The following is a 72,089-nucleotide window of genomic DNA, read 5'->3' as shown; positions in this document are numbered from 1 at the left end:
AACAAAGAGACGAGAAACTTATTTCACCGGGAGGATAAACGAAGAACTTGGATAATTTATAAGTACCATAAGTAGCAACAATCCTTAGGGAAGGCTTTAGGTGTGCCATGACACAAGATAACTCCAATGAAGAGATTGATGGATTTAAAATACCCCATTCTTAACAACCTGTGAATCATGAAACATGAATTCAAATTATCAAGAATGACATAATACCACCTCAAATGATACGGTAGAAGGAATTGCACTCCAGATTGCAAGAAGAAGAAAGCTTGAACTCCTCTGAAAATAATCTTGATGAATGTTTCTAGAACGGATTAAGTCCTTGATGAACTATCATGTAGAACTCCACGAAGAACTCCGTTAAACAAAAGAATGATCAAACGGAAGGAAAGAGAAGTTGAAAACACAAAGTGAAACCTTGTAATGATTAGATGGATCTCTGTGATAATTAGAGCTTGGTACTCCGAGAAAGAAAATATGAACAAAAGAAAATCAAGAATTTGATGAGCCTCTGGAATAAAGAATTAAATTCACTCGATGAAACAAGAATAAGAATTGCATTATGCTTATCCTTCACCAATTCAAATTGATGACAACCAATGGAATTGGCATACTACTTATTCGCGTAGAAAGGATTAAGATAGATAATGCGCAAACTTGAAGAGGCCTTCGATGATCCACCGGTAGGATTTGAAAGAACGGAAGTATGATAACGTAAGAAGTGGAATCTTGAACAAACCACCGTAATAATTGAAAACGAACGAAGAAAAGATAAAGAACACCGGAAAGAATTAGCAAATGAACGAAGAAGCTTGAGGGGATTTAGATACATCAGAACAAAGAGATCAAGAACTGATTAGAGGATATTTGATTGATGCACCGATAAGATAGGAGAATGATAACTGACAGCTGAGAATGAATAAACCTGAATTGATGGACTCCGGATAACAAACTGAGAAGACTCTTGAATTACTCCAGATAGGTGAAAAGAATTCTCACGATCAAAACAATTACGAGAGGATGGCAACAAGCTAGAATCACGAATCTTGAAGAGAATGGAGCAAGATTAAAGAGAAACTCTTCTTCGGTCTTCAAAATCCGAGAATGACGACGAGAAACACCACCATGAATTATTTAGACACTCCGAAATGAAGAATGGAAAGGTTGAGCCAACGATGAAAAGAATTTTGAAAGATCTTGGAGAAAGACATTTGACTGATGGTAAATCATTCTTACGTCAAACTTCGAAAAGAATTTGAGAATACCTCCAAGAAAATAAGAAGAGTCAGGTAAGATCCTGGGAAAAGACCTGTGGGTTAGGCCCACTCAAAAGAAACACCGTTCAAATGATTTAAAAGAGAGGTTGCACCGGTTGAATTAAATGGCTTGAATGAGGTGACATCCTCAAAAGATCTTGAACGAAAGCAGAGTGGAAACATGAATCTTCTGAGATATCTTGAGCACTCTGGAACAATTGAATAGCAAGAGGGGAATGATTATGAGGTGCAACGGCATGAGAAAACATTGAAATACGGAAAAGAATATGATCAACACCGAAAACTCGAATTGAATCCACCGGAGAAGAAAATGAGTGACGAGAGACGAACTTGAAGCTTCGTTAGCATCTTCCTGAGAATCAATGGATAAGAACATTGACGAAAAAGAATGGAGAGACTTCTCATCAATAAAAGGATACTTGAATAAGAAATATGAGTCCTTGAAGAAAAGGTGGGTGGGCGGGAAAAACAAAGGCAACTTGGAGACGGATGAAACAAACAACATTGGAAAACCCAAGAGGTGATCTTGCGGATGTTGGAGTGATCGGATCCACTTGAAGAGAAAACGCGCCGGTTGAAAAGAAATTGAAATGACAAACTCGATGATCGAGAAGGATTAGTATTCACATAGGAGTATGAGAACACCGTTTAGGAAAGGTATGGAATCCACATTTGACTTCGAAGCAACTCAAATACCACAACAGAAACAAAACAAAGGATTGGCTTGCAGAATAAGCCGGAACAAATATATGATAGATATTTCGCCCGAAGTTTTCGTGGTGGGACCTACACGGGCTCGATCGTACAGCACCATCATGTACAAGGCAGTGCACATGACATACGAAGCGTCCCTGAGTCGGCATAGCCAAGGAATCTTTAAGACACAACGAGACCACTGTAAAACCAACCGTGGATAGGCGGACCACTAGACGTCGAACCCCAATTTCATATCATACATCTGTCGGGAAGATATCCTAAGAGCTACTTGAATTCCCACTTATAAACTCCCGAAAATTTCCGGTTATGCAATCAGGTGTTGGGGATACAGGGGAAGCATAATATCTCACCCAAACTAGCAAATCCTACATCCAGCTGTATCCATCCTTCAACACATAACCAAGAAACCTTCGGAAATCATTTACCTCAACCTTCGAAAAGCATCCGTTATACAAGTTATGGCAATACTCCCAAACTCCCGCCCCAGTACTGGGTGGCGTCGAGGTTATCTCACCAACAACTGCATAAAAGAGATTTTCGATGTCGGCGAACTAAACTCAGGTATTCCAGAACTGCAACGATAAAATTATGACGACAACACCTCGGAGCTCAACTCCCCGGGACACTGCCACAACCCCTAAATGTCAGGAGGCACCAAGAACAATGTTCTCGTCACAAAACCATCGGAACGATTCCAAGATACCCGCGTGATCCTAATTTTTTTTAGTGAAATTTGAGAAGAGAAGAGTCAAAACTCTACATCAGGATGCCTTACCAGAGCGATGAAGGGACTGAGGAGTAAAAAGAATTCCTAACTCTCCGATATATATAATCCTAAATGACTCAAAACATTTTTTTTTCTAGACTCAACTCGTCAGCTAATTCGATCAAGCAGTGGGGGCTCCTAAGGTCGGGGAAGGCTCTGATACCAACTTGTTATGCCCTCGATGCGGCTATATCTCCCACGTGTCGAAGCACGACTTAGAGGCATAACCGCATTGAAAGCAATGTCGCAAGTGAGGTAATCTTCGTAAACAACCCATGTAATACATAATGGAAAGAGATACATAGTTGGCTTACAATCGCCACTTCACACAATTACATGAATAAAGCATTACATCATCCAGATACAATCAAGGTCTGACTACGGAACCAAGATAAAAGAAGACTACCCCAAATGCTACACAGATCCCCGATCGACCCCAACTGGGCTCCACTACTGATCAACTGGAAAACGGAACAACATAAAGAACACGATCTTCATCGAGCTCCTCCTTTGAGCTTGGTTGCGTCATCTGCATGGTTCAACGGCACCTGCAAGCTGGTTTTGGAAGTATCTGTGAGTCACGGGGACTCAGCAATCTCACACCCTCGCGATCAAGACTATTTAAGCTTATGGGTAAGGTAAAGGTATGATATGGAGCTGCAGCAAGCGACTAGCATATATGGTGGCTAACATACGCAAAAGAGAGCGAGAAGAGAAGGCAAGGCACGATCGATAAAACTATGATCAAGAAGTGATCCTAGAACAACCTACGTCAAGCATAACTCCAACACCATGTTCACTTCCCGGACTTCGCCGAGGAGAGACCATCACGGTTACACACGCGGTTGATGTATTTTAATTAAGATCAACTTCAGGTTTTCTACAACCGGACATTAACAAATTCCCATCTGCCCATAACCGCGGGCACGGCTTTCAAAAGTTCAAATCCCTGCAGGGGTGTCCCAACTTAGCCCATCACAAGCTCTCACGGTCAATGAAGGATATTCCTTCTAGCGGGAAGACCCGATCAGGCTCGGAATCCCGGTTACAAGACATCCTCGACAATGGTAAAACAAGTCCAGCAAGACCGCCCGATGCGCCGACATCCTGATAGGAGTTGCACATATCTTGTTCTCAGCGCAACACCGGATGAACACTACATACAGCTAAAACCAACCCTCAAGTTTCCCCGAGGTGGCGCCGCAAGTGGCTCTAGTTTGGACCAACACTTACACAAGCACTGGCCCGGGGGGTTAAAATAAAGATGACCCTCGGGATGCGTGACTCCCAAGGGAAAAAGGCTAGGTGGCAAATGGTAAAACCAAGGTTGGGCCTTGCTGGAGGAGTTTTATTCAAGGCAAACTGTCAAGGGGTTCCCATTATAACCCAACCACGTAAGGAATGCAAAATCCGGGAACATAACACCGATATGACGGAAACTAGGGCGGCAAGAGTGGAACAAAACACCAGGCATAAGGCCGAGCCTTCCACCCTTTACCAAGTATATAGATTGATTAATTAAATAAGAGATATTGTGATATCCCAACAAGTAAACATATTCCGACAAGGAACAACATCTCCATGTTCCAACAAGGAACAGACTTCAATCTTCACCTGCAACTAACAACGCTATAAGAGGGGCTGAGCAAAGCGGTAACATAGTCAAACAACGGTTTGCTAGGACAAGGTGGGTTAGAGGCTTGGTTCAACAATATGGGTGGCATGATAAGCAAGTGGTAGGTATCGCAGCATAGGCATGTCAAAAGAGCGAGCAACTAAGCAAGCAAAGATAGAAGTGATTTCGAGGGTATGGTCATCTTACCTGAAATCCCGCAAGGAAGAAGAACGAGTCCATGAGGAAGACAAACGAACGTAGACGAACGAATCCTCACAACACGACGTTATCAGAACCAACCCGAAGAAGCAACACCGGAAAGAAGCAAACAATCATGGTAAACAACCACCACATAAATATGGCATGATGCACAACCAAGTATGATGCATGTCCAGTTTAATGAAGCATGGCATGGAAAAATGCACAAACAATCCTACAAATTAACTGGAGCTCAACATGCAACTTCGTTGCATATTGACGAAACACCACGTGACTTATTTAGTTCTCTCTCGTTTATGTACCCAACAATATTAAATGTTGTTAAACATGGCAAGAGGGTGAAGCAAAGCAAAACTACCTATCTAGTCAAGTTTAAATGAGGCCGGGAACAGCAAACAACGATTCCGGTAAAACCTCATATGCATTTATCAATTTGGTGCAACAACAATTTTAAACATTTAAATGTTATTATCATGATGCAAATGACATGAGCAAGTTTTATGCAAGTCTTATGAAAATATTGATAAGAGCATTATGAAGCATTTGTCACCGTGGTGGAAAGGAAAGGGGGTGCCACGGCAACGATAACGAAAACGGTGCCACGGCAACGTTCCGGTTCCAGTAACTCGATTGAGATACCGATGCAAAGGAGAAGTGTGCGGATGCATGCAAAATATGGCGGGGCGCTCCCGGATACCGGGTGTCCCATGAGTCGATGGCATGGAAGCGAGAGACACTACGGACACGGAGCAACACACGGGCATCTCATACATCACACAAACATTCGTCCACGGGCGGTCGTCTCAGGGTTATACCTTCGAAGCGTGCGTTATCGGAACGGTTCGGGTCAAGCGTGTTGGGGAATGTAGCAGAAATTCAAAATTTTCTACGCAACACCAAGATCAATCTATGGAGTAATCTAGCAACGAGGAAAGGGGAGTGCATCTACATACCCTTGTAGATCTCTAAGCGGAAGCGTTCAAGTGAACGGGGTTGATGGAGTCGTACTCGTCGTGATTCAAATCACCGGAGATCCTAGTGCCGAACGGACGGCACCTCCGCGTTCAACACACATGCAGCCCGGTGACGTCTCCTACGCCTTGATCCAGCAAGGGGAGAAGGAGAGGTTGGGGAAGACTCCATCCAGCAGTAGCACGACGGCGTGGTGGTGGTGGAGGAGCGTGGTACTCCAGCAGGGCCTCACCAAGCACCGCAAGAGACGAGGAGGGAGAGGGGTAAGGCTGCGCCAAGAAGGAGATGTTCTCGTGTGTATGGAAGCTCAAAACCCTCACTATATATAGGGGAAAGGGAGGGGCTGCGCCCCCACCTAGGTTTCCACCCCTAGGGGTGGCGGCTAGCCCTAGATCCCATCTATGGGGCGACAAGGGGGGAGAAAGGGGGGCGCACCACTAGGTGGGCCTTAGGCCCATCTGAGCCTAGGGTTTCCCCTTTTTCCCTTCTCTCTTTGCCTTGGGCCCTGGTGGGGGGGGGGGGCGCACCAGCCCACCTGGGGCTGGTCCCCTCTCACACTTGGCCCACGCAGCCCTCTAGGGCAGGTAGCCCCACATGGTGGACCCCCGGGACCCTCCCGGTGGTCCCATTACGTCACCGATAGCACCCGAAACTTTTCCGGTGACCAAAACAGGACTTCCCATATATAAATCTTTACCTCTGGACCATTCCGGAAATCCTCGTGATGTCCGGGGTCTCATCCGAGACTCCGAACAACATTCGGTAACCGCGTACATACTTTCCCTATAACCCTAGCGTCATCGAACTTTAACTGTGTAGACCCTACGGGTTCGGGAGTCATGCAGACATGGCCGAGACTACTCTCCGATCAATAACCAACCGCGGGATCTAGATACCCATATTGGCTCCCACATGCTCCACGATGATCTCATCGGATGAACCACGATGTCAAGGACTTAATCAATCCTGTATTCAATTCCCTTTGTCTAGCGGTATGATACTTGCCCGTGATTCGATCGTCGGTATCCCGATACCTTGTTCAATCTCGTTACCGGCAAGTCTCTTTACTCGTTCCGTAACACGTCATCCCGTGATCAACTCCTTGGTCACATTGTGCACATTATGATGATGTCCTACCGAGTGGGCCCAGAGATACCTCTCCGTTACACGGAGTGACAAATCCCAGTCTCGATTCATGCCAACCCAACAGATACTTTCGGAGATACCTGTAGTGTACCTTTATAGCCACCCAGTTATGTTGTGATGTTTGGCACACCCAAAGCACTCCTACGGTATCCGGGAGTTGCACAATCTCATGGTCTAAGGAAATGATACTTGACATTAGAAATGCTTTAGCATACGAACTACACGATCTTTGTGCTAGGCTTAGGATTGGGTCTTGTCCATCACATCATTCTCCTAATGATGTGATCCCGTTATCAACGACATCCTATGTCCATGGTCAGGAAACCGTAACCATCTACTGATCAACGAGCTAGTCAACTAGAGGCTTACTAGGGACATGGTGTTGTCTATGTATCCACACATGTATCTGAGTTTCCTATCAATACAATTCTAGCATGGATAATAAACGATTATCATGAACAATGAAATATATAATAATAACTAATTTATTATTGCCTCTAGGGCATATTTCCAACAGTCTCCCACTTGCACTAGAGTCAATAATCTAGTTCACACCGCCATGTGATTAACACTCACAGGTCACATCGCCATGTGACCAATATCCAAAGAGTTTACTAGACTCAATAATCTAGTTCACATCACTATGTGATTAACACTCAATGAGTTCTGGGTTTGATCATGTTATGCTTGTGAGAGAGGTTGTAGTCAACGGGCCTTGCCATATTCAGATCCCTATGTATTTCGCAAAACTTTATATCATAGATGCTGCTACCACGTTCCACTTGGAGCTATTCCAAATTGTTGCTCCATTATACGTATTCGGTATCTCTACTCAGAGCTATCCGGATAGGTGTTAAGCTTGCATCGACATAACTCTTTACGTCGAACTCTTTATCACCTCCATAACCGAGAAACATTTCCTTATTCCTCTAAGGATAATTTTGACCGCTATCTGGTGATCTACTCCTAGATCACCTTTGTACCCTCTTGCCAGACATGTGGCAAGGCACACATCAGGTGCAGTACTCAGCATGGCATACCATATAGAGCCTATGACAAGAGCATAGGGGACGACCTTCGTCCTTCCTCTTTCTTCTGCCGTGGTCAATCGTTGAGTCTTACTCAACTTCACACCATACAACTCAGGTAAGAACCCCTTCTTTGACTGATCTATTTTGAACTCCTTCAAAAACATGTCAAGGTGTGTGTTCTTTGAAAGTATCATCAGGCGTCTTGATCTATTTCTATAGATCTTGATGCCCAATATGTAAGCAGTTTTATCCAGGTCTTCCTTTGAAAATCACTCTTCAAACAACCGTTTATGCTTTCCAGAAATTCTACATCATTTCGGATCAACAATATGTCATCCACATATACTTATCAGAAATGTTGTAGTGCTCCCACTCACTTTCTTGTAAATATAAGTTTCTAGCAAACATTGTATAAACCTAAAAGCTTTGATCACTCCATCAAAGCATATATTCCGATTCCGAGATGCCTGCTCTAGTGCATAGAAGGATTGCTGGAGCTAGCATACCTTTTAGCATTCTTAGGATCGTCAAAACCTTTTATTGTATCACATACAACTTTTCTTACAAAAACTGGTAAGAAAACTTGTTTTGACATCCATCTGTAAGATTTCATAATCGAAAAAATACAGCTAATGCTAACATGATTCTGACGGACTTAAGCATCGCTACGGGTGAGAAATTCTCATCGTAGTCAACTCCTTGAACTTGTGAAAAGACTCTTTCCCACAAGTCGAGCTTCATAGACGGTAACATTACCGCCCACGTCCGTCTTCTTCTTAAAGATCCATTTATCTCAATGGCTTGCCGATCATCGGGCAAGTCCACCAAAGTCCATACTCTGTTCTGATATATGGATCCTGTCTCGGATTTCATGGCTTCTAACCATTTGTCGAAATACAGGCCCACCATGGCTTCTCCATAGCTCGTAGGTTCATTGTTGTCTAACAACATGATATCTAAGACAGGATTACCGTACCACTCAGGAGTAGTATATATCCTTGTCGACCTATGAGGTTCGATAGCAACTTGATCTGAAGCTTCATGATCACTATCATTAACTTCCTCTTCAACAGACGTAGGCTCCACAGAAAACATCTTTCTGTGTTGCATCACTCTCTTGTTGAAGTAAAGGTTCGACAACCTCATCAAGTTCTATCTTCCTCCCACTCAATTCTTTCGAGAGAAACTCCTTCTCAAGAAAGGATCCGTTCTTAGTGACAAACAATTTGCCCTCGGATCTGAGATAGAAGGTATACCCAACTGTCACCTTTGGGTATCCTATGAAGATGTGTTTGTACGGTTTGGGTTCGAGCTTCTCCGGCTGAAGCCTTAAGCATAGCAGCCCCAAACATTAAGAAACGACAATTTGGTTTCTTGCCAAACCAATGTTCATACGACGCCATCTCAACGGACTTAGATGGTGTCCTATCTAAAGTGAATGCAGCTGTCTCTAACGCATAACCTCAAAATGAAAATGGTAGATTGGTAAGAGACATCATAGATCATACCATATCTCATAGGGTTTGATTACGACTTCCGGACACACCATTACAACTATGGTGTTCCAGGTGGCTTCAACTATGAAACAATGCCACAATGTCTTAAGTGTTTGCCAAACTCATAACTCAGATATTCTCATTGATCGGATCGTAGGAATTTGATCTTCTTGTTATGATGATTCTTAACTTCACTTTGAAATCGCTTGAACTTTTCAAACGTTTCAGACTTGTGCTTCATTAAGTAAATATACCTATATCTACTCAAATCGTCAGTGAAGATGAGAAAATAGCGATATCCACCGCACGCTTCAATTTTCATTGGATCACACGCATCAGCATGCATGATTTCCAACAAGTCACTTGCCCGTTTCATTGTACCTGAAAACGGGGTCTTAGTCATCCTGCCCATGAGGCATGGCTCGCATGTGTCAAGAGATTCAAAATCAAGTGACTCCAAACATCCATCGACATGGAGTTTCTTCATGCATCTTACGCCAATATGACCTAAGCGGCAGTGCCACGAAAAAGTGGTACTATCTACATCTTTTGGCGTGAACATATGTATTACTACGACCGAGATTCACTGAACCATTCACATAGGGTGCATGACCATGGAAGGTATTATTCATGTAAACAGAATAACCATTATTCTCTAACTTAAATGAATAACCTTATTGCAATGAACATGATCTAATCATATTCATGCTCAACGTAGACACCTGATAACATTTATCTGGGTTCAATACTAATCCCGAAGGCAGATGGAGCGTGCGATGGTGATCTCATCAACTTTGGAAACACTTCCAACACACATCGTCACCTCGCCCTTAGCTAGTCTCCGTTTAGTCCGTAGCTTTTGCTTCAAGTCACCAATAATAGCAACTGAACCGGTATCCAATACCCAGGTGCTACTAGGAGTACTAGTGAGGTACACACTAATAACACGTATATACTTTGTTGAAGTTGCCAGCCTTCTTATCTATCATACATTTGGGGTAATTCCACTACCAGTGACTGTTCCCCTTACAATAGAAGCACTCAGTCTCGGGTTTGGGTTCAACCTTGGGTTCCTTCACTGGAGCGGCAACTGGTTTGCCATCCATGAAGTTTCCCTTCTAGCCCTTGCCCTTCTTGAAACCAGTGGTCTTGTTAAACCATCAACACTTGATGCTCCTTCTTGATTTCTACCTTTTGCGGTCTTAAGCACCGCGAACAGCTCCGGGATCAATTCCATCCCTTGCATGTCATAGTTCATCACGAAGATCTAGTAGCTTAGTGATAGTGGCTAGAGAACTCTATCAATCACTATCTTATCTAGAAGTTTAACCCCCACTTGATTTAAGTGATTGTAGCACCCATACATTCTGAGCACATGCTCACTAGCTGAGCTATTCTCCTCCATCTTGTTGGCAAAAGAACTTGTTAGAGGTCTCACACCTCTCAACACGGGCATGAGCCTGAAATCCCAATTTCAGCTCTTGGAACATCTCATATGTTCTATGGCGTTTAAAACGTCATTGGAATCCTGATTCTAAGCCGTAAAGTATGGTGCACTAAACTATCAAGTAGTCATCAGGACGTGTCTGTCAGGTGTTCACAACATCCACAGACGACGTTGTAGGGGTTTGCACATCGAGCGGTGCATCAAAGACGTAAGCCTTCTGTGTAGCAGTGAGGACACTCCTCGGACTACGGACCCAGTCCGCATCATTGCCTACAATATCTTTCAACTTAATCTTTCTCTAGGAACGTATTGAAACAGGGAGCTACAACGTGAGCTATTTATCTACAACATATTTGCAAAGACAATTTAGACTATGTTCATGATAATTGAGTTCATCTAATGAACTCCCACTCAGATAGACATCCCTCTATTCATCTAAGTGAGACATGATCCGAGTCAACTAGGCCGTGTCCGATCATCACGTGAGACGGACTAGTCAACATCGGTGAACATCTTCATGTTGATCGTATCTTCTATACGACTCATGCTCGACCTTTTGGTCTTCCGTGTTCCGAGGCCATGTCTGTACATGCTAGGCTCATCAAGTCAACCTAAGTGTTTTTGCTGTGTAAATCTGGCTTACACCCGTTGTATTCGAACGTTAGAATCTATCACACCCGATCATCACGTGGTGCTTCGAAACAACGAACCTTCGCAACAGTGCACAGTTAGGGGGAACACCTTTCTTGAAATTTTAGTGAGGGATCATCTTATTTAAGCTACCGTCGTTCTAAGCAAATAAGATGTAAAACATGATAAACATCACATGCAATCAAATAGTAACATGATATGGCCAATATCATTTTGCTCCTCTCGATCTCCATCTTCGGGGCTTCATGATCATCGTTGTCACCGGCATGACACCATGATCTCCATCATCGTGTCTTCTTGAAGTTGTCTCGTCATCTATTACTTCTACTACTATGGCTAACTCTTTAGCGATAAAGTAAAGTAATTACATGACGTTTATGTTGACACGCAGGTCATAAATAAATAAAGACAACTCTTATGGCTCCTGCCGGTTGTCATACTCATCGACATGCAAGTCGTGATTCCTATTACAAGAACATGATCAATCTCATACATCACATATATCATTCATCACATCCTTTTGGCCATATCACATCACAAGGCATATGCTGCAAAAACAGGTTAGACGTCCTCTAATTGTTGTTGCAAGTTTTTACGTGGCTGCTATAGGTTTCTAGCAAGAATGTTTCTTACCTACGCGAAAACCACAACGTGATATGCCAATTTCTATTTACCCTTCATAAGGACCCTTTTCATCGAATACGATCCAACTAAAGTGGGAGAGACAGACACCCGCTAGCCACCTTATGCAACTAGTGCATGTCAGTCGGTGGAACCAGTCTCACGTAAGAGTACGTGTAAGGTCGGTCCGGGCCGCTTCATCCCATGATGCCGCCGAATCAAGATAAGACTAGTAACGACAAGTAAATTGACAAAGTCGACGCCCACAACTGCTTTGTGTTCTACTCGTGCATAGAAACTACGCATAGACCTAGCTCATGATGCCACTGTTGGGGAACGTAGCAGAAATTCAAAATTTTCTACGCAACACCAAGATCAATCTATGGAGTAATCTAGAAACGAGGAAAGGGGAGTGCATCTACATATCCTTGTAGATCGCTAAGCGGAAGCGTTCAAGTGAACGGGGTTGATGGAGTCCTACTCGTCGTGATTCAAATCACCAAAGATCCTAGTGCCGAACGGACGGCACCTCCGCGTTCAACACACATGCAGCCCGGTGACGTCTCCTACGCCTTGATCCAGCAAGGGGAGAAGGAGAGGTTGGGGAAGACTCCATCCAGCAGCAGCACGACGGCGTGGTGGTGGTGGACGAGCGTGGTACTCCAGCAAGGCTTCGCCAAGCACCGCAAGAGACGAGGAGGGAGAGGGGTAGGGCTGCGCCAAGAAGGAGATGTTCTCGTGTGTATGGCAGCGCAAAACCCCCACTATATATAGGGGAAAGGGAGCGGTTGCGCCCCTACCTAGGTTTCCACCCCTAGGGGTGGCGACCAGCCCTAGATCCCATCTAGGAGGTGGCCAAGGGGGGAGAGAGGGGGGCGCACCACTAGGTGGGCCTTAGGCCCATCTGAGCCTAGGGTTTCCCCTTTTTCCCTTCTCTCTTTGCCTTGGGCCCTGGTGGGGGGGGGGCGCACCAGTCCACCTGGGGCTGGTCCCCTCTCACACTTGACCCACGCAGCCCTCTGGGGCAGGTAGCCCCACCTGGTGGACCCCCGGGACCCTCCCGGTGGTCCCGATACGTTACCGATAGCACCCGAAACTTTTCCGGTGACCAAAACAGGACTTCCCATATATAAATCTTTACCTCCGGACCATTCCGGAACTCCTCGTGATGTCCGGGATCTCATCCGGCACTCCGAACAACATTCGGTAATCGCGTACATACTTTCCCTATAACCCTAGCGTCATCGAACCTTAAGTGTGTAGACCCTACGGGTTCGGGAGTCATGCAGACATGGCCGAGACAACTCTCCGGTCAATAACCAACAGCGGGATCTGGATACCCATGTTGGCTCCCACATGCTCCACGATGATCTCATCGGATGAACCACAATGTCAAGGACTTAATCAATCCCGTATTCAATTCCCTTTGTCTAGCGGTACGATACTTGCCCGAGATTCGATCGTCGGTATCCCGATACCTTGTTCAATCTCGTTACCGGCTAGTCTCATTACTCGTTCCGTAACACATTATCCCGTGATCAACTCCTTGGTCACATTGTGCACATTATGATGATGTCCTACCGAGTGGGCCCAGAGATACCTCTCTGTTACACGGAGTGACAAATCCCAGTCTCGATTCGTGCAACCCAACAGATACTTTCGGAGATACTTGTAGTGTACCTTTATAGCCACCCAGTTACGTAGTGATGATTGGCACACTCAAAGCACTCCTACGGTATCCGGGAGTTGCACAATCTCATGGTCTAAGGAAATGATACTTGACATTAGAAAAGCTTTAGCATACGAACTACACGATCTTTGTGCTAGGCTTAGGATTGGGTCTTGTCCATCACATCATTCTCCTAATGATGTGATCCCGTTATCAACGACATTCAATGTCCATGGTCAGGAAACCATAACCATCTATTGATCAACGAGCTAGTCAACTAGAGGCTTACTAGGGACATGGTGTTGTCTATATATCCACACATGTATCTGAGTTTCCTATCAATACAATTCTAGCATGGATAATAAACGATTATCATGAACAATGAAATATATAATAATAACTAATTTATTATTACCTCTAGGGCATATTTCCAACAAAGCGGTGTAGTCGTTCACGATCGCCGTGGGAAGTAGTGGTACTCGGCGATGGTAGTCGTTCACATTCTTAGTCTCACAAGTTTTCGTAGATGTTCAGGGGTACGGCGAGAACTTGATGTCCACGGAGTCTTCGCGGGTCGACGGTAGTGGTACTTGGCAAAATGCACGTCGACGGTAGTTGTTCTCATATCGTCGTGGTACTTGGCGATTTCAGAGACGGCAGAAGACGAACTTGGCGGTCCTCGTTGACCTAGTACTTGGCATTATTTCTGGTTCGGTGATCGTTTTAGGCGTCGGGCGTCGAGGTCCCCAGCTGTAGTGGTACTTGGTGCGTTTCGGAATCGAAGTGGTACTTGGCGATATTCAGGACGGTCTTGGAGACACGGTTTAGGTACTTCACGCAACACCGCGTAGTCGTCCTTGGGGCATCAGAACTAGTTGGACTTGCCGCTCTTTACGATCTGAAGAGAACTTGGGTCTTCGGTCACCGGTGCTTGGCAGGTCGTCGAGGTGGAGCAGGGGGTCAAGGCCATGGCGCACGGAGGAGAAGCAGGGTCCGGGCGCGTCGAAAGGGTACAGCAGCTGCTGCTGCTGCCGGCGGCGAGGGGGAAGCAGGGGTGCCGAGGCACTGAGCTGCAGCTGTTCGCTGCAGAGAGAGACAGCCAGGGGACGCGAGGAGGCCAGGAAGACGGTGAGGTCGAGGACGGTGGCGCTACAGCAGGGCGCGGCGGCTGGGTTCTTGCCGGAGGAGGACCGAGCAACAAGCGAGCAGAGGAGGCGGGGTCGGCGCCTGAGTTGTCCTCCTCTCCATGGCTCTGGACAACAACGAAGATGAGAGGCAGGGCACCGTGATTGGCTGCACTGGCATCGGAACTTGGCGCGGAAGACGACGAGGGGCTCCAGGAAGGAGATGGCGGCGGGCAGAAGCACGGGTCCGTGAGGGACCTCCTGTCCAAGGCGAGTGGTGGGGACTCCGACCTGGGTAGTCGGGGACGAGGCCGAGGCCGGGAAGGAGCGGCCGGCGGAGGCCAGAGCCAGAAGTCGCGGCGGCGGAGCTCCTGCACGCGACATGCGAGGCAGCAAGGAGGAGGCGTTCGGGGTCGGGCGTGTGTGCGGAGGCGGCGACCTGGAGAGATCGAGAGGGAGAGCGAGAAGAAGACGTGGGAGAGAGGCGACGCGAGGATGGAGGCAGCGAGGGCGATGGAAGAGAGGGGCGCGCGCGAGTGAGGATCGAGGGGAGAGGCAGGTTCGGTCGTGGGGCTACTGGCGGCGCTAGAGGAGGAGACGAGGGAGAGTGGGGGTTGGGCTAGGGTTAGAGGAGTTAGGTGGGCCGATGGGCCTAAGTGGCCGGCTAGGCTAGGTCTAGGAAGGCCGGCCCAATGGAAAGGAGAACAGCCAGGACCTGCTGGACTGCCTCTCCTACTCTTCTCTCTTAACCAAAAAGAGAAAGATACAAATAGATAGAAGGGAAGAAGAAAGAGAGGGTATGGATGGAATTTGGGCATGGACGTTAAATTCCCGGACTCACAAGAATGATCTTGATCCAAGAAAAATATAAATGGGCATGTGTACAAAGTTTGGATTGGAACTCATTTGAATTAAATTCAAATGAGTTCGAAAAAGAAGTGGGCGTTAGAAAGGTCCCAAAATGTTGAGATTTTTGGTAGACCTCCGGAAAAAGATAGAAGAATTTATGGGCGAAGTTTGAGGAGCAAACTCGAAGCAGAAAAGACATGTGATTATTTGCAAGTGTGTTCATGGGTGTGTCCGAAAATGGAATATTCAATATAGCTCCCTAATATCGGGAGGATATGTTATAAAGAGAATCATCATGTGAATTCCCTCGGTTTAAATGGACTGATGATCCATGCAATTTATTTAGTTGACCTGAGATGCAAAGATTAATGACATGATGGCATGATGACATGATGCAAATGCACATGATGCAAAGCTGAATGCAATGAACCAAACAAATCACATGACGAAACCCGGAAACCCTGGAAGACATCTGAAGCTCTGGTCTTGGGGCGTTACAATTACATAGAAGGATAATAAAGCAAAATTCACAACTAGATCATACTAAGAACTTTTATTCTACTAGATCAAGATATTACCAAAAGGATCGAACTAAGAAAAAGGTAAAGATAAAAGTGATGGATACGATACTGGGGCACTCCCCCATGTTTGGCAGTTGCCAAGTGGAGTGCCCATACCCAGGTGATTATGTCTCCTTTGTTGGTGAAGAAGGGGGATTTGTCGATGATGGATAGTCGCACATCAAGCATAGGAGGTCTTCTAGCTTGCGGATAATGCCCTTGAGTGCGATGATATACTCCTTCAACAAAATATTTTCACGTGTGAGATACTTATTTTGTATACGAGCCAACTCAATCATCTTGAAAGCTTCAATTTCTGTTGGGGTAAGAAGATTGTGATCCAGTTGGAGGGTGTCTTCTGTTGCCGGAACTTGGTCCTCCATGGCCTTCTTGATCCCTTCATCCTTATTGATCTCCATAGGTTCTTCTCTCTTCAGCTCTATCTTCATTAGCCAAGCATCGTTGCCTTCATGGTTGGAGGAGGAGGGAGACGACATAGTGCCTGGCCTTGAGAACCCTGACAGAAAACAGCTCGAAACAAAGACAGAAGATTTTCGCGTGATACGGGAGTCAAAACCCCCTGGAGGTTATATAATGAATTTTTACCGACCAAAATACGTGTCCTGTAAGAAAACGGAGTCCGGAGAGCACACGAGGTGCCCATGAGGTAGGGGGCGTGCCCAGGGGGGTAGGGCACGCCCTCCACCCTCGTGGAGCTCTCGTGTCCTTTCCGGACTGTTGCTTATTTTTCTATTTTTCTAAATATTCCAAAACGGAGAAATATTGCCTTAAAAACTGTTTTGGAGTCGGTTTACTTACCGTACCACATACCTATTCCTTTTCGGAGTCTGAAACGTTCCAAAAAGTGTCCTTTATGTATTCCTCCGGGGTTACGGTTTCAATAATGTTGGTTTCAACATTTATGGGTTTACCTGAGATATAGTGTTTGATTCTTTGACCGTTCACCACCTTCGTATTTGTGCCTTCGAAGTTGTTGATTTTTATCGCACCGGAATGGTAGACCTCCTCGATAACGTAAGGACCCTCCCATTTAGAGAGAAGTTTTCCTGCAAAAAATCTTAAACGAGAGTTGTATAGCAATACATAATCACCTACATTAAACTCACGCTTTTGTATCCTTTTGTCATGCCATCTTTTAACCTTTTCTTTAAACAACTTGGCATTTTCATAGGCCTGGGTTCTCCATTCATCAAGTGAGCTAATATCAAATAACCTCTTCTCACCGGCAAGTTTAAAATCATAATTAAGTTCTTTAATAGCCCAATAAGCCTTGTGTTCTAGTTCGAGAGGTAAGTGACATGCTTTTCCATAGACCATTTTATACGGAGACATACCCATAGGATTTTATATGCAGTTCTATAGGCCCATAATGCATCATCAAGTTTCTTGGACCAATTCTTTCTGGACCTATTAACAGTCTTTTGCAAAATTAATTTGAGTTCTCTATTACTCAATTCTACTTGACCACTAGACTGAGGGTGATAAGGAGATGCAATTCTATGATTAACATCATATTTAGCAAGCATTTTACGGAAAGCACCATCAATAAAATGTGAACCACCACCAGTCATTAAATATCTAGGGACTCCAAACCTTGGAAAAATAACTTCTTTAAGCATTTTAATAGAAGTGTTATGATCAGCACTACTAGTTAGAATAGCTTCTACCCACTTAGTAACGTAATCAACATCAACTAAAATATGTGTATAACCATTAGAGAAAGGAAAAGGTCCCATATAGTCAAAGCCCCAAACATCAAATGGTTCCATAATAAGTGAATAATTCATAGGCATTTCTTGACGTCTACTAATATTACCAATTCTTTGACATTCATCACAAGATAAGACAAACTTACGGGCATCCTTGAAGAGAGTAGGCCAATAAAAACCAGATTGCAGTACCTTATGTGTAGTTCTATCTCCAGCATGGTGTCCTCTATAAGCTTCGGAGTGACACTTGCGTAGGATCTGTTCCTGTTCATGCTCAGGTACACAACGTGTAATAACACCATCTACTCCTTCTTTATAAAGATGTGGGTCATCCCAAAAGTAATGCCTCAAATCATAAAAGAATTTTTTCTTTTGCTGGTATGTGAAACTAGGTGGTATAAACTTAGCAACAATGTAATTAGCATAGTCAACATACCATGGAGCAGTATGAGAAGTATTTATGACATTTAATTGCTCATCAAGAAAGCTATCATCAATAGGTAGTGGGTCATCAAGCACATTTTCTAGCCTAGACAAGTTGTCTGCAAAGGGGTTCTCAGCTCCTTTTCTATCAACAATATGTAAATCAAATTCTTGTAGCAAGAGAACCCATCTAATCAGTCTAGGTTTAGCATCTTTCTTTTCCATAAGATATTTAATAGCAGCATGATCAGTGTGAATAGTTACTTTAGAATCAACAATATAAGGTCTAAACTTATCACAGGCAAATACCACCGCTAAGAATTCTTTTTCAGTAGTAGCATAATTTCTTTGAGCATTGTCTAGAGTTTACTAGCATATTGAATAACATTTAGTTTCTTATCAACTCTTTGTCCTAGAACAACACCTACAGCATAATCACTACCATCACACATAATTTCAAAGGGTAAATTCCAATCAGGTGGCTGAACAATAGGTGCAGAGATCAATGCTTTCTTAAGTATTTCAAATGCTTCTACACAATCATCATCAAAGACAAAATGGTATATCTTTTTGTAATAAATTAGTCAGAGGCCGAGAGATTTTTCAGAAGTCCTTGATGAACCTCCTATAGAAACCAGCATGACCAAGGAAACTTCTTATACCTTTGATGTCCTTGGAAGATGGCATCTTTTCAATAGCATCAACCTTGGCTTTATCAACTTCAATACCTCTTTCAGAAACTTTATGCCCTAGGACAATACCTTCATTAACCATAAAGTGGCACTTTTCCCAATTCAAGACAAGATTAGTTTCTTCACATCTCTGCAAAACTCAATCAAGGTTGCTCAAGAAATCATCAAAAGAAGATCCATAGACGGAAAAGTCGTCCATGAAAACCTCACAAATCTTTTCACAAAAGTCAGAGAATATAGCCACCATGCATCTTTGAAAGGTAGCAGGTGCATTACATAAACCAAAAGGCATACGTCTATAAGAAAAAGTACCAAAAGGGCATGTAAAAGTAGTCTTTGATTGATCTTTGGCTGACACAGGTATTTGAGAGAAACCAGAATAACCATCTAGAAAGCAAAAATGTGTATGTTTGGATAATCTTTCTAGCATTTGATCAATAAAAGGTAAGGGGTAATGATCTTTTTTAGTAGCCTTATTTAATTTGCGGAAACCAATTACCATCCTATAACCAGTAATAATTCGTTGAGGAATCAATTCATCTTTATCATTAGGAACAACAGTAATACCTCCCTTCTTAGGGACACAATGGACAGGACTTACCCACTTACTATCAGCAACAGGATAAATTATACCTGCCTCAAGGAGCTTTAGTATCTCCTTTCTTACCACTTCTTTCATTTTAGGATTCAGACGGCTTTGATGATCATGAACTGGGACTAATGCCCTTAAGATCAAATTAATTTTATGTTGACATAGAGTGGGACTAATGCCCTTAAGATCATCAAGAGTATACCCAATAGCAGCACGGTGCTTCTTCAGAGTTTTTAATAATCTCTCTTCTTCATGTTCTGAAAGGTTAGCACTAATAATAACATGATATATCCTTTTCTCATCAAGATAAGCATATTTAAGAGTATCAGGTAATGGTTTAAGCTCAAACACGGGATCACCCTTGGGTGGAGGAGGATCCCCTAGGATTTCAACAGGTAAATTATTTTTCAGAATAGGTTCCTGTTTAAAGAATACTTCATCTAATTCTCTTCTTTCATTTATAAACATATCATTTTCATGGTCTAGCAAATATTATTCTAAAGGATCACTAGGAGGTATGGCAATAGAAGCAAGACCAATATTTTCATCCTTACTAGGTAATTCTTCTTCACGGTGTTGTCTACTAAATTTAGAAAAATTAAATTCATGAGTCATATCATCTAAACCGACAGTAACAACATCCCTTTTGCAATCTATGGTAGCATTAACAGTATTTAAGAAGGGTCTACCAAATATAATGGGACAAAAACTATCTTGTGGGGAACCAAGAACAAGAAAATCAGCAGAATATTTAGTTTTCCCACACAAGACTTCAACATCCCTAACAATTCCCATAGGTGAAATAGTATCTCTATTAGCAAGTTTAATTGTGACCTCAATATCTTCTAACTCAGCGGGTGCAATGTCATGCATAATTTCTTTGTATAAGTCAATTGGTATTGCACTAGCACTAGCACCCATATCACACAAGCCATGATAACAATGATCTCCTATTTTAACAGAAATAACAGGCATGCCTAGCACAGGTCTAGGTTTATCTGTATCACGGGGTTTAGCAATTCTAGCAGATTCATTACAGAAATAAATAACATGCCCATCTATATTATCAGACAAGAGATCTTTAACAATAGCAATATTAGGTTCAACTTTAACTCGCTCAAGAGGTGTATATGTTTTAATATTGCTTTTATGAACCACAATTGAAGCTTTAGCATGATCCTTTATCCTAACAGGGAAAGGTGGTTTCTCAATATAAGAAGTAGGAACAATAGGATCATTATAAGTAATAGTCTTTTCTTCAACTTTAATAGGTACAACTACTTTTACTTCTATGGGAGGATGATATTTAAACCACTTCTCCTTGGGGAGATCAACATAAGTAGGAAAAGATTCACAAAAAGAAGCTACTATCTCAGAGTCAAGTCCATATTTAGTGCTAAATTTACGGAAAACATCGGTATCCATAAAAGATTTAACACAATCAAAACTAGGTGTCATACCCGACTCCTTACCTTTGTCGAGGTCCCAATCTTCGGAGTTGCGTTTAATTCTTTCCAATAAATCCCATTTGAATTTAATAGTCTTCATCATAAAATAGCCCGAACAAGAAGTATCAAGCATGGTGCGATTGTTACCAGAAAGCCGAGCATAAATTTTTTGAATAATTATTTCTCTTGAGAGATCATGATTGGGGCATGAATATAACATTGATTTAAGCCTCCCCCAAGATTGAGCGATGCTTTCTCCTTCGCGAGGCCAAAAATTATATATATAATTGCGATCACGATGAACAAGATGCATAGGATAAAACTTTTGATGAAATTCCAATTTCAATCGTTTGTAGTTCCAAGACTCCATATCATCACATAGCCTATACCATGTCGATGCATCTCCCCTCAAAGATAAAGGGAAGACCTTCTTCTTAACAAAATCTCCGGGTACACCTGCAAGCTTAAATAATCCACAAACTTCATCCACATATATTAGATGCTCATCAGGATGTTTTGTTCCATCTCCTAAAAATGATTAGCTAGCAGTTTTTCTACCATACCCAAAGGAATTTCAATGCAATCATTTTCATTTTCAGTAGGTTCAGTAGGTTGAGGAGCAACTCTTTGCTCTACTGGTCGGGGTGAAGATACCCCGAACAAGCCCCTTAGAGGATTACTTTCAATAGTAACAAGTGGCAGTAAATTTCAGCACAATATATAAATTTTTCCTTACCAAATTCCACCTACCAAAGGCGCTTCACTCCCCGGTAACGGCGCTAGAAAAGAGTCTCGATGACCCACAAGTATAGGGGATCTATCATAGTCCTTTCGATAAGTAAGAGTGTCGAACCCAACGAGGAGCAGAAGGAAATGATAAGCGGTTTCCAGCAAGGTATTCTCTGCAAGTACTGAAATAAGTGGTAACAGATAGTTTTGTGATAAGATAATTTGTAACGAGCAACAAGTAACAAAAGTAAATAAGGTGCAGCAAGGTGGCCCAATCCTTTTTGTAGTAAAGGACAAGCCTGGACAAACTCTTATATGATGTAAAGCGCTCCCGAGGACACATGGGAATATCGTCAAGCTAGTTTTCATCATGTTCATATGATTCACGTTCGGTACTTTGATAATTTGGTATGTGGGTGGACAGGTGCTTGGGTGCTGCCCTTACTTGGACAAGCATCCCACTTATGATTAACCTCTATTGCAAGCATCCGCAAATACAACAAAAGTATTAAGGTAAACCTAACCATAGCATGAAACATATGGATCCAAATCAGCCCCTTACGAAGCAACTCATAAACTAGGGTTTAAGGTTCTGTCACTCTAGCAACCCATCATCTACTTATTACTTCCCAATGCCTTCCTCTAGGCCCAAACAATGGTGAAGTATCATGTAGTCGACGTTCACATAACACCACTAGAGGAAAGACAACATACATCTCATCAAAATATCGAACGAATACCAAATTCACATGACTACTAATAGCAAGACTTCTCCCATGTCCTCAGGAAAAAAAGTAACTACTCACAAAGCATAAACATGTTCATAATCAGAGGGGTATTAATGTGCATATAGGATCTGAACATATGATCTTCCACCAATTAAACCAACTAGCATCAACTACAAGGAGTAATTAACACTACTAGCAACCTACTAGCACCAATCCCGGACTTGGAGACAAGAATTGGATACAAGAGATAAACTAGGGTTTTGAGATGAGATGGTGCTAATGAAGATGTTGATGGAGATTGCCCTCTCCCGATGAGAAGAGCGTTGGTGACGATGATTGCGATGATTTCCCCCTCCGGGAGGGAAGTTTCCCCAGCAGAACAGCCCCGCCAGAACCCTAGATTGGTTCCACCAAGGTTCCGCCTCGTGGCGGCGGAGTTTTGTCTGAGAAGATGGCTTCAGATTTTTTCCCATCGAAAGAGTCCATATAGCAGAAGATGGTCACCGGAGGGCCACCAGGGGGCCCACGAGGTAGGGGGGGGGCGTGCCCAGGGGGGTAGGGCGCGCCCCCACCCTCGTGGGCAGGGTGTGGCCCCCTGGTGAAGTTCTTGCGCTCAATGTTTTTATATATTTGGAAAACATCATCCGTGAAGTTTCAGGACTTTTAGAGCTGTGCAGAATAGGTCTCTAATATTTGCTCCTTTTCCAGCCAGAATCACAGCTGCTGGCATTCTCCCTCTTTATGTAAACCTTGTAAAATAAGAGAGAATAGGCATAAGTATTGTGACATAATGTGTAATAACAGCCCATAATGCAATAAATATTGATATAAAAGCATGATGCAAAATGGACGTATCAGTGTGGGGGATTGGACTAGGGGCCCAAGTTGGATTCCTCCTACTTGGGCGCGCCCTAGGATGCCTCCCTCCCTCTCCCTCCTTTATATACATGGGGAGGTCACCCCTAAAACACAACATCAATTGTTCCTAGCCATGTGTGGGCCCCCCTCCACAATTAACACCTCGGTCATATCGTCGTAGTGCTTAGGCGAAGCCCTGCGTCGGTAGTTTCATCATCACCGTTGCCACGCCATCATGCTGACGGAACTCTCCCTCATCCTCAACTGGATCAAGAGCTCGAGGGACGTCATCGTGATGAACGTGTGCTGAACATGGAGGTGCCGTACGTTCGCTACTTGGATCTGTTGGATCGTGAAGACGTTTGACTACATCAATCGCGTTACTAAATGCTTCCGCTTTTGGTCTATGAGGGTACATGGGCACACTCTCTCCGCTCATTGCTATGCTTCTCCTAGATAGATCTTGCGTGATCGTAGGAATATTTTCAAAATACTATGTTCTCCAACAACATTTACAAGCTCATTTCCAAACGGTTTATCGAAACAAAGACAAATGATATGGCATTGGAAAGTTGGTGCAAATTCGCTCATTTTTCATATTTAAAGTTATCCCAAATTCCTGCATATTAAGAGGAATTTAAAAAATGATAGAATTTTTCAAATCTAACAACCAAATATTGTATTAGAAATAGTTAATCAGAATGATGTAAGTCATATGGCGTTGGAAAGCTGATGAAAAACTGTTACTTTTTTCATGTAGAATGTGTTTTCCAACTCAAAAAGGTTTAAATGTAATATGAAAAATGGCCTAAGTTCTTCCTAGATTATATATTTTGCTTTATTTTGAATGGTTTCTCAAAATGAAGCAACCAATAAGGACTTGGAAAGCTTGAAAAATGCGATTTTTTGGTATACAACTTCTTTCCTTATTTTTTACGGTTTTAAGTGAATTTTGAAAATGTCTTAAAATGTAGAAAGATGGGGCAAATGAGGCAACATTAGAAAGTTGCCGAAAATGCGGAACTTTTTCGTGTAAAAGGTTTCTCCAATTCTAAGCTATTTTGACTAATTTTGAAAATAGCAAGATCATTTGTGCTATCTTCATCGCGATAACAGAGTTTTCGAACCACACTGCATGAAGAAGTTGAACTTATGGGGTGTGTCTGTTCGAACTTCATATTGTTTTTCGTGTGCTATTTTGCCTATTATTCCTTAGCCACTCATCGAAATTGAGCAATTGATACACCGTTAGAAAGCTGTTGTAAACCCGTAACTTTTCCGTGTTAAAACTTGTTTTGAATGATACAAGCAAAACTTTTAAGACTTTTACCGGAATAATGAGTATGATATACTGTTGGAAAGCTTATGAGTAGAAATAACATGTTCATGTAGACATTTTTTTTCAAATTCGATACTGTTTATGAGCATTTTAAAAAATGCTAAAAAGGACATCATTTTTGGTTGTTTTTTGAACATGTTAATGAACATTGGATTTCTCGCACAAGCAGTTTTGGACTGTGTCAAAATGATCATGTGAACTTCTGTAAGCAAACCTTTAAGGCTTTTCGAGTTGTATTCTTTTTATTCTTATCTAAAACATATTTTTAGACCAATGTTTTTTCAAAATTCGCCTCGGTTTAATAGATTTTTCGAATACGATAAAGATTTCTTCTGAACGATATCCACCAAACTTTTGTAATGTTCATCAAAATAAAGCATATGATACACCGTTGGAACATGGATGAATAGGAGATTTTTTTCATGTAGAGCGTCTTTTTGCAAAAATTTAAAGGTTTGAGAGAGAAAAATGAACACCAAAAGAACATCATTTTTTGTATTTTTCAACATGTAAGTATATGGTGAACCTCGGCCACATGCATTTTTTAATTTTCCTGGGCGAACACTTAAACTTCTTGCAGCAAATCTTTTAGACTTTGCCTTTATCCTTCTATTTCTCAAAACGAACTCCATGTAGTGGTTGAACTTGCCTATGGTATTTTTTATCTTAAGTACTAAACCCTTTATTGTTTAGAAACAGAAATCCATTTTTTAGAAACATAAAATTGTTTTTTTTTGAATTTGAACTTCTTGTTTTATTTTCTAGAAATAAGGAACAATTGTTTCATTGAAACATCGAACTGCTCCATTTTTTATTTAAATTTTTTGTTTTCACTTTTTTGCAAAGATTTTTTTCCATAAACATCGAACCGTTGTGTTATTTTAATTTAAAATTTTTGATTTTATTTTTAGAAACAAGAAATATCCTATATTCTTAAAAAATATCGAATTAATATGTTATTTTAACTTGAATTTATTTTTAGTTTTTAGAAAATGGGGAATCCATTTTTTAGTAAAAATTGAATTGCTCTATTATTTTAATTTGAACTTTATAGTTTTATATTTTGACACTGGAAAATATGTTTTTATAAGGAATTAGAGTGACGAACGTTCCTATTTTTGTAACAGAACCGAACTACCGAGCTAACTAGCAACTAGGGCTCTAACACGTACTCGAGGCTCCAATTGGCGCTCTAGCAAAAACTGTTTTCACAATAAAAAAATCGTTCCAACACGATCTTCAAAACTAGATCCCATGTTTGTATGTTTCGACAATAATTTTCAAGTAAAAAGTTATCGCACCCGCGTCATGTATATTATTAAGTTGTTGCACAGAAGTCATCATGACATAAAAATTGTTTCCCCAACCTTCTCGCACATGGACATGCATGGATGCACACATGCATAGAGGACGCAAAGCTGATGTCATGCTAAATTCTCCCAATTTAAAAATTCAAAATGCTTTATAGTTCAAACTGTGTGTCGGATTCAGAATTTGTTTTCCCATAAAAGATCTGGTGCGGCAAGACATGTTAAACTAGAGCTCATGCTCGTGTGTTTCGATGACTTTTTTTAGTCAAAACTTACCATGCTTGAGCTAAGTTATCATCTCTGTTATGTGTATATTGCGATGCTATTTATACAAAAGTTATCAAAGGTATGCTATTCAACAAAGTTTATCCCTGGGTCAAAAGTTACCATGGTGTTTGTACATAGGTCATAAGCTCTAATGTGCGCGTATTGCCATGTTATTTACAAATAAGTTATCGGGTATCTTGTTCAACAATAATTTTTCCTGGGTCACAAATTTACCACGACGTTTGTAGATGAGTTATCAGTTCGGCTTTGCATATGTTACTGTACTATTTGCATACAAGTTACCAAAGGTATGTTTTTTAACAACTTTCATTGGGGAGTTAAAAAGTTACTACGGTGTTTGTACGTTGGTTATCAGCTATGTTATGCTGTTTTACCGGGCTATTTACACAGAAGATACCGGTGGTATGTTTTCCAACAATTTCTTTTGCCGGGTCAAGAAGTTATCGTTGTGTTTGTACGTCCGTTATTAGCTCTGCAGTGTAAATATTACCATGTTATTTACACACAAATTATCATGACTATGTTTTCAACAACTTTTTTCCCGGCCAAAAGTTATCGTGGTGTTTGTACCTAAGTAATTATACCCGCGGTTCGTATATTACCATGTTATACACAGAATTTACTAGAGGTATAGAATGCGTAATTATCATGCTATTTCAACAGAAACTATAGAGATATAAACTTTTTTCCCCGGGTCAAAGTTATCGCCATGTTTGTGCATTAGTTATCATGTCTGTGGTGCGCTGTAAATTTCATGTGTTTGACACATGTTTTTGCATTGTTTGTATTAAATATGATGTGGCATGCGTGTGGATAGTGAATAAGCACGGTTTTTTCTTTGAAGTTCCTAGTGTGAAGCAACAATTTCAAACAAGAGATGTTTGTTATTCAATAAGGTGTTTTGTTATATAAGATTAAAGAATTGGATAAAGAATATTTTTGATATGCACAATAAATTATGTGCATTTCTATGTATATTATATGGCGGCTTGGAATGCTCGTCCGTCATTTAAATAAATGGAATATATGTCTACATATTTTCACTTGATGACTGTTAATTTGGTAGATCTCACCAAATAAAATAAATATAATATATATATATAGTAATTCACTTGATGGCTATTAATTTGGGAGATCTCACTAAATCAGTAGTTTAATGTGATAAATCCATTATAAAATGCGTGCCCATTTCTTTTGTTCTCATCAAAACTTACATGTCAAGTAGAAATCAACAACTCATTCCTTCAGCACAAACGACCAGTTGAAATGAGCACTACCCATGTAAGGATGGCAATGGGTCGGGTTTGGATCGGGTTGAACAATATCAAATTCATCTCCATATCCATGAAGATAGTATTTGCCCGCCCATGAAAAAATCCATGGGTGAAAAATTGTTTTCATGTCCAAATCCGATGGATATCTATATCCACTGGATATCCATTGGGTCCTCTTGAGACATATAAATAAGACTTAACACAATATTAACATAAACTCTTCCATTCTTCACCTCGTGGCAGGCTAGGCTTCACTTATGGTAAATCAACATCGAGTAACAACCTAAGATCATTTAGTATTTTTCTAACAGATGAGAATGACGAGTCATTTAAGAAGGAGATAAAATAAGCGAAGGAGTGTTGGAGTATGTTACAGAGGGGATTTATTGTCAAGTTATAAAAGTTATGATGGGGATTGTGTAATTTCTTATGCATGTTTTAGATAAAAAAAGTGTAAAATTGCCGTGGGACATGTGAACGTGGGGCAGGGATGACAGATTTTTTCCCATTAAGTCATACTATCGGGTCGGGTTTGGACATATCCATGGGTACAAGATTATATCCATGCCCTACCCACGAACAATCGGGTCGGGTTTGGACGCCGCCCATGGACACAAAAGCATATCCAAACTCTATCCATTCGGGTCGGATATCCATGGATATCCATGTCCATGGATAAAATTGCCATCCTTAACCCATGTGTAGCTTCTGTCCTTGATCTTTCTCGTGCTAGCATCAGGTACTTGTTCATGTAATACATTTGTGCATAATCTCTCTCAATACATAATGGTCATGTTGTGATCGTCCCTTTTCTTCATCTTGAGATTTTGCAGATGTGGTAGTAGAGGCATCGAGAGATAGCATTAAACTCATCACATGTGTGTCAAAAAAATCACAGATCCACCATGTGATAGCAAAACTTGCGAAGACGCATGCTCCAAACGTACATGGGAATACAAATCTGGCGAGTGTGTTTCTGAGGGGTGCAAGGGCACATTTTGCATATACCATCCTCCAACTATCCACAATAATCAAAAAATGGGCACCAACTAGCTAAGATGGGATAGTTTGTTGGCAAATATTGTGATGAAATCGTGAACGGTGTAGCAGGAAGGTTGTTCACACGTATAAGCCTATGAAGAGCGGTTAATCTAGTCTTGCCTCTTGAATTATATGGAATGAAGAAGTGGTCTATAGAATTTGAAGAAGTGGTCTATAAAATTTATGTGGTTGATTATTTTTCATTGTTTTTATTACTTATGATGTGGATTCGCATAGACGGTGAACGTGAACCATTTTTTCCTTCACACTTCCTAGTGCGAAGACACATTTCAAATAAGAGATATCTTTACTCCCTCCATTCGAAAATATATATATAAGGTGTATGATACATCTCCAACGTATCTATAATTTTTGATTGCTCCATGCTATATTATCTACTGTTTTGGACTATATTGGACTTTATTTTGCACTTTTATATTATTTTTGGGACTAACCTATTAACCGGAGGCCCAGCCCAGAATTGCTGTTTTTTGCCTATTTCAGTGTTTCGGAGAAACGGGATATCAAACGGAGTCCAAACGGAATAAAATCTTCGGGAACGTGATTTTCTCACCGAACGTGATCCAGAAGACTTGGACCCTACTCCAAGGAGTCAAAGAGGAGGTCATGAGGGTGGGGGGCGCCCCCCTAGGGCACGCCCCCTGCCTCGTGGGCCCCTCGGTGCTCCACCGACGTACTCCTTCCTCCTATATATACCTACGTACCCCCAAACGACCAGAACAGGAGCCAAAAACCTAATTCCACCGCCGCAACTTTCTGTATCCACGAGATCCCATCTTGGGGCCTGTTCCGAAGCTCCGCCGAAAGAGGGCCGTCATCACGGAGGGTTTCTACATCATCATAGCCTCTCCGATAAAGTGTGAGTAGTTTACCTCAGACCTTCGGATCCATAGTTAGTAGCTAGATGGCTTCTTCTCTCTCTTTGAATCTCAATACAAAGTTCTCCCCCTTTCTTGTGGAGATCTATTCGATGTAATTTTCTTTTTGCGGTGTGTTTGTTGAGACCGATGAATTGTGGGTTTATGATCAAGTCTATCTATGAATAATATTTGAATCTTCTCTGAATTCTTTTATGTATGATTGGTTATCTTTGCAAGTCTCTTCAAATTATCTGTTTGTTTTGGCCAACTAGATTGGTACTTCTTGCCATGGGAGAACTGCTTAGCTTTGGGTTCGATCTTGCGGTGTCCTTTCCCAGTGACAGAAGGGGCAGCAAGGCACGTATTGCATCGTTGCCATCGAGGATAACAAGATGGGGTTTATTTCATATTGCATGAATTTATCTCTCTACATCATGTCATCTTGCTTAAGGCGTTACTCTGTTTTTAACTTAATACTCTAGATGCATGCTGGATAGCGGTCGATGAGTGGAGTAATAGTAATAGATGCAGAATCGTTTCGGTCTACTTGTCACGGACGTGATGCCTATATACATGATCATGCCTAGATATTCTCATAACTATGCTCAATTCTGTCAATTGCTCAACAGTAATTTGTTCACCCACCGTAGAATACTTATGCTCTTGAGAGAAGCCACTAGTGAAACATATGGCCCCCAGGTCTATTCTCATCATATCAATCTCCATCACTTTAATCTTGCTTTGCTTTTACTTTTTACTTTGCATCTTTATACCAAAAATACCAAAAATATTATATTTATCAGATCTCACTCTCGTAAGTGACCGTGAAGGGATTGACAACCCCTAATCGCGTTGGTTGCGAGTAGCTATCGTTTTGTGCAGGTACGAGGGACTTGAGCGTGGCCTCCTACTGGATTGATACCTTGGTTCTCAAAAAATGAGGGAAATACTTACGCTACTCTGCTGCATCATCCCTTCCTCTTCGGGGAAAACCAACGCAAGCTCAAGACGTAGTAGTGTATTAATTTTTTTCAAAATTCAAACATGTGCATGTTTGACCATATTTCTAGAAAAAAATATTAATATCTACAATACCAAATTTGTATAATTCAATCAATCGTAGAAAGTATTTTCATTTTAATCTATTCGGCATCGTAGATATTGATATTTAATTCTATAATCTTGGTCAAGCATACAAATGTTTAACTATCAAAAAAATCGATGCACCTTATATTCTGGAACGGAGGGAGTGTTTGGTAAGGTATTTAAGATTATATCTACATGTTGATATAAGGTTAAACAATTGACAAGGAATGTTTATTTCTATGTATTTGCGCATACGTGGTTACTAGTGGCTTGGAATGCTCATCCGTCATCAAAATAAATAGAATATATGAAACAACATGTGCCGCCTATGCAAAATTGTATTGGAAAGACATTAACATGGGTTGAAGAAAGGACAATACAGGAACGGAGGAGGGAGAGGATGTATATGGAGACCAATCTAGCCATGAACAATGGTCCTTCAGGTTGTGTTGTCGATGTCTTGCAAGTGCACATGGTTTAGTTATAGCCCTTTCGATGTAAGAATATTGATCCCTCAGGGAGCACGAGAACTGGACTTTGTGACTTATAGAGACTTATATAGATGTGCCTCCAAGTTAGTTTTAGTAGCGAAGCAAAATGAATGCGAAAGATTCTAATGAGTTTGAGTTGAGTGCAAACAAAAGTAATTAGTGTAAAAGAATAGAAAGAGTGCAGCGAGGTGAATAGAGCCTTGAAACCGGCAGATGATTAAAGAGTTCTTATGGAGTCCGGAATTATCATTGGTATGTGTCTAGTGTAACATATGCTATTGCATAGTTCTAAAATCGATACTCGAGTCCCTGTTGATGTTTGTGATTGGACTGATCCGGGTATAGAATATGTTTTACTCGAGGTAGACTTCGTACCACGCACACCACTACCTAGTTTTACTGCTCTGGTTCTCATCATGGTTTTTTTTTGAGACGAAACAGTAGAACAATCGTTCTACGGTAATTTTCATTATAATATCATAAATGTACAAAAAATACAAGTCTAGCCTAGACCCTCAACCAATGCCGGTTTTATGAAACATCGCATATATTACAAATAGAGAGCTATCCAATTACTGATCATCGTGGCCCTTTCATGCTTTGCTCAAAAAGTAGTGATCTCTAGACTTTCCTTGAGGTAGAATTTCCAAGTACCTAGATGGATTGGTGCCTGCCTAAAGATCTTATCATTCCTGGTAAGCCAGATGCTCCAACAACCCAAAATCACAATTTCCATAGCAATATTTGTGGGCAGCTGATCCAGCGTGACAAGTATTTCATCATATGTAGAAATGCCTTTGACTTTGGAGGGAGTAAGAATATTCCAACATGTCCATGCAAATGGGAAATCCCAAAAAAGGTGCAGAGAAGTCTCCTCAGTGCCATCCCCACATAGGGCACAATTGTAACTCTCGAGATACATGCTTCTGCGTTGTAGCATGTTTCTGGTACTGATCCTATCATGAAGAAGGAGCCAGAAGAAGATTTTATGTCTGAGTCTACACGCCGAACTCCAGAGCTTCTTAAAAATGATGTGAGCTGTGCTTAGTCCCATGATCACTTTGTATAATTTCATAGATGAAAATTTGGTAGAGGTAGTACCAGAAAACCAGTAGTCTCTTTCAGCTGTGTCATGATCTGTTCATGATGATCCCTTCAATGACATTGAACTGATTAAAAGCTTCCAGGGATAAAGGACGGTGGAACAACTGGCTGAGGTCCTCAAGCTGTCAAACATTTCCAAGTGTGATTTCTTTGTTGATTGCAAAAGAGAATAGTTCTGGATATTGCGTTTGCAAAGGGGTGTTTTGCCAATTGTCTGTCCAAAAGCTAATTGTATCCCCAGTCCCAGCTTTACAATTATGAAGGAGCCTGAAAGTGGGAAGAAGTTTGAGTATTGCTTTCAACCAGAAAGATCCAATCATTCTCTCATTGGGCAAATAGTGTTGATAATAAGACTCCCAGATAATATTCACCCATGGAATGTCAGCTCTATTGAAGAACTTATATAAGGACTTCATCAGCAGCGTTTTATTATGGGTGTGCAAGTCAAGAACACCTAGCCCTCCATGTGATTTAGGCTTGCAGACCTGTTCCCATGATATAAGTGCAACACCTCTGTCCTGAGTAGCATACTTCCTCCAGAAACAGTTCATGAGGTAGGAATTGATTTGCTTGATCATAGTCTTAGGAATCATGAGTGTGCACATGAATTAGGCATACTAGTGAATACTGACTTAATGAGAGTAAGTTTGTCACCAGAGGAAAGCAAGGTGGAGCAGCCTAACAGTCTGGTTTCAATTCTCTTTAGCAAAGGCACAAAATCTTCAATTCTTGGTTTGGCAGTGCAGAGGGGCAGAACAAGGTATTTGTGAGGGAGAGTACCAACATTACAACCCAACAGAGTGGATAACTGTTGCATCTTCTCAGGAGGAGTGTTGATGGATATCAAAGTGGATTTAGAGTAGTTAATCTTGAGCCCAGTGTATTCAGCATAAAAGTTGAGTAAATGTTTGATTTGTTGAGCTTGTCTGATGTCTGCCTGAGCCAACAGAATGGTGTCATCTGCATACTGAATAACAGGGAAGTCTGGGCTTGAGGTGTGCCTTAATGGTGAGCTGATAATAGAATTGTGCATGGCTTCATTAAGCATTGACTGTAGAATATCAGCAACAATGAAAAATATCAATGGAGAGAGAGGATCTCCTTGTCTCACACCTTTTTTACAGAGAAATTGTTTGCCAGGGATCCCATTGAGCAGGACTGAAGAAAAACCAGAACCATAAATCATCTTAATCCATTGTATCCATTTGTGTACAAAACCTTTAGCCTGAAGGACTTGAATAATAGTATCATGGCTTAGAATATCAAAAGCCTTCTCAAAATCCAATTTTAAAAGGAAAAGCTCTTCTCTGCTTTGGAAACACTGATGCACATACTCATAAGCCCAGGCCAAGCAATCTTGAATGCATCTGTTGTTCAGAAAACCATATTGATTCTTATGCACTAGTTTTAAGATAACCTTCTATAATCTGTTGGCCAAGAGCTTAGTGATGATCTTGAGAGTACAATTTAGCAGAGAAATAGGCCTGAAATCTGATGGAGTGGAAGCATTGTCATTCTTGGGAATAAGAGTAATAAAAGAGTAGTTGATGCTTTGTAAATTGACATTCCCAACATGAAAGTCATTGATGAGATTGTAAAAATCTTGTGCCACAATGTCCCAGCAATGTTTAAGGAAAGCAACATTAAAACCATCAGGCCCTGAAGATTTATCAGCTGGCATATGTTTGACCACCTTGTCAATTTCTTCCTTGGTGAAAGGAACTTCCAGCTCAGTAGGGTCATCCAGTGGATTCAGAAGTTGATGAAGTACCAATGGATTATGGGTGTCTGCCTGTGTACCCAACCTATCTTTGAAAGCTCTGAAGAGTATAGCAGCCTTGGCCTGGTGATCATGATGTTCAAAACCTGATTCATCCTTTAACATGGCAATGCAGTTATTTCTGAACTTAATGGTGGCTTTGGCTTGGAAATATTTGGTGTTTGCCTCTCCCATCTTAATCTTTCTAATAGTGGCTCTTTGCTTCCAGTATTTTCTTGGATTCTCCAGAGTGTATGCCAGGTGAGCCTTTAGAATGTTTCTGCCATTAGTTTCTTCTTCAGAAAGAGATCTAAATTCCTCAAGATGGTCATAGCATAGGATCAGGAAGTTAGAGTTGTCAATAATCTTTTTTAAGTCAGACAGCCCTCTTGACCAATTCTTAAGTCCTTTTCTAAGCCTCTTAAATTTAGTAGCAATGATCTTGGCACTGTCTAGTTCATTAATTGGCTGATTCCAAATGTTTTGGACAATATCTCTAAATTGGTGATGTTCAAGCCAGAAGTTCTCAAATCTGAAGATATTGGATTTAGGGATATGGGAACCAATGCAGAGTTTGATAGGGACATGATCTGAAGTGGTTTTGGCCAGAGGGAAGGCAAAAGTGGCAGGGTATTTGAGAGTCCAAGCTTCAGAAGTGAAGCACTAGTCCAACTTTTCAAGAAGAGGAGCATCCTGCATGTTGCTCCAAGTGAAATTCCTTTGAGAGGAATTTCAATTAGGGCTTGTCTACTGATGGCCTCATCGAAGGAAAGCATATCATTAATGTTCCCTCCATCTCTGTTCCTGTTATGAGGATATCTAATGTAGTTAAAATCTCCCAATACAATCCACTCAGTATCATCTGGCACTTGAAAGTTTTGAAACCAGTCAAGGAAAACTATTCTCTCATTTTGCTGGCATGGTCCATAAATATTAGATAGGATCCAGGAGTCTCCATTATGCGTGGAAGTGAAATGAATGGAGATGGAGAAGTCATTGATGTGGAAAAGTACCCCAGAGAAAACCTGATCATTCCAAGCAACAAGAAGGCCTCTAGAGGCCCCAACTGAAGGCAAGAATTCAAACTTAGAGAAGCTTCTAGGACATAAATTTTGAGAAAGAAAGGATCAATGAGCTCTTTTTTAGTCTCTTGAAGACAAAGGATGAAGCATTTGGACTCATCAATCTTGTTAGAGGTGGCAGTCCATTTTTTGGGTCTCCTAGACCTCTAATATTCCAGTTTAGGATGGGCCAATCTCTGGCTTGCGGAGGCATGGGAAAACCACTTGACAGAACTCATAAAACAAAGCCAAACTAGGCTTGCCAGGTTTTAACAGAGCAGCTAAACCATTCATGGTTACAAAAGAGAGGTTCTGGGAATAAAAGAGAGGATCAGAATAGCTTAAGTACATAGATATCACAAAATGCAGCTTTCTCATAACACAAAAGTATTCTAACTCCCAAGCTGTGAGAGGAGCTCTAAGCTTTAGACCCACATCTTCTTCTTGTCCTTGGCCTTCTTGTCTCCCTCCAGAGATGGACCACCAGACTGTCCCTTCTTGACTTTCTTATTCAGCAACTCCACAGTGGTGTCCTTCTCAGAAACCTTGCAAAAGGAGGTATTCAAACTCTTAATGATCTTTGCTGAAAGTACTGGTGGAGCTGCATTACATGCAAGACATTCTTTGTCTCTACACATAGATTTTTTGAAACCTTTAGAAGGTTTTTTCAATCTACAGCTCCTTCTTACCTCTGTTTCCACCAGATGTACATTGTCCTTTCGCTTTCTGTTGTTGTGGAGAGCAGATATCGAGGAGGCTGAGATAGGTTCAGGGCTTCCCTGCTCAGCAGAATGTGAGTTATCATTCCCTTGAGTTTCCTGAGAAGGGAAGGATAGAATGCATGCAAGTGAGTTATCCATGGGGCACTTATCAGGGATAGCAAAAGGCAAAGTGGTTGGGCAGGTAGATGATTGTAGAATGATGTCCCAAACAGTGGATGATATAAACTTAGTAGCCCAATCAAATTTATCAGGAGATAAAAGAATAACTGCCAGAAAGTTGATCCAGTCTGTAGGTACCTGAATGACTTTGGTACTATCAGGAGTAGGGGCAAAATGTTTCTGCCAGATAAGAGAGCCTTCTCTGCCTAGCAAAGCCTCCCCATTGGGAGGAAGATCTGAGTGTTTACTAGCATCCTCTTTGTTCTGGTCCAGAACTATGTGTTGAGTATCTGAGCATATAGAAAGATCCTGATTAGCATAAATGGGGTCTGGAAAACCTGGGGGAGCAGACATGTCAAAGTGTGCCAAGTCACCTGAAACAGCTTGGTAAGCAACATGCTCCTTGTCAGAATTATCAATCAGTCCATGCAACTCTGGGTGATGCAGCAGAACTTTCTCAGAAATTTCAGGTGCAAGGTGAGGATCAGATTCAGTTTGCAAGCTATTGATTTCCTTCTCATGAGAACTGATGGCAACTGTGTGGCTAGCAGAAAGGAATTCATTGATCATAGGGTCCTCCACAGTATCTCTGTGGATACAGGCAGGTTGTGGATGGAAGGACTCCAGCAGAGGATCTGGTGCAAGTTTCAACAGAGGAGCAGCAACCACCACAGGCACATGGGTCTCCAGGTCAGGTAAATGGGCCACACGTTCTTGGGCTGCTACTTGATGTTGGGCCAAAGGACTGGGGCTGGACCATGTGGAGGAGCATCCAAGTTCAAATCTGGGATAATAGGCTCTATTTGCGCCAAGGGAGCGATGGCAGAGTTACCAGAGCTCATGCTGTTGTCAGTCGGTGCCAAAGAGACAGTAATGCTACTGTGAGCCACCAGAGCCATATGTTCTTCTGCCAGAGGTTCCATCAGATCCTAGAGTTCCATGAATTCACCAGCATGTAGTTCAATGTCTGCTTCTTGTGGCATAGCCCAGTGTCCCTAACCTGGCAAATCTTCCTGCTCATCCTCCTCCTCCATGGGATTGTTCTCATCCTTAGGTTGAGCTTCAGCCAAAACAACATCAGGAAGAATGTCAAGCCCAAGTTGCAGGTTCAGGTGATTCTGTGGTTGGATATGCCCATGAACATCATCATTCTCATGTTGTTGCAGAGGACCAAGGAAATGATTGTGCTGGTTTGGGTGGAAATTGTCCATAGGAGGGGCAGGGTGTGGGTTTCCATTTGGATCAATGGGGTCCTCATCTGGAGCTTCCTCATCGAGAATCTGCTGCAGAATGACCACAGGCATTGTCAAAGAATCTGTCTGAAAGTCATACCCTTCTCTCAGTTCTTCCACTCTCACTTTGACCATCAAGTTTGCTCTAGTACTCCTCACTCTGTCCCAACTCAGAAATTTGCCAAACTTACTCACAACATTGTTCACCTCCTGAATATTGCGTCGGTCAAATGGGTACCCACATAAAAGAAGCCACACATCTCTGTTCATCACCAACCTCCTCCAGTTCAGACCCTTATTGTGGGGTTGGAAAATGGCATGCACATCGGTAAACTGATGGGGTCCATTAGCAACCAAAGCATCTCGATCAAAGACACTATTGAACTTAACATACGCTTGACCAAAAGGGCATGGCTCAATATCTGAAAACCCCAGCTGCTTGTCATTGAGAAAGTCAGATAATACCTCTCTGATGGTATCGAACCCCACAGGAAGATTCGACATAGGGACAATGGATGCAATCGCCCATTCTTCGTGGGTCGCTGGCGCCACCCCATTGATGACCTTAATCCTCGCAGGCCGGCCCGCCACCTCAATGCTGTGGTGATTGGGTGGGATGAAGGGCGCTGGATCGAAAGGGAAAGAAGCCATCACTGAACTGCAGAGCTCCAGTGGAGAGGATGAGAGGGGGAGGGATGCGGAGCGACGGATGGTAGCAGCTTGGAGATGATGGGAAACCAGGGGAGAGCTGCGGTGAATGCTACCAACCCGGAGTGAAAGTAGAGGAGAATTAAGTTGATTGGACTGATTGGTCGGCGTGGCGACGACATGATTAGTCACAATTGCGGGAACAGTGGAAGGTTGCCTCGGAATTGCGATCGCCGGGCGATTTGGTGGATTGGGCTTGGTGACAGGGTTGACTGGGCCGCGTCCAGAGATAGAAAAACAATCCTTCTTGATGTGGCCCCATTTTTTGCAATGGTGACACTTGATACGGTTTGTGCATGCCGGCCTGCTATGGCCCATTAAGAGGCAGCGAACGCAAAATGCAGATGGGCCAGTTTGAATAGGCGATGATCCCGCCCTATGAGCAATAACTGCAGCATTGATCGCAGTTGAATGCGAATCCCGTGGATCACGTTGATGTTGATCCCGAGAAGATCTAGGAGCTGCTGAACGAGATTGATCGTAGGAAGCAGGTGATCTAAGAGCTTGAATGTATGATTTCCTAGGATGGTTACGAAAGATATGGGTCCATTCATCTTCCTTCTCTTGCAAATATTGATCAAGCTCCCAGCATGAGTTCGGTCCACCGTTGCCCCAGAGAAGAAAATTAACGTTAAGAAGAGGAATAGAGATGTTACCGCCCTTGATGATCGAGAATCCAACTTCCTTAGAAGAGACCGAAAATTTGAAAGACCAGTTTTGAAGCAGATGAACTTTGAACAGAGAAGCTCGGCCACCAAAGTAGGAGAGAAGAATGGTGCTTACGGATTCCTCAGTGAGGCGAATCTTGGATCTGGTGAATTCAGCGACTAGGAGAAATTCCTCCATATCCTTACCATCTTCGAAGTTGATGGGAACACCCCACTTTCTCCATACCTCCGCGGCGAAGTCTTGGCCGATGTCAAAATTCAGATCTGCTAAAGCCATGATGAGAAGGAGGGATCGTAGATGGAGAGCGCACGACTATGAGAGAGTGGCCACAGCGTCCGGAGTGGACCACAGCGCTGGGGGTGGCCGCCGTGGCCGGAGTGGCCGACGGCGGGGCTAGGCGTGGGAGGCGCTAGGCGTGTGCTCTCCTAGTTGTTCTCATCATGGTAATTAGAGGTTCGCCATGGATGCGGCCACACCAAAGGTTTTTCGTTATTCTTGTATGAATTTCAAAGTCGAGGTAGAGAGACTTTTTAGTATCTCTAGAAAAAACTTATATTTAGGGACGGAGGGAGTATTAATTTTTTAGGTAAACACAATCAATATTTTATTTTACATTATCAAAATGATATGGGAAACAATACTGTATCACACAACCACCGATCACTCATCCATCCGTACGATCGATGCACTAAACGTAAGCAAGTATTGCGCGCACGCAAATTTAAAAAGCTCCACCGGCGAGCCGGCGTCGGTCAAGCTGTTGGGTAGAAGGGCGAGGTGGCGAGGCCGCAGGTGCCCGTCGGCCAGAAGACGTCCTTGGCGAGGTAGATGTATCCCTGGTCGCCCCAGTCGTTGCTCCACGAGTTCTTGGCGATCCAGAACTTCTCACCGAACTCCTCGCAGTAGCCGACAATGGTGACGGCGTGGTTGACCCTCGCGGCGTCGGCGGAGCAGGGGCCTCGGAAGATGCCACCTGAGTAGAACTGGAACTCCCAGGTGCTGGCGTCGATGTACACCGTCACGGGCTGCCGCGCCACGGCCAGCGCCAGCTGCCGCTCGTCGTTCGGCGGCACGGCCTTGAATCCCTTGACGGCCGCCTGTTGGTCGAACAGCAGCTTGTCCACGTCGCAGGTGCCCTTGAAGCCGCTGTACGGGTACCTCTCCTCGGACGTGATGCCGCCGCGGGAGGCCACGAGGCCCAGGGCAGTGTCAGTGCGGCCGCCGCTGCAGCCGCTGCTACCGGTGTCGCAGTCCACGAGCTGCTGCTCCGACAGCGACACCAGATTGCCGGTCCTGATCTTGTTCATGCCCTCGATGGCCGCCACGGCCGCGAATGCCCAGCATGACACTGCCACATACACATGTCCGTTACTCTACAAGAACTGACCAACATATAAAGTTACCTGAGCAGGAGTTTGCTAGCTTGACTTACAGCAGGAGCCCTGAAACTTGACGCCGGTGACGGCGCCGCTCGAGCGCCAGTCAACGCAGCACGGCTTCCAGGAGTCGTAGGGGAGCGGGGAGGGACGCTCTGGGGTGAAGACGGAGTTGTTGAACCCGGTGAACTGCTCGGCGACCTCGCTGGGGTTGAGGTCGCCGAATCTGTTCATGCCGACCCTGACCGTGGTGACGGTCTGGGGCCCGAACCCGCCGACGACGGCGTTGACCGTAGTCTGGCTGGCGAAAGCGCCGATGGAGTTGGTGTTCGTCTTGAATACTTGGAACCGCTTCTCCTTCTCCTCGGGGGTCGGGTAGCGCTTCGAGTATTTGGTTTGCCACCTCGTCCACCTGGACCTCACCTCGGATTCCGGCAGCTCCCACGCCGCCGCGGTCAGCGACGCCTGCAGGATGCAGGCAATGCCCAAGAGCAGGACAAGGCAAGGCATGGAAGAAGTCATATTGATTGATTAACTTGGGCTGTGTGGAAATGCATGCGCCGGAGCTAATGTTTATATAGGCGCTTTGGTGATGCGTGTGGGTTAGCACGTCGTTGTGGCTGCAGGCTTAGTCAGTAGTTGTGGCCACCGGAGCTAATCCTTGAAGATGACTATGGGTCATGGAGGTGTCAGCTGAGCTTCTCCGTCGGTCGACGGTCAGTACATGGTAGGATGGTTCAATTTTATTTTTGTAGGGTAATGATGGGAAAGGCTTTACATGTGCAATTATCTCATCCTATGTGTTGTTATGATTCGTGTCCACTGAACAAGCAAAATGTTTTCATTTATAAAAATAATAATTCGTGGCACTAAGTTTATTACGTACTTCCTCTGTAAAGAAATATAAAAGCGTTCTGATCATTTTACGGAGAGAGAGTACACAAACATATGCTACCTCTGTCCCATAACATAAGAAACGTCTTGCATTAAAGGATAAAAAGAGTAGTTTGTTTTACAAATACATCTTGTATTTTTACGTTGCATATGTAAGAAAACTATGTTGGGATAGTGAACATTTCAGTTTTCGCCTATTCTAAGAAAATTATGAGGCATGCGTACACACAATCGACATCCCTCGGATTGGGTTGAGGCATTATTCCAAATTTCTCAAATATATGGGTGTGCTTTTCTGGGTACTTTGTCATTACGGGACTACTGATTCGTGCTGCCTCTCATAAATATCTGCTCTCAACTACTAACTCTGACGTTCGATAGTAGTCTAAATAAGTAAAGTTGTTGTGCTTTTCGGAAGACACGACAAGACCAAACAGAGACTAAATCATACTAGAAGGTATTTGTTTAGTATTTCCGTTTAGATTATGCCTCTTTAGAGTTATCGAATATGCTAGTGATTGCTCGTCCCTGTTCTTTCTTGAGGAAAAAGTGACTACAAAAACAGTAGGGGGACTATGTACTGCATATGCAGTAAGTTCATAAACTGGGTTTTAAATTTCTTATTTGATCAAATTGTTGAAAAGATAGTGCGAGATTTGGTCCAATCGTTTGAACCCTTTCACCACAATTTTTTTCCTTCTCATTAGGCTAGGGCTTGAAATGCAATGTATAGATTTTAACTAAGCTATTTTACATTACTTTGACTGTTCAAAACCAACCATACTTTTCCTACTTCTAGACATAATAGTTGTTGAATATTTGAGCAACTTTTCAATTAATTTTAATCAAGAAAAACGGTAGATACATATAACCTCGCACACATAGACCTAGCCTTTACGCGTCTCTCCTCCAAAGGAAAGCTGGCGTGCCTTCAGCTATTTTCGGAGGGCGTGTGGAGGTGTGTCTCTGGCAGATCTCGCGGGATTCGATTGTTGATTGTTGGTGGTCCTTGGTATATCTGTTCGGACCCAGTTTTCGTTCGTCTATATTCGTGTGTCTTCAGATTGGATCCCTTCAATCTTCGGTTCTCTTCATCGGTGGAGGTTGCTATTATGATGTGCTGGTCCTATGGAGTCTTAGCACGGCGACTTCTCGATTGTCCACTACAAAAAGTGTTTCCTAGCTCCAGCGAGGGAGGGGCGATGATGACGGCGCGCCTTCGGCATGCTTCAATGCTTATAATCGTCACTAGATGGTCTGCGGATCTATACGTAATTTTTATTATTTTCGGTGTTCGTTGTACTGCCATGATTGAAGATGAATAAATCAAAATTTTCCTGCAAAAAAATAACCTTAGATAATAATTATAATCATAGTAATCACATGAAGCACTACCGGAACTAGGGATTTCGCCGACTTCTGGGTATTCACTAAGTTCAATAAATTGGGAGCTCGGGAGAGTAATGTCTCTATCGCGTTGACAAAAATTAGACTTGGTAGTGACACACAACTCGGCATACTTCACAGTTTGCCTATTGCCATGAAAAAGGGACTCGGCGAAAGAAAGAAACTCCGCGTTGTCTCACATTCATCGAGTTCCTCTATATATAAACTCGACAGGTGGGCCCCATCGATGACTAGGTGAGATAGCTGTCGCAGCGGCCTATCTTTGCCGGGTTTCCTCTAACGGAAACTCGCAATCATTTCGCTTCCTTCTCATTTATATTACGGAATTCCATGGGTCACATCTATGCCAAGCACCCGGGTAGATAAACTCGGCAATCTTTTTTCCTTTTTTTATTATGAAAATCAAGGGGTTATGTCTATGGCTAGCACCTGTAGAGATAGACTCGGCAAACAGTTGACAGACGCACGTGGCAACGACAACTTATGTTGAACACTTTTGCGAAATCTACACGACTTAAGAGCAGTTTTTAAAACCCTTTTTGTTCGAAAAAAGCGTGAATCATATCTTTCTTCAAGAAAAACGTGAATAGTATTTACAAGCTCATTTCCAAACAGTTTATCGGAACAAAGACAAATGATATGATATTGGAAAGTTGGTGCAAATTCACTTATTTTTCATATTTAAAGTTATCCCAAATTCCTACATATTAAGAGGAATTTGAAAAATGATATAATTTTTCAAATCGAACAACCAAAGATCTTATTAAAAACAGTTCATCAGAATGACGCAAGTGATATGGTGTTGGAAAGCTGATGAAAAACCGCTACTTTTTTCACGTCGAAAGTGTTTTCCAACTCAAAAAGGTTTAAATGTAATATGAAAAATGGCCTAAGTTTTTCCTAGATTATACTTTTGCTTTATTTTTAACGGTTTCTCAAAATGAAGCAACCAATAAGGAGTTGGAAAGCTTGAAAAAATGCGATTTTTTGGTATACAACTACTTTCCCTATTTTTTTGCGGTTTTTAGCGAATTTTGAAAATGGCTTAAAATGTAGGAAGATGGGGCAAATGAGACACCTTTAGAAAGTTACCGAATATGCGGAACCTTTTCGTGTAAAAGGTTTCTCCAATTCTAAGCCATTTTTGACTAGTTTTGAAAATAGCGAGATCATCTGTGCTATCTTCATCATGAAAACAGAGTTTTCGAACCACACTGCATGAAGAAGTTGAACTTATGGGGTGTGTCTATTCGAACTTCATACTGTTTTTCGTGTGCTATTTTGCCTGTTATTCCTTAGCCACTCATCGAAATTGAGCAAATGATACACCGTTAGAAAGCCGTTGCAAACACGTAACTTTTCCATGTTAAAACTTGTTTGAGCGATACAAGCAAATTTTTTAAGACTTCTATCCGAATAACTGAGTATGATATACCATTGGAATGCTTATGAGTAGAAATAACATGTTCATGTAGACATATTTTTTCAAATTCGATACGGTTTATGAGCATTTTAAAAAATGCTAAAAAGGACATCATTTTTGTTTGTTTTTTGAACATGTTAATTAACATTGGATTTCTCGCACAAGCAGTTTTGAACTGTGTCAAAAGGATCACGTGAACTTCTGTAAGCAAACCTTTAAGGCTTTTCGATTTGTATTCTTTTTATTCTTATCTGAAACATATATTTTCTTTTGTTTTAGACCAATTTTTTTTTCAAATTCGCCGTGGTTTAATATTTTTTTGAATACAGTAAAGATTTATTGTGAACGATATACACCAAACTTTTGAACCGTTCATCAAAATAAAGCATATGATACACCGTTGGAAAATTGATGGATAGGAGATTTTTTTCTTGTAGAGCGTTTTTTTTAGAATTTTAAAGGTTTGAGAGAAAAAAATGAACACAAAAAGAACATCATTTTTTGTATTATTCAACATGTAAATATATGCTGAACCTCGGTCACAAGCATTTTTTTATTTTCCTGGGCGGAAACTTAAACTTCTTGCAGTAAATCTTTTAGACTTTGCCTTATCCTTCTATTTCTCATGCGAAATGTACTCCATGTAGTGGTTGAACCGCACTATGATATCTTTTATCTTATGTACTAAACCCATTATTGTTTAGAAACAGTAAAAATCCATTTTTTAGAAACATAAAATTGTTCTTTTTTTGAATTTGAACTTCTTGTTTTATTTTCTAGAAACGAGGAATAATTGTTTCATCGAACTGCACTATTTTTTATTTAAATTTTTTGTTTTCACTTTTTTGCAAAGAATTTTTTCCATAAGCATCGAACCGTTTTGTTATTTTAATTTAAACTTCTTGATTTTATTTTTAGAAACAAGAAATACCCTACATTCCTAAAAAACATCAAATTAATATGTTATTTTAACTTGAATTTCTTTTTAGTTTTTAGAAAATGGGAAATCCATTTTTTATAAAAAAATATTAATTGATCCATTATTTTAATTTGAACTTTTTAATTTTATATTTTAGACACCGAAAATATGTTTTTATAAGGAATTTGAGTGACGAATGTTCTTATTTTGGTAACAGAACTGAACAACCGAGCTAACCAACAACTAGCGCTCTAACACGTACTCCAGGCTCCAACTAGCGCTCTAGCAAAAACCGTTTCCACATAAAAAAACCACTACATGTTAAACTAGAACTCATATTCATATGTTTCGATGACTTTTTCAGTCAAAACTTACCACGCTTGAGCTAAGTAAGTTATCATCGCTGTTGTGTGTATATTGCGATGCTATTTACACAAAAGTTATCAGGGGTATTGTTGGGGATATAACTATTGGACATGGCCCGCCCAGGAGGGGCCGGGTCATACCACTGGCGACTTATCAATGAAGATGGCGGGTCATAGCAACCCTATTGACGGCCCAAGACCCAGATGCAACTTGAGGCCCAAGAGGATGAACCGCCATATGTATAACTTGTATTGTAAGGCAAGTTTAGTTAGTCACCTAACCGCACACATTGTGTATGAGCTGGTCGGGACTCTGTAAGCCGCCGGGCATCAACCTGTGTATATAAATGGGCGGCCCGGCAGCGGGTTAGGGACAAGAAACAAAAAGTCGAGAACTAGGTGAAGTGTATTCGCTCCCTAGTAATCGAAACCCAAGCAATACAACCCCAAACTAGAGTAGGCCTTTACCTTATTGCGAGGGGCCAAACCAGTATAAACTCTCTATGTCCTTTGTCCCGATTAACCCCTTCAAGCTAAACTAGTTGCTATGGCCGCGTTAAACCCATGACAGTTGGCGCCCATCGTGGGGCCAGCGCACGGTGGTTTCGAGTTCTTGAAGGGCAGCTTCCCAGGGATCAAGGGATACGCTGTGGGCTGGATGACCAAGAGTCGTCGTGGCAAACTCTACATCAACGACGCAGGCTGGGGCCCCGAGGCTGGCTCAATTGAGTACAAGCCCTGAGCCGGACACCTGCACCGACATCATTGAGACGACTCAAAGCGCACGACCCGCCAAGCCCAATCAAGCCGCTGTGAAGCATACCTTTGTTGGTTTCATCCATGGGGCGGAATTTGAGGAAAGATCTGTGTATGGTGGTAAGACGGCCATCTACTCTAATGGTGAGTCGTCAACCGGTGAGACCAATTCAATGTATCAACTGCAGGACGACCGGCTTGGGGGATGTTCCGATGGCGACAGTATTTCGGACCCCTATGAGCCGCCAAACAGGGTTGTGATCTTCATGGCTGGTACACAGCCGGCGCTTGGCTCAATGACCGTCACGGCTATGACCTCTAGCTCAACAGCTGTGGTGACGGCCGGTGCTAGCGGCCCTGCGCGCCCGCCGGCTCAGGTGTTAACTGAATTGCTGGATGCTTTGGCGGCTTTGATGGGGGTGGAGGTGACCCCGGACACTCAAGAACAGCATAAGGCGGATGTGGCGAAGCTACGAGATGAGATAGCTGAAGCCAAGGAAGAACTGGCAACTGAAAATGCTAGGATGCCCATGGAGCGAGCTACTTTGGACGCTCAGGCCCAACGGATTCAGGAAGAGTCTTTCTGGCTTAGCTTGGATCAAAATGCTTCAAATGCCATCATGAGAAGGAGGCACCAGAGTCGCTTACCTCTGCAGTACGATGCGAGAAACTCAACACACCGGGGGCAGGGACCGGTGACCCACCTGTGGTGAACCGAGCGGTTGAGGCACTCGTGACTGGAGCACCAGTTCTGCCGCGTGCTGTGGATCTGCCTTGTTTGGATATAACTCTGCCTCAGCATGTTCCGACACCACCGGGTCATTATTCTAACCCTTTGGATAACATGATTGCTGCAGCGTCACGATTGGCGGCTCTCCCAGTTGAAGGCGAGTCCCCAGCCGCGATAGAGATGCGGAGGGCCAGAGAACTTCTTCAGACATCAGTGTCCCAACAGGCGGCTTATTCATATAGTCGTGAACGGATTCATTCAACCCCTCGTCCAACCCGGAGTTATAGTAGACATATTGAATCACCGACAGTTTCAAGCAGTGAACAACACCATAACTAGCCTAGTAGGAATGACCCGGCGCGCAGTGAAGTCGATGCTCAGACTTTGGTGGATCAGGGCAGGGTATGTCGAGAGGATGAGCTGGTAGCTCAGATGGCGTCTCAACAGCAATCTCCGGTTTACCCGTCAACGTTTGTGGAGGCAGGAGTGACCTCTAGAACTTTGGGTGTGCCATGTTTAGTGCCGGCTCTACGCAACGAGCGTTTACCTAAGGATCTCAAGGGCCCTCATAAGGTGCCTAACTACACGAGGATCAGCCCCCTGAGGCTTGGATTGAGAGCTATGAGATGGCTATGGAGATGTTGGATGTTAGTGATGCCACATGTGCTAAGTATTTCACCATGCATGATGTTGGATGGGTCGGCTCATACTTGGTTGAAAGGGCTGCCCGCTAACTCCATTAGATCATGGGCGGAGTTGAAAGCACGTTTCATCCAAAATTTTAAAGACACATGCAAATAGCCTATGTCAATCCTGGATTTAGACTCTTGCGTCCAAGGTGAGGGTGAGTCAACAACCAATTGGGTGCGCCGGATCTCAGCTGTTATACACTCATCGGACAAATCAATGCCGGTTGAGCAGTCCTGATGTTGGAGAAAAATTGCCGTTTCCTTCCCCTTAAGCAGAAACTAGGGCGGCTTAAACGTCACTGTAGTGACATGGGAGAGCTCATGGCGGCTCTCGTCAAATACGCCGACTCTGATAGTACTAAAGACCCTGAGTCTAATGAGGAGAAGGCTGGTAAGGGGAAGAAGAATGGCAGTGCGAAGGGACATCGGCATAATACGGCGAGTCAAAGTGGCAACAGTAAACGCAAAGCTGATGGCAATGTAGACTTTGTGGATAACACCAATACGCAGAATAATAATCAGCATCATCAGGTAAAGCCGCCCCGGCTTGGAGGACCAAAGTTTAACCTTGAGGCATTGATGAACCAACCTTGCCCAAAGCATGGGACGCAAGAGAAGCCGGCTAATCATCTATGGAAGGATTGCTTCATCATGAGGGAGCACAAAAACTCCAATTTTTTCCAGAATAATCATGGCCCGAACGACGGCTCAGGATCCGGCTCTCCCGGGACTGGCTTTCGTAGTGGCGGTTCAAACTCCAGGTTTCAGGGCCAAGGCAATCAAGGTGGTTTTAATCAATCTGGTCAAGGGAATCAGCAGCAGCAGTCTGGGTATCAGAGCAACCCGAAATAGTTGAATAGTGGAAAGTATCATGTGTTCACCACAAGTTTATGCAAACGGGACTAGAAGATTCGTAACAGGGCAGTAAACACAGTTGAGCCGACGATTCCTCGTTATCTGCGATGGTCTGAACATCTTATTCTTTGGAGCCGTGAGGATCACCCGCCCCGGGTTGACAATCCAGGTCAGTTGGCTCTGGTGGTTGCGCCTCAGGTTGGGGGGTACAAGTTTACTAAGGTGCTCATGGATGGAGGCAACAACATCAATATCCTTTACTATGACACTTTTCATCGTATGAATTTGACTGATAAAGATCTTAAGCCATCTAATACTGTTTTTCATGGAGTGGTGCCTGGTAAGTCGGCGTATCCAGTGGATAAGATAGCTTTGGAAGTGGCCTTTGGTGATGATCGTGATTATCGAGCTGAGACATTGACTTTTGAGGTGGTCAAGATCTAGAGCCCTTATCATGCTTTGTTCGGATGGCCGGCTTATGCTAAGTTTATGGCAAGGCCTTGTTATGTTTATCTGCAGCTTAAGATGCCAGGTCACAAGGGCACCATCACGGTACATGGGAACAGGAAGATAGCCTTGGAGTGTGAAGAGGGCGATGTTGCTTATGTTGAGTCTGTTTGTGCAATCGAAGAGTTGAAGTTTTATAAGGATAATGTTGATTTGGCAGATATGAGACCTTTGAAGAAACCAACCACGAAGCATGACCCTCTGTTGAAGTTTAAATCAGTAGATGACACTAAGTTGGTTGATTTTGTTCCTGGCGACTTATCCAAGCAGTTCAGTATCAGTGCTAATCTGGATCTGAAATAGGAAAGCATGCTCATCGGGTTCATCCATGAGAAACAGGACATCTTTGCATGGAAACCTTCAGACATGCTAGGTGTACCGAGGGAACTCGCTGAGCACACTCTCAATATTGATCCAAAGTTTGAACCGGTCAAGAAATTCCTTCGTCGCTTTTATGAAGAGAGGCGTAAGACCATTGGTGAAGAAGTGGCCCGGCTCTTGGCAGTTGGGTTCATTGTTGAAGTTTTTCATCCTGAATGGTTGGCTAACCCGGTGCTGGTGCTTAAAAAAATGGCACTTGGTGCATGTGTGGGGAATACACAGACCTTAATAAGGCCCACCCGGCTGATCCTTTTGCTCTCCCTCGTATTGATCAGATTATTGATGCTACGGCGGGTTGTGAGCATTTGAGTTTTCTGGATGCTTATTTTGGGTATCATTAGATCAAGATGACAGTGAAGGACCAAGAGAAGACATCCTTCATCACACCCTTTGGAGCCTTCTGCTATGTGTCTGCCTTTTGGGCTCAAGAGTGCCTAGGCGACTTATCAGCGGTGTGTTCAAAATTGCCTTCATGATCATATTGGGCGCAATGTTCATGCGTATGTGGATGATATTGTTGTGAAATTCAGGAAGAAGGATACCTTGATAGATGATTTGAAAGAAACCTTTGACAATCTCCGGGTCTACAAGATGATGCTTAACCCGCCCAAGTGTGTTTTTTGTGTACCAGCAGACAAACTCTTGGGTTTTTTGGTTTCTGAAATAGGCATTGAAGCTAACCCAGAGAAAATCAAGGCTATTACTTCCTTGGCTAAAACGGCGTGTATTGATGATGTTCAGTGTCTAGCGGGTTGTACTGCGGCCTTAAGCCGGTTGGGAGAAAAAGCTATCCCTTTGTATCAGATGATGAAGAAAACAGATCACTTTGTCTGGAGTGATGCTGCTGATCAGGCGTTTGAAGCCTTGAAGAAACAGTTAGCTGAATCGTCGATCGTTGCTGCTCCTATTGATAAGAAGCCCTTGTTGTTATATGTGGCCACCAATAGCCGGGCTGTCATTATAGCAATTGTTGTGGAAAGGAAGGAACCAGGCAAGGAATATCTGGTTCAGCGGCCGGTTTATTATATTAGGAAGGTGCTCATTGAATCGAAGCAGAGGTATCCACATTGGCAGAAGTTGGTATATGGAGTGTTCATGGCTAGTCGAAAGCTCAAGCAATATTTTTTAGTCATCCCAACACTGTGGCCAATTCTGCTCCTTTAGGGAATATTATTCAAAATAGAGAGGCCACAAGTCGGGTAGCCAAGTGGGCCATTGAGCTTGGACCCCATGGTTTGAAATATATGCCTTGCACAGCCATCAAGTCCCAAGCACTTGTGGATTTCATCAATGATTGGACAGAATTGCTGATGCCCGAGGAGAAGCCGGATAGCACATATTAGACTATTCACTTTGATGGATCCATGCAGTTGGAGGGCTCGGGGCCGGAGTTATTTTGACTTTCCCACGAGGTGATAAGTTTTGTTATGTTTTAAGGCTGATGTTCCCTTGTACTAACAATGCAGCTGAGTATGAAGCCTTGCTCCATGGTCTTTGGATGGCTAAGGAGAAGAATCTAAGCCGGGTGAGGTGTTTTGGCGACTCAGATTTGGTGGCTCAGAAAGTCTCAGGAACATGGGATTCTAAAGGCCCACTCATGGCGGCTTACCGCCGAGAGGTTGATGCTATCGCTGGTCATTTCAAAGGTTATCAAGTGGAACATGTTGATCACAGGAAAAATGAGGCAATTGATTCTTTGAGCCGGCTAGCGTCCCAGCATAAGCTGGTACCACCAAATGTTTTTCTTGATATTCTGCATAACCCTTCAGTCAAATTGCCAACGGAGGAACATCTTGCTATTCCTGACCCGGGGGCGCAGTTGGTGGTGGCTCTTCATGCTATTCCTGATTGGACAGTTCCATATTTGGCTTATATGACCCGGGGCGAGTTACCTGAAGATGAAACTTTGGCCAGGCAGATAACCCGACGGTCTAAGTCAATGGCTATTATCAATGGAGAGTTGCACCGATGCAGTGTCATAGGGGTGTTTCAACATTGTGTTTCTCCCGAGGAAGGCTGTGAGATTCTATGAGAGATTCATGAAGGAGATTGTGGTCATCATGCTGGCTCTAAATCTCTCGTGGCCAAGGATTTTCGTCATGGGTTTTATTCGCCGACGGCTCATGATGATGCAGAAGATTTGGTCAGTAAATGTGATGGTTGTCAGAAATTCTCAAGACGAGCTCATGTACCGGCTCAAGAATTGAGGATGATTCCAATTACTTGGCCGTTTGCAGTCTGGGGGCTGGATATGGTTGGACCTTTCAAAAGGTCCACAAATAAAAAGACCCACCTTATGGCGGTTGACAAATTTACAAAATAGGTTGAGGCAAAGTCGGTCAGTAAGTGTGACGTGGCGATGGCGGTTCAATTCATCAAAAAGGTGATTTTCCCGTTTGGCTATCCTCACAACATTATAACTGATAATGTCACTAATCTGTCCAAGGGTGCTATGAAATAATTCTGTCAACGGGAGCATATTCGTCTTGATGTATCATTAGTGGCTCACCCCCAGTCCAATGGCCAAGCTGAAAGAGCCAATCAAGAAATTTTGAGAGGCATCAAGCCCCGACTTATGGTCCCTTTGCAGAGGACGCCGGGTTGTTGGATGGAGGAATTGCCCTTAGTGTTATGGACTATCAATACTACCCCCAACAGATCTACGGGTTACACGCCTTTCTTCATGGTCTACGGAGTAGAGGCGGTTCTCCCTAGTGACATCCATTATGACTCACCCCGTGTGGCGGCTTATGTTGAAGCTGACAATGAAAAATCACATCAGGATGCTCTTGACCTATTGGATGAGGAGCGTGACTATGCGGCAGCTCGTTCAGCGATTTACCAGCAAGATCTGTGTCATTATCATAGCCGCTGGGTTAAAACCAGGACCTTTCAAGAAGGAGATTTGGTGCTCCGGATCATCCAGGATCAAACTAACATGCACAAGCTATCCCCACCTTGGGAAGGGCCCTTTGTGGTCAGCAAAAATCTGAACAATGGGTCATACTACCTTATCAATGTTCGAGACCACAAGGACTCACGCATGTCGGAAGAGGAGACCCATCGGCCCTGGAATATTGCTTATCTTCGGCCCTATTACACCTGAGCCACCGGCTCTTGTGATGTACATACTTTGTCAATGTATATATTATGATGAATATAATAAAGCTGGCATCCCTGATAATTCAGGACCTCCGTCGTTTCATTTATGAGAATATGAGTCTTTATTGTCACTTCATACGATCACTTGGGGGCTTCCTGCTTATTGATCATAGTTATACTACCCTCTGGATCCGTCTTGTACGCCATGATTACAAAATACTTGGGGGCTTCCTGCTCATTGAGCATAGCTATGACTATCCTATTCATCCGGCTTATACACCTAAAATGAAATATTACTTGGGGGCTCTTTGTTAATGAACAGAGCTTTGTTGTCCCTTCTAATAGGCTTGGACGCTAGGTGTATTCACCAAAAATCTAGGTTATCCTGCCTTAGTTTGCCTGCCACTCCGACCAGGTAATCCTGGAATGACTCGACGTACTCTTGACAATCAATCTTATAAAGACCCTGAATTTGCCAAAGTTAAAACGACGATTGGTCATGTGAGGTCCGGCTTACGGGTTTGAATTAAGGTTTAGCTCAGCGGCTGTGCGACCCTTGAATAACACTTGACATTGAGGCTTGGCAGCCTATGAATGCCTTGTTTTCTTCTGATTTATATTTGCTTTGAACATTTTTGTGGTTCATCTTTTGGTGCTATGTTGATATATGGTTGAAAATTGATTAGGGCCATGTTTCCTTACGATTCATATATGAGTCTATCTAGAGTTTGTTAACCCGGCCTGGCTTTGGACTTTAAGTCACCAGTGTATGATGATTATGTGCTTGGAGTTCTGTGCTCTAAGCTTCGGGATGTTACCCTTGCTGCATATGGCGTTGTAAGCCGGCGGTATGAATAAATTGAACAGGGCGTTGTGCTCTAAGACTTTGGGTTGTTACCCTTACTGCACGTCGCATGACAAGCCAACAGTGTGAACAAATATCACAGGTATGATATTTATTTTGCTGTAATTGTATGAGGTTTTTGATAAACCCGTCCTGGTTATGGATTATTCAGTCATGAGTGGTTTTTATATCGGGTATTGTGACCCACCCTGGGGTAAACCGCCAAGGCACTTGTCTGCTTATGTGCAGGAAAAAAATGATAAGCATGGTCTGCATAATTGATGATATTTTAAGCATAAGTGATAGATCTTCGAATGACGGATCGGCAATGTTATGCAAATAAAACATGCACGATGGCACGACATATCATTGTTTTTAAATAGCCTATTACAAGGCATATGACGGCCCAAAAGGATAAGTGTTTTTGAGACATAGCATCCAAAATCTATGACTGGTAAACCGGCTCATGAATTAAGACTTCTAGTCTTGGTGGGTCGAAGCCTTCGGGTCATCTTGTGCTTCTTCTTTGTCTTCTTCTTCTTCTTCTCCTTGGTTATCCATTGGCTGGAAGTCAGGCATAGTCCAGTTGATACCAGTCAAAGCTCTAAACACATCCTCATCATATATAAGACTAGATGGATATATGTCAGAAGCGATGGTATGCTTACGAGTCGGCGGGATGAGATCCCCTTCTTGATGAACCAGCGCCTTCACCTTCTTGTTCTCAGCATCATAAGCCACCTGGTATTGGGATAGATCTGTTTCTTTGGCCAGCTTGCTTGCTAATGGACGCATTTCCCTTGCTATTTTTGCAAAATCATCAGCGCTGAAAGGAGACCCGTCTTCTTTCACACTAGGGCAGCCACTGGCTAAATCTTCTGGATCAAGATCTGCTTGTCATGCCTTTGCCCGGCTTAGGGCAGTCATGGCGCCGGCTCTGGTGGCTGATCGCTTTAACCCTTCAATTCTTTGGGGCAGCACCGATAGCTTCTCCAGTGTTTCCTTGTGAGGGTGGATGGATGTTTCTTATGAATAGTAACAGAGATTGTCCGTTGTGCGCCAGTGTATAGCTGCTTTAGTAGAGTATAGACAACCTTAAGCTTGATGCGCATGTATGAACCTAACTTGGCGCTTCGGGAGCCCACATCAGTAAAAATTATTGGTAAACCGGCAGACAATTATGATATGCTATTGGTGCAAAGGAGAGTATTTTTTGCTACTTACCGAAGATGGCCGATGTCATGCTATTGATTTGATGCTTTAAACCGGACAACTCGTCAGTTACCGGTTTAAGGGCTGCTTCGACATCCTCTGCTCTTTTTAATAGAGCCGCCTTCTCGGACCAGCCGGTTCTATCAGTACTAAAGTTTTGTTTCAACTGTTCAATGTTTTCCAATACAGTCTTCAACTCTGATTTGGCTTTGGAAGTCTCAAATTGTTGAGTTTGAATATTGGCCCTCATATCTTGGACTTGGGTTTCCTTCTCATTTAGTTCAGCCTACGACATGAACAACATGGAAGGTATTATGATCATGATTATTTTTGAAGTCCCAAGAACAATACAAGTATTTTCCTGGGCACTTGGGGGCTAATGCCTATTGCTCTTTTCAAGACAAGTTTAGATGATGACCCGGGCAAAATGATGTGATCCGGTTCATAAAGGCTACACACATGGATTTTATTTTTAGCCATGGTGATGAGTCCCGGCTTATTCATACCGATTAAACCGGCCCTTGGGGGCTACAGGTGCAAAGTTGATCACTGATATTTGAAGTCCGACTTAACTTGATAGTTTAAGCCGACCCTTGGGGGCTACTAGTTTGATTTTCATATATTTATGACTTTCTAAAAAGTCTACAATATATTCAATTCTATCATATTCTATAGACTTGGCAACTGATAGAGGTATATTTATATGAAAAGAATTGTGCTGGATTATCTCAAAGCGTTCCTTCATAAGGTTGACTAGGCCGGCTTCGAAGTCACGGCTGGTGTGAAGGCAGTTTAAATAACCATAGTGAATCTCTTGACTGCTAAATTGAGCATAGCCTTCCCAGTCCACTTTCCATTTTCCCTTAGCAACAGTAGAGAACTCTTCTTTGGCACTGTGTTTGGATAGGGCAATGGGGTTGCCTAGGGCCTGATAAGCCATTCCAGTAATTATTATATCCTTAGTTTTATGAGCCGGCTGAGCAGGACTGGGCGGTTTGTCATTTTCTAGATCAACGTCCATGGCATCTTGGGTAACGGGGTGGTCCTCTGGAGGGGGGTCATCCACAACAGTTTCTGACACTTGATGCAGAGTCTCGGATGCATCATGTTTCTCCAGATTAACAATATTGGGTTCTTCAGCCGGTTTGTCAACTCTCTGTTTCTTGTTGGGCTTTGCCATAGCACTAAAGAGGAAGTATAAGACAGAGTTAATATGACAATTAAGTGCATGATTCAAAATGGATAGATTTAACATTCTCACCCAGGCATAGTTTTGAAGGCTGGGATTTGAGTCCCAGTTGAGTCGCCGGAGGAGGAATGAGATGTTCCCTGATAATTTCAATCAGACGGATTAAGAGGTTGTCGACAAAGACCCGCCTTGGGATAAGCTAAGTCAGGAATATTTGAAACCTCCGGTCGATGCTTGCGAGGCGTTGGTGTGTTTGGTAAGCCAGAGGAAAGAACTCCGCCGCCACTGTTCCGGGTCGTGCGGCGAGCTTCATATTGCTGCTTCTTCAAAAGAAAGTTGGGATCCAAATAAGCTAAAGGATGATAAAACCTTACTCTCCAGCTTGCTTGCCGAACTTTCTGTCTTGGCAAAGGTTCAGAGTCGCAGGAAAGGATAGTTACCTCTTCAGCATTGGCATGGCTTCCTTCCGCATCATCCTGATAGCAATCATTATCAATAAGATGTACAAAAAATGAGCCAAGGCAGTCAAGTGTTACCTCCGACTCGTCACTATCATCCAAGTCAAATAACTCAGAAGGATTGGACTTCTTCTTGGCAGGCTTTTTAGTAGCCTTGGTCTTGGTCCGGGGTTTCTTGGCCGGCTTATCCTGCAGCTTCTTAGTCCAAAAAGGTGAATCAGCCTGCAAAAAATTAAATGGGTATGAAAAGGCAGTATAACTGAAGGTATGATTCAATTGTGAAATTGGTTAAAAGCCTACAGCTGGCGGTTTGTTAAGAACGCAGAAAGGATTCAATCCAACTTTACTGCAGTCTTCCAAGCTTTCATTTAACAGAGATTTGGTCATACTATTGATGTCTTCGTAAGTCAATTCAATCTGACAGTGGCTTTGAGGATCTTTTAACTCGCCGGTGTATTCATACATTAAGCCGGGACGACGGCTTAGAGGAAAGACTCTCCAGCCGACCCAGCATGGAACCAGATCTATTCCAATCAAGCCGTTGGCCATCAAGGCCCAGATCTTTGAAAAGACTGGCATATACTTCTTCCATTCTGATGTACTGATGCAGTCTGGAAGAGGGTGCCTGTTGCTAAGCCAGCTGGCGCGATAACCTGGCAGAGGATTTTCCCCTTCTGGAGAAGTGTCTTTGCAATAAAACCAGGTTTGATTCCAGTCTTTGGGATGACTGTGGTGGCTAGGAAAGTGGCTTCTTTTCGTCGATGTATGGAAATGCTGCCTAGCTCTAGGCTGGGCCCGTCTGTGAATTCATTCTGCCGGTTTAAATAATAAAATTCCCTGAATAGTTCTACGGTGGGCTCCTATTGAAGGTACACCTCGTAGAATACTTGGAAGTTGCAGATGTTTGAAACGGAATTAGGACCAATGTCTTGTGGATGGAGCTTGAAAAAATGCAGCACATAGCGGAAGAATTTTGAGCTGGCAGGACTGAAACCCCGGAGCATGTGATCAGTGAAGATGGCTCAGGAGGAGTTTCAGTGCTTGGGACCCTCCAATGGATAACATATTTTTTGGCCAGGACACTTGTTTGACATTCTCGTTCAAATCTTCTTCGGTGACCCGGGAAACGACCCAGTCGCAGGCAGTGACAGTCTTGCACATTTTGAGAATGAAGGCCTAAAAGAAAGAAATATTACCAGTTTAAGATTATGCTGTTAAACCGGATCATTGATTCAAAAGTGAAGTGTTACAAGCAGTCATCATGTTAAGCCGGAAGATGAGTACTGAAGTATGCGGATATTCATTTGGCGGCTTAAAAGGGGATTAATGGTACCTACCGGATTAATCATTATGCTGTTAAGTCTGCCAGAGTTTAAAAAGTCAAAAATATTGTGCAGAACAAAATTATGAGGATGAATAAGCAAGCATGGTTAAACCGAAGAGTATTACCAGGTTACGCAGGCTATGAAGCATATGATGGCGGCTTAAACGGGGCCTAATATTATATGGTGGACCACAGGTTATGGTATAAGGTGCCATGGCAGTTATGGTACTTCAAATCTATCAATGAAAATTTTGCTAAGTGATGGACAAACAGATTTCACAGACTGGAACTATAATTTTGGATCTGCAGCAGTTCAGAAAAGGCAGTAAATTCTAAACCTAAGGTGGCGGCAGCAGAAAAGTTCGTGTGCTCTGATGAGATTTTCTATGGAAAGAAGGTATTTTCATGTTAAAAACGAATGCTAAACTGCTACCGCACAAGTTTTATATCGTGTTCAGATTACAAAGCTACTTGAGCTAAAGGAGAAAACGAAGAACGGTGAAGAACACCGATGAACAAAGCAAACCCTAATGCATATCTGAGGTAAAAGGAGATGATTACTTACAAACGCTGATAGACAACAGTGTTGCGCTGGAGTTCTCTGGTCTAGTCAGGCTGATGTAGTGCCTGAGTTGGTGCAGCGGGCGGAGGTAGACGACGGCGAAGCTCGGTTAGCAGAGGAGTGGCGAGAGGAAGACGAAGAAGAGGAGGCAAGGGGGGGGGGAATGAAAAGGACCCCGTCCCTATTTATAAGAGGATGGATACAAGGCATGTGCGGGAATCGAGGAGGTTGAAATCATCATGTGGCTATGTGGATGCCTCGATTTTCGAGATGTTCATTAAAAGATAAGGATCTGTTAAAGATACCTGGGCCTCGTGCGAAGTTAATGCAAGATGACGTCATGGCAGGTTAACATAGTTCTATGAGCTGACGTCATGGCTGGTTATAACAAGTTCATAAAAAAATTATGTTGCAAGATTCTACTAAGTCAAAATATTGAAGATTGATGTGAACAGGTTCAAATCAACATGGGGCCTAATGTTGGGCATATAACTATTGGGTATGGCCCGCCCATGAGGGGCCGGGTCATACCAGAAGTGACTTGTCAATGAAGATGGTGGGTCATAGCAAGCCTATTGACGGCCCAAGACCCAAAGGCGACTTGAGGCCCAAGAGGATGAACCGCCATATGTATAACTTGTATTGTAAGGCAAGCTTAGTTAGTCACCGAGCCGGATACGTTGTCTATGAGCCGGTCGGGACTCTATAAGCTGCTGGGCATCAACCTGTGTATATAATGGGGTGACCCGTCGGCGGGTTAGGGACAAGAAACAAGAAGTCGAGAACTAGGTCAGGCGTATTCGCTCCCTAGTAATCGAAACCCAAGCAATACAACCCTAAACTGGAGTAGGCCTTTACCTCATTGCGAGGGGCCGAACCAGTATAAACTCTTTGTGTCCTTTGTCTCGATTAACCCCTTCAAGTTAACCAAGTTGCGATGGCTCCACGACTAAGTCCTTTCGCTAGGGCATCTGCCACGTTAAACCCACGACAGGTATGTTATTCAACAAAGTTTATCTCGGGGGTCAAAAGTTACCATGGTGTTTGTACATAGGTCATAAGCTCTAATGTGCGCGTATTACCATGTTATTTACAAAGAAGATATCGGGTATCTTTTGTTCAACAAGAATTTTTCCATGGTCACAAATTTACCACGACGTTTGTAGATGAGTCATCAGTTCGGCTTTGCATATGTTACTGTGCTATTTGCATACAAGTTACTAGAGGTATGTTTTTTAACAACTTTCATCGGGGAGTTAAAAAGTTGCCGCGATGTTTGTACGTTGGTTACCAGCTATGCTATGCTGTTTTACCGTGCTATTTACACAGAAGATAGCGGGGTATGTTTTTCAACAATTTTTTTTGCCGGGTCAAGAAGTATCGCTGTGTTTGTACGTCCGTTATTAGCTCTGCAGTGTAAATATTACCATGTTATTTACACACAAATTATCATGACTATGTTTTCAACGACTTTTCCCGGCCAAAAGTTATCGCGGTGTTTGTACCTAAGTTATTATACCCGCGGTTCGTATATTATCATGTTATGTACAGAGAATTTACTGGAGGTATACAATGCATAATTATCATGCTATTTAAACAGAAACTATCGAGATATGTTTCAACAACTCTTTCCCCGGGTCAAAGTTATCACCGTGTTTATGTGTTAGTTATCACATTTGTGATGCGCTGTAAATTTCGTGTGTTTGACACATGTTTTTGCATTATTTGTATTTGATGTGATGTGGCCTGCGTGTGGATAGTGAATAAGAACGATTTTTTCCTTTGAAGTTCCTAGTGGGAAGCGACAATTTCAAATAAGAGATCTTTGTTATTCAATAAGGTGTTTTGTTATATAAGATTAAAGAATTGGATAAAGAATATCTTTGATATGCACAAAAAATCATGTGCATTTGTATGTACATTATCTGGTGGCTTGGAATGCTCATCCGTCATTGAAATAAATAGAATTTATGTGTACATATTTTCACTTGATGACTGTTAATTTGGTAGATCTCACCAAATAAAATAAATATTATATATATATAGTAATTCACTTGATGGCTATTAATTTGGGAAATCTCACCAAATCAATAGTTTAATGTGATAAATCCATTATAAAAAGCGTGCCCATTTCTTTTTTTCTCGTCAAAACTTACATGTCACACAGAAATCAACAACTCATTCCTTCAACACAAACGACCAGTTGAAATGAGGACCACCGATATGTGGCTTTTGGCCTTGGTCTTTCTCGTGGTAGCATCAGGTACTTGTTCATGTAATACATTTGTGCATAATCTCTCTCAACAAAGAATGGTCATGTTGTGACCGTCCCTTTTCTTCATCTCGAGACTTTGCAGATGTGGCAATACAGGCATCGAGAGATAGCATTAAACTCATCACATGTGTGTCAAAAAAAATCACAGATCCACCATGTGATAGAAAAACTTGCGAAGACGCATGCTCCAAACGTACAGGGGAATACAAATCTGGCGAGTGTGTTGCCGAGGGGTGCAAGTGCACATTTTGCATATACCATCCTCCAACCATCCACAATAATGAAAATATGGGTACCAACTAGCTAAGATGGGATAGTTGGTTGAGCAAATATTGTGATGAAATCACGAACGGTATAGCAGCAAGGTTGTTCACATGTATAAGCCTATGGAGAGCGGTCAATCTAGTCTTGCTTCTTGAATTATATGGAATTAAGAAGTGGTCTATAGAATTTGAAGAAGTGGCCAATAAAATTTGTGTGGTTGATTATTTTTCATTGTTTTTATTAATTATGATGTGGATTCATGTATACTGTGAATGTGAACCATTTTTTCCCTTCGCACTTCCTAGTGCGAAGACAAATTTCAAATAAGAGATATCTTTACTCCCTCCATTCCAAAAAATATATAAGGTGTATTTTTTTTGAAAATTCAAACATGTGCATGTTTGACCATATTTCTAGAAAAAATATTAATATCTACAATACCAAATTTGTATAATTCATTCCATCATATAAAGTATTTTCATTTTAGAATATTTTGCATTGTAGATGTTGATATTTAATTCTATAATCTTGGTCAAACATACAAATGTTTGACTATCACAAAAATCGATGCACCTTATATTCTGGAACGGAGGGAGTGTTTGGTAAGGTATTTAAGATTATATCTACATGTTGATATAAGGTTAAAAAATTGAGATGAAATGTTTACTTCTATGTATTTGCACGTATGTGGTTACTAATGGCTTGGAATACTCATCCGTCATCAAAATAAGTAGAATATATGAAACAACATGCACCACCCATGCAAAATTGTATTGGAAAGGCATTAACATGGGTGGAAGAAAGGACAATACAGGAACGGACGAGGGAGAGGATGTATATGGAGACCAATCTAGCCATGAACCATGGTCCTTCGGGTTGTGTTGCGGATGTCCTGCAAGTGCACATGGTTTAGTTGTAGCCCTTTCGATGTAAGAATGTTGATCCCTCAGGGAGCACAAGTATTGGACTTTGTGACTTATAGAGACTTATATAGATGTTCCTCCAAGTTAGTTTTAGACGCGAAGAAAAATGAATGCGAAAGATTGTAATGATTTTGAGTTGATTGCAAACAAAAGTAATTAGTGTAAAGGAATTGAAAGAGCGCAACGAGGTGAATAGAGCATTGAAACCGACAGAGGATTAAAGAGTTCTTAGGGAGTCCTGAATTACCATTGGTATGTGTCTAATGTAACATATGCTATTGCATAGTTCTAAAATGGATAGTCGAGTCCCTGTTGATGTTTGTGATTGGACTGATCCGGGTATAGAATATGTTCTAATCGAGGTAGACTTCGTACCACGCACGCCACGACCTAGTCTTTTTGCTCTGGTTCTCATCATGGTAATTAGGGGTTTCCCCATGGATGCGGCCACACCAAGGGTTTTTTGTTATTCTCGTATCAATTTCAAAGTCGAGGTAGAGAGACTTTTACTATCACCTTGCTACTCCCGTAGGAGTCGTTGGGGTTCCCCAAGAGGAATGGTGAAGCGGGATAGCAACAAGTATTTCCCTTGGTTAGAGAACCTAGGTTATCAATCCAGTAGGAGTCCCCCAAGCTATCAAATTCAACAGCACCTGTGCAAAGAACACACATGCGCTCATGCCCAACATGGCAAGAGGTTTGTCAATCCCCTTGTCTTGCTAGTTACAAGATTAAACGGGAGTGATAGGGATAAACAGTTGCAAGGTAAAGCAGAAAAATAGTAATAGCAATTGTTTTGAATAATCAAGTAGTGGAGAATAGACCCAGGGGGTATAGATTCACTATTGATATTTCTCTCAGAAAAAGGCAATTGGCATGGTAAACAAATTAGAGTTGGGCAATCGATCAAATTGCAATACTTATGACTATGATCATTCATGGTATAATCTCATATGGGCATTACATTCATGGTTAGTACACCATTAATCCAACTGCCTCAGTTACTAGTACTTCACCCCAAAACTGCTATCTAGCATGCATCTCAAGGCATTAAGTTTGTAAGAAATGAAGTATCACAATAAGCAAGCTGACATAATGTAGATAGGAAGAAGTCAATCAATATGACAAAAACCATGTGGTTTTATCCTTAGTGGAAATAATATAATGTGTGCCTTAGCTCTTATTGTCACTTGGTTAGATCACCGCAAGATTGAACCCACTGTAAAGCACCACTCCCTCTAAAGAAAATCACATCGAACTTGGCCAACATTGATATATCAATGCAAAGCTATTGAATTATACAATAAGAAAACCTCAAAATATTCAATTGATTTCAATGAACAACCTGATCATAAAGTCACAATTCATCATATCCCAACAAACACACCACTGATTGCATCGGATTGACCCCGATCATGTCACAGGAACATGGTATTGAAGATCCAAAAGAAGAGAGAGAGAGAGAGAGAGAGAGAGAGAGAAGAGAGAGAGAGAGAGAGAGAGAGAGAGAGAGAGCCATCTAGCTACTACTATGCACCCTAAGGTCCTAGTGGAACTAATCACACAAGGTCATGGAGGCAGCAAGGTTTGATGAATAAGGCTTCAGCAATGGCTTCCCCCTCCAACAGAATTCTGGAATAGGCCTCCAGATGAGATATTCGCAAAACAGGAACTTGCGACATCGATAAAATTCTTCTAAAAATACAGTGAAGGGTTTCAGTATTTATAGGGATTTATGGCAGTGGAGGGACGCAAAGGTTGTTGTTGTGGGCCCCACATGCCTGGGTGATGCGCCCTAGGGCCAGGGCGCGCCAACTGGCCGTGTGGCCCCCTTGTGGTTGTCTACTCCTTCCCTGAAGCTTCTAGGGTCCTTCGCCATCAAGAAAAAATCATCAAAAATTGCCATCGTGTTTTGACCTTCCTAAATATTGATTTTTTGTGAAAGAACAAATATGCAGATAATAGGAGCTGGCACTGGGTACTAAATTAATAGGTTAGTTCAGAAAAATAATATAAATCTCTATAAGAAGTATATAAAAGTGATATATTAAGAGCATGAAACAATAAAAAAAATAGATACTGACGTATCATCATCCCCAAGCTCAATTCTTGTTTGTCCTCGAGTAGGTAAATGATAAATAAAGACATTTTTATGTTGAATGCTACCAAGTAAAATCTTGATCGAATGATGCAACAATGGTGTGAACGCAAGATAGAAGTGATTCGAAGCAATATCTACAATGCTGCAAAGTCATAACTATGGCTTTTATAGGGATCTGCTAGCCTCGGGTGAGCGAGAGGGTGCTAATCTAGCCTTGGATTCCAGGGGTGGGATGGGTAGATTTACGCATGCTGAGAATGAGCTGGTGACCACCCCCATTTACTCCTAAGGAGCCGGAACTGGCCTTGGCCTCCACTCAGTCCAATACCGCCCCGGTCCGAATGGTTTTTTGGTTTATCTCTATAAGAAATTTTGGCCTATGGTTGAATCGCAGATGTTTGAGCTGCATGGTGACTTTACCAAAGGTAGGATTGACATCAACCGACTAAACTATGCGATTATAACTCTGCTTTCTAAAGTTCCAGGGGCAAATCTTATTAAGCAATTTTAACCCATTGCTTTGATCAATGTAGGTTATGAACTACTTGTTAAAGGGTTTGCCATGCAGGTTTCGTTGGTGGCAAAGAGGGTCATTGACCAGAGTTAGTCGGTATTTATTCAAGGAAGAATCATCCTCGATGGCATTTTGGTTCTTCACGAGGTGTTGCACTCTGCACATCTCAATAAGGAGGACATTTTCATTCTAAAATTAGACTAGAAAAAAGCACACGACTATGTTAACTGGGATTTCCTAGAAGGCGTTATGTGGTGAAAGGGTTTTGATCCACTCTGGGTGAGTTGGATCGTGCAGTTGGTTAGAGGTGGACAAACTGCCATTAATATCAATGGTGAGTACGACAAGGTGATATGATTTCTCCCCTCTTGTTTAATATAGTCGTAGATGCCCTGGCTATTATCTTAGTGGGTGTTAAGGCCATATCCAGGGAGTGTTGCCGGATGTTAGGGGGGTGGAATCACACAACTCCAATATGCGGACGACACGCTAATTATCATCAAGAATGACCTAGTCAGCTTAGTGAACTTGAAGTTCATACTGAGTCCATGTCTAGACTTAAGATTAATTTTGACAAAAGGAAAGCGTATGTCACTAAGGGGAGTTTGGAGGACAGACTTCATACTACCCACATGATGAATTCTAAATTTGGATCCGTACCTATTAAATATCTATGGATGTTGCTTACTTACAAGCATTTGATGATCAAAGACTTTTTGTTTCTCACCGACAGGGTGGCTTTCCGAGTTGAACCGTGGGTAGGTAGATAGTAATCCTCCAGAGAAAAGTTGTCTTTGATAATTGCCTGCTTGTCTAGCCTACCGATGTTCATCATCGGGTTTTTCCTTCTTTATGACGGGGTACACTCTAAGTTTGATGTCAATCCCTCGAGGTTCTTTTGCGGTAAAGAGCTAGGCAAGCAACCACATGGTGCATTGGAGATTGGGGCCTTAGGTATCCTTGACACCAAGCATATGAACTGGTATTTAATGTCCAAATGGGCCTGGAAGATCTTGACTGGGAAGGTGGTATTTGGCTCGATATTATTAGACACAAATACCTACAGAAAGCCCCATTGTCCACGACATCCTCCACCCACGGGTCCCCCTTTTGGAGGTCCATCTCTAAAGTCTCTCATCTACTTGGGGTGGGTGAAGTCACTAGTGGAAGAGGCTTATATGTGGCTTCAAGTTAGAGGCGGGCACAGACAGATACCCGCCACTGCTATTTTTGGAAAAGTAGCATTGGCGGATAATAACATAAACCCACCACTGGTAGTTTCACCATGCTTGCCATAGATATATTTTTGTAACCCGGAGGAAAAAAACTAAATAGCCAGAAGTTATTTGTGGCGGGCCCTCATAGCCGCCCACCACCCATGAGTAATTAGGTCCAAAAAGGTGTCCACTTTGTACATTATGTGCATCAAGTTTTTGCCGAAACAGTGTCAAATTATTACCACACAATATAGGTTTAAATTGATTTAAAAAATGTAGTTGTGTGTGTAAGGTGGTGGTTTTCCATTTGAAACCCTGACACATTATGGGAGAGTTTCCGGTTTGTACAAGACGTGCATCATGTTCTTGCCATAATGATCTCAAATTTTTACCACGCCCTAGACACCATGCAAAGTGTCATCCCTTTCCGAGCTCGTTTGCACGCTCAAAGATTTTTTTAACCTTTTTAGTTTTCTGAAAATCAATTAGTGCCGTGAAAATAGCAAACCAACTCAAAAGTGGTAAATTTCAAGCACGTGCTTCCATTAGTGTCTATTACTCATGAAAAAAGCTTGAAGTTGAAATGATTTTTTAAAAATGAGTTGTGTGCGTAAGGTGTAAGGTTTTCGTTTGAAACCCTTACACCTGGTGGGAGACTGTTCGGTCTGTACATGACATGCATCAAGTTCTTGTAGTAAGAATCTCAAATTTTTACCACACCCTACAGGTGTCCAATGAAGACATCATGCAAAGTTTGTCCCTTTCTGAGATTGTTTGCACACTCAAAGATTTTAGCCCTTTTTAGTTGCCAAAAAATCAATTAATGCTGCGAAAATAGCAAATGAACTCAAAAAGTGTAAATTTTGAGCATGGGCTTCCAATAGTGTCTATTACTCATGAAAAAGATTGTAGTCGAAATGATTGTAAAAAATGAGTTGTGTGTGTGAGGTGTAAGGTTTTCGTTCAAAACCCTTACACTTGGTGGGAGACCGTATGATTTATACATGACGTGCATCAAGTTCTTGCCATAATGATCTCAAATTCTTACCATACCCTACTGATACGTCTCCAACGTATCTATAATTTTTTATTGTTCCATGTTGTTATGTTATCATTCTTGGATGTTTTATAATCATTTTATAGTCATTTTATATCATTTTTTGGTACTAACCTATTGACATAGTGCCAAGTGCCAGTTGCTATTTTTTGCATGTTTTTTACATCGCAGGAAATCAGTACCAAACGAAGTCCAAATGCAGTGAAACTTTTTGTGGATTATTTATGGACCAGAAGACATCTAGTGGGCCGGAGAAGCGCCTAGGGGGGGGGGGGGTTGTGCCCACCTCGGGTGCCCTCGGGCCACCTCTTCACTCTATAAATATCCCAATATTCCGGGAAACCCTAGGTGAGTCAACGAAAATCAATTCCAGCAACCACAAGTTCTAGAACCACCAGATCCAATCTATACACCATCACGGAGGGGTGCATCATGTCCATTTGTGCCTCTCCGAAAATGTGTGAGTAGTTCTTTGTAGACCTTTGGGTCCGTAGTTAGTAGCTAGATGGCTTCTTCTCTCTCGTTTGATTCTCAATACAATGGTCTCTTGGAGATCCATATGATGTAACTCTTTTTGCGGTGTGTTTGTTAGGATCCGATGAAGTTTGAGTTTATGATCAGATCTATCTTTTTATCCATGTAAGTTATTTGAATCTTCTTTGATCTCTTATATGCATGATTGCTTATAGCCTCATATTTCTTCTCCAATATTTGGGTTTTGTCTGGCCAACTTGATCTATTTATCTTGCAATGGGAGGAGGTGCTTTGTGATGGGTTCGATCTTACGGTGCTTGATCCCAATGACAGAAGGGGAACCGACACGTATGTATCGTTTCCATTAAGGATAACAAGATGGGGTCTATTTCTACATAAATACATCTTGTCTATATCATGTCATCGTTCTTATTGCATTACTCTGTTTCGCCGTGAACTTAATACACTAGATGCATGCTGGATAGCGGTCGATGTGTGGAGCAATAGTAGTAGATGCAGGCAGGAGTCCGTCTACTAATCTTGGACGTGATTCCTATATAATGATCATTGCCTAGATATCGTCATGATTATATGAACTTCTATCAATTGCCCAACAGCAATTTGTTCACCCGCCGTTTGCTATTTTTCTCGAGAGAAGCCACTAGTGAAAATTACGGCCCCCGGGTCTCTTCTTTATTATATTTGCCTTTGCGGTCTATTTTCCTTTGCTTTTATTATTAGATCTATTAAACCAAAAATACAAAAATACCTTGCTGCACTTTATTTTATTTGGCATTCGATCTATCAGTATTTACAACTTTCTCACGTCCGTTTGCCAATTTTTGGCGCCGTTGCCCGAAAGGGATTGACAACCCCTTTTACACGTGGGGTTGCGAGTATTTGTTATTTGTGTGCAGTTGTTGTTTACGTAGTGTTGCTTAATTCTCCTACTGGTTCAATAACCTTGGTCTCATCACTTAGGGAAATACCTACCGTTGTCGTGCTGCAACATCCCTTCCTCTTTGGGGAAATACCGACGTAGTCCTAGCCGACATCAAAAGGAATTTCTGGCGCCGTTGCCGGGGAGACATCATCAACATCTACCAGGTTCCTAATCACAAATCTCATATCCTCCCAATTTACATTATTTTCCATTTCCCTCTCGTTTTCCTCTCCCCCACTGCACAAAAATGTGCTGTTCTATTCGCCCTCTTTTCCGTTCGCCCTTTTCTCATCAGATCTATCCTTTACCTGCAATCATGAGTGATTTTGGTATGGCACCAACATATGATGGCCTAACTCCTAAGATTGGACGCACGGGCAATCTGGATGCTAAAACTTTTATCTTGGGCAAGGGAACGTTATGGGAAAAGAACGTATCCAAGAATTTTTCAATTGTGTTGGAAATCTAAGTCTTGATGATGCTCCTATACTTAGAAATACTAGATCTTATGCGGATGCTATTTCAGCACTAGTTCTAAAACTTGAAAGTAAATTTATCCGCACTCATCCTACTTTGCAAAGATTGTTTTTTGAGCTCCCTGTTTCCAAAGGCTAAAAAGTTGGCCACTCTCGTTCTTATGAACGAATTTGACTACATAATATGGGAAGCGAGGGAAATCTTTGATTTTTATGGTATGAATCATGAAAAGCCCGTGATAGATGAAATTCTCTACAATTATGATTATGCGTTAAGACATTTGCTTGGGGATTATAAAATCTTTGATGACAATCTTAAAAAGGAAGTCCCCATTCTAGATGTAATCCAACAAGTTTTCAATAATGTTAATCAACATTACTCTTGGATTGTTGCCAGAAATCAAAGGGGTTATGGTGATGAGCAACTTAATAATGCTCAAGTTTCTATGGATAATATGTTTTATGTTGTTTTTAAAAAACCTCATGACGAAAACACCTCTAAGGAAATTAAGAAGAAGGATGACAAAACTTAGATCCTTGCGTTATGCCTAGCTAGGGGCGTGAAACAATAGCACTTGTTGGGAGGCAACCCAATGAATAAAATATATTTTTGCTTTTTGTTTTCTGTTCTGGAGTGTTTGCATAATTATGCTTATGTTATGATTGTGTTTTTTGTGTTTTAATTAGTGTTTGTGCCAAGCAAAGCCTTTAGGATCTTCTTGGGTGATAGTTGTTTGATCTTGCTGAAAAACAGAACTTTTTTAACTAGAGCGTGATAATTCTAATTTTTAACTAGAGCATGATAAAATACCAATTATTTTTGCAGGAGATTAATATACAAATTGCTCAGGTCTTCCTAATTTTTCAGAATATTTGGAGTTATAGAAGTATTCAAAATATCCAGATTGCTACAGATTGTTCTGTTTTTGACAGATACTAGTTTCTTTGCGTTGTGTGTTTGTTTTGATGATTCTATGATTTTCTTTGATGAGCTTTGCCATAGAAAAGTTGGAACACAGTATATATATAATGCAAGAATAAAATATGAATTGGTTTTCTACAATACTTATAGTAGTGATTTTCTTTCTTATACTAACGGATCTCACGAAGATTTGTTGAGTTTTGTGTGAATGAAGTTTTCACGTTTTAGGTTATGTTACAATGGATGAAGGAATAAGGAGTAAGAAGACCCTAAGATTGGGGATGCCCATGGCATCCCAAGCTATTATCCAAAGAGAAGCAAGCAATTAAGCTTGGGGATGCCCCGAGTGGCATCCCCTCTTTCTTCTAATGACCATCATACTCGAAGCTATATTTTTATTCATCACATATTATGAGTTTTGCTTGGCGCGTCTTGTATGATATCAGTCTTTGCTTATTTTTATTTTTCTTTTAAGTCTTGATCCCTTGCTGGACACACTTATTTAAGAGAGCCAAATTTATGCCACGACTTATTAGAATTGCTCTATATGCTTCACTTAAATCTTTATGAGCTATGGAATTGCTCTAGTGCTTCAGTTATATCTTTTTGAGCATGGTGTGCTTTAGTATTTTTGAAGAAATTCTCTCTTTCTTCACTTAGATTTATTTGAGAGTTAGTAATTTTTTAAGAAATTCTCTCTTGCTTCACTTAAATTAATTTGAGAGAAAGAAATATTATGTTCATGATCTTCACTTATATTTGTTTGAGCTTGTCAAAAGCAACACATGAAAATTAGTTCCAAAGTGATTGATATCCAAGAAGGATATAATAAAAACTTTCATGAAGATCATTGGACAAAATAAACTTGATTCCTTGTAATAGTTTTGAGATATGATGACGTGATATGTGAGTCATGTTGATGAGTAATTATGCTCTAGTAAGAATATTGGTGTTAAGGTTTGTGATTCCCTATGCAAGCATGAAAGTCAATAGTCATGCAATGAAATTACATCCTACTTGTGCTGCATTATTCGGTGTAAATTAATGCTCGCTTATGAAATTATTCGTTTCTTGGTTGGTCGCTTCTCAATCTTTTGCTAGCCTTCATTTTGCACTAAGTGTGATCACTACTTGTGCATCCAAAAATCCTTTAAACTAGTTTTGCCACATGAGTCCACTATACCGGCCTATATGCAGTATTCTTTTGCCGTTCTAAGCAAATTTGTATGTGCCATATCTAATTTGCAAAATAAATTTCTCTTTTGTGTGCTCGTACCGCTCGCGAGGCGGTGAGGGGTGGCCGATATTTTCCACACTAGATGTGTTATTCTCAAGATGAGTGTTTATTCACTTATCGTTGCACGAGAGTAAGGCAAAGGTATTAGGGATGCCCAGTCCCGAAAAGAAAAATGAATTTACTTTATGTTGTCAAATAATAAATTCCTTGGAAAGTGTTGGTATGGAAGGCACCCGTGGATATGGTTAGCCATGGAAAGTGAAGGTATGTTTGAAAAAGGAATAAACTTTATTTTCTGTTTGGGAACCACCTATGATATATCTAGCATGGAGAGTGTGGGGAACTCTAAGTCGTTTTCGTTGGTGGGAAAAGCATGCCTCTCAAAATGTTTTTATCTATAAGTTTTTCGCTTTGAGCTCTAGCACCTTTACAAATCCCTACTTCCCTCCGCGAAGGGCCTTTCTTTTACTTTACGCAATTTTTTATTTTTTATTTGAGTCTCCATCTTCTCTTATAAAAGCACCAACTAGGGGGCACTATGATCGTACTTCAGCATTGGGTGTAGCTAATATGCAAGTGTGTTTCACGAATGGATCAATGATTAAGCATGATGGGCTAGGATAAATTATTTTAGTGTTGATATTTTGAAAGACATGTTCGCTTGTTGATATGCTTGAGTATTTAAGTCTCATGCCAAAACTAGACTATTGCTTTGAACCGTATAAAAGTCCAAATGTCCATGCTATAAAGAAAAAAATATGAGATGACATGTTAGGCAACATTCCACATAAAAAATTCCGTTTTTATCATTTACCTACTCGAGGACGAGTAGGAATTAAGCTTGGGGATGCTGATACGTCTCCAACGTATCTATAATTTTTTTGTTCCATGCTGTTATATTATCATTCTTGGATGTTTAATAATCATTTTATATCATTTTTTGGTACTAACCTATTGACATAGTGCCAAGTGCCAGTTGCTATTTTTGGCATGTTTTTTACATCGCAAGAAATCAATACCAAACGAAGTCCAAACACAGTGAAACTTTTTATGGATTTTTTATGGACCAGAAGACATCCAGTGGGCCGGAGAAGCACCTGGGGGGGGGGGTGCTCCGAGGGGAGCACAACCCACCAGGGCGCCCCTGGAGGCCCAGGCATGCCCTGGTGGGTTGTGCCCACCTCGGGTGCCCCTTGGACCGCCTCTTTATTCTATAAATACCCCAATATTCTAGAAACCCTAGGGGAGTTGACGAAAATCAATTCGAGCTGCCGCAAGTTCCAGAACCACTAGATCCAATCTAGATCCCATATGGTGGCCTTTTCCGGCACTCTGCAGGAGGGGGAAACAATCACGGAGGGGCTCTACATCATCCTTGCCGCCCTTCCGATGATGCATGAGTAGTTTACTACAGACCTACGGGTCCATAGTTAGTAGCTAGATGGCTTCTTCTCTCTATTTGATCATCAATACAATGTTCTCCTCGATGTTCTTGGAGTTCTATTCGATGTAATCACTTTTTGCGGTGTGTTTGTCGGGATCCGATGAATTGTGAGTTTATGATCAGATCTATCCATGGATATTATTTGAGTTTTCTCTGAACTCTTTTATGTATGATTGTTATAGCTTCGTGTTTCTCTCTAATCTATTAATTTGGTCTGGCCAACTAGATTGATTTTTCTTGCAATGGAATAGGTGCTTTGTAATGGGTTCGATCTTGTGGTGCTCAATCCCAGTGATATAAGGGGACATGCCACGTATTGTATCATTTCTATTAAGTGTAAAAATATGGGGTTTATTCATACGTGAGTTTATCTTGTGTACATCATGTCATCTTGCTTAAGGCATTACTCCATTTTTTGTGAACCTAATACACTAAATGCATGCTAGATAGCGGTTGATGTGTGGAGTAATAATAGTAGATGCAGGGAGGAGTCTGTCTACTTGTCTCAGACGTGATACCTATATACATGATCATTGACTCGAATATCGTCATAATTATTTGCTTTTCTATCAATTACCCAACAGTAATTTGTTTACCCACCATATGCTATTTTCAAGAGAGAAGCCTCTAGTGAAAAGTATGCCCCCTCGGGTCTATCTTTTATCATATATAAAAACCAAAAATACCTTCATGCGTTTTTATTTTATTTTGTATTTTTGTCCAATCTATCTATCAAATACAATACAATTTAATCTTGTTCGT

The 72,089-nt window shown here is 42.1% G+C and overlaps 1 protein-coding gene across 1 annotated transcript; it reads right to left on the bottom strand.

Moving 5' to 3' along the window:
• Positions 1 to 39,084: 39,084 nt before the first annotated feature.
• On the bottom strand, positions 39,085 to 40,582 carry LOC119267562 (ervatamin-B-like). Its single transcript, XM_037548972.1, has 2 exons — positions 39,920 to 40,582; positions 39,085 to 39,835 (listed from the first exon to the last, which is right to left on the bottom strand). The coding sequence occupies exons 1-2, from the start codon at positions 40,383 to 40,385 to the stop codon at positions 39,240 to 39,242; spliced, it is 1,062 nt and encodes a 353-aa protein (XP_037404869.1). The 5' UTR covers positions 40,386 to 40,582; the 3' UTR covers positions 39,085 to 39,239.
• Between the last annotated feature and the right edge of the window lie 31,507 nt (positions 40,583 to 72,089).

Source organism: Triticum dicoccoides, chromosome 3A (assembly GCF_002162155.2).
Source record: "Triticum dicoccoides isolate Atlit2015 ecotype Zavitan chromosome 3A, WEW_v2.0, whole genome shotgun sequence".
NCBI lineage: Eukaryota > Viridiplantae > Streptophyta > Magnoliopsida > Poales > Poaceae > Triticum > Triticum dicoccoides.
The sequence above is the reverse complement of the archived record's forward strand: the minus strand, read 5'-3'. Positions and strand labels throughout refer to the sequence as shown.

Bases quoted from the DNA above. Each gene is read 5' to 3' on its own strand.
- LOC119267562 (XM_037548972.1), bottom strand. From the start codon at position 40,385: ATGACTTCTTCCATGCCTTGCCTTGTCCTGCTCTTGGGCATTGCCTGC. The intron at 39,836-39,919 runs GTAAGTCAAGCT...TGTATGTGGCAG, and splicing joins CAAGTTTCAGGGCTCCTGCT to TGTCATGCTGGGCATTCGCG.